Below are 52,103 nucleotides of genomic sequence, written 5' to 3'. Positions count from 1 at the left end.
ACTGTGTGTGTGTCTAGGCAGGGTGGCTGAGTGACTGAGTGACTGAGTGACTGACTGACTGACTGAGTGACTGACTGTGTGTGTGTCTAGGCAGGGTGGCTGGCTGAGTGACTGACTGAGTGACTGACTGAGTGACTGACTGTGTGTGTGTCTAGGCAGGGTGGCTGAGTGACTGAGTGGCTGAGTGACTGACTGAGTGACTGACAGAGTGACTGACTGTGTGTGTCTAGGCAGGGTGACTGACTGAGTGACTGACTGTGTGTGTGTCTAGGCAGGGTGGCTGGCTGAGTGACTGAGTGACTGACTGTGTGTGTGTCTAGGCAGGCTGGCTGAGTGAGTGACTGACTGTGTGTGTCTAGGCAGGGTGGCTGAGTGACTGAGTGACTGACTGTGTGTGTGTCTAGGCAGGCTGGCTGAGTGAGTGACTGACTGTGTGTGTCTAGGCAGGGTGGCTGACTGACTGAGTGACTGACTGTGTGTGTGTCTAGGCAGGCTGGCTGAGTGAGTGACTGACTGTGTGTGTCTAGGCAGGGTGGCTGGCTGAGTGACTGACTGAGTGACTGACTGTGTGTGTGTCTAGGCAGGGTGGCTGACTGACTGAGTGACTGACTGTGTGTGTGTCTAGGCAGGCTGGCTGAGTGAGTGACTGACTGTGTGTGTCTAGGCAGGGTGGCTGAGTGACTGAGTGACTGACTGTGTGTGTGTCTAGGCAGGCTGGCTGAGTGAGTGACTGACTGTGTGTGTCTAGGCAGGGTGGCTGAGTGACTGAGTGACTGACTGTGTGTGTGTCTAGGCAGGCTGGCTGAGTGAGTGACTGACTGTGTGTGTCTAGGCAGGGTGGCTGAGTGACTGAGTGACTGACTGTGTGTGTGTCTAGGCAGGCTGGCTGAGTGAGTGACTGACTGTGTGTGTCTAGGCAGGGTGGCTGAGTGACTGAGTGACTGACTGTGTGTGTGTCTAGGCAGGCTGGCTGAGTGAGTGACTGACTGTGTGTGTCTAGGCAGGGTGGCTGAGTGACTGAGTGACTGACTGTGTGTGTGTCTAGGCAGGCTGGCTGACTGAGTGACTGACTGTGTGTGTGTCTAGACAGGGTGACTGACTGACTGAGTGACTGACTGTGTGTGTCTAGGCAGGGTGGCTGGCTGAGTGACTGACTGAGTGACTGACTGTGTGTGTCTAGGCAGGCTGGCTGGCTGAGTGACTGAGTGACTGACAGAGTGACTGACTGTGTGTGTCTAGGCAGGCTGGCTGAGTGAGTGACTGACTGTGTGTGTCTAGGCAGGGTGGCTGAGTGACTAAGTGACTGACTGTGTGTGTCTAGGCAGGCTGGCTGGCTGACTGACTGAGTGACTGACTGTGTGTGTCTAGGCAGGCTGGCTGGCTGACTGACTGAGTGACTGACTGTGTGTGTCTAGGCAGGGTGGCTGGCTGAGTGACTGAGTGTGTGTGTCTAGGCAGGCTGGCTGGCTGACTGACTGAGTGACTGACTGTGTGTGTCTAGGCAGGGTGGCTGGCTGAGTGACTGAGTGTGTGTGTCTAGGCAGGCTGGCTGCCTGAGTGACTGAGTGAGTGACTGACTGTGTGTGTCTAGGCAGGCTGGCTGGCTGACTGACTGAGTGACTGACTGTGTGTGTCTAGGCAGGGTGGTTGGCTGAGTGACTGAGTGTGTGTGTCTAGGCAGGCTGGCTGGCTGACTGACTGAGTGACTGACTGTGTGTGTCTAGGCAGGGTGGCTGGCTGAGTGACTGACTGAGTGACTGACTGAGTGACTGACTGTGTGTGTCTAGGCAGGGTGGCTGGCTGAGTGACTGACTGAGTGACTGACTGTGTGTGTGTCTAGGCAGGGTGGCTGAGGTGACTGAGTGACTGACTGTGTGTGTGTCTAGGCAGGGTGGCTGAGGTGACTGAGTGACTGACTGTGTGTGTGTCTAGGCAGGGTGGCTGAGTGACTGAGTGACTGAGTGACTGACTGACTGACTGAGTGACTGACTGTGTGTGTGTCTAGGCAGGGTGGCTGAGTGACTGACTGAGTGACTGACTGACTGACTGAGTGACTGACTGTGTGTGTGTCTAGGCAGGCTGGCTGAATGACTGAGTGACTGACTAAGTGACTGACTGTGTGTGTGTCTAGGCAGGCTGGCTGAATGACTGAGTGACTGACTAAGTGACTGACTGTGTGTGTGTCTAGGCAGGGTGGCTGAATGACTGAGTGACTAAGTGACTGACTGTGTGTGTGTCTAGGCAGGGTGGCTGAATGACTGAGTGACTGACTGAGTGACTGACTGTGTGTGTCTAGGCAGGGTGGCTGGCTGAGTGACTGACTGAGTGACTGACTGTGTGTGTCTAGGCAGGGTGGCTGGCTGAGTGACTGACTGAGTGACTGACTGAGTGACTGACTGTGTGTGTGTCTAGGCAGGGTGGCTGAGGTGACTGAGTGACTGACTGTGTGTGTGTCTAGGCAGGGTGGCTGAGGTGACTGAGTGACTGATTGTGTGTGTGTCTAGGCAGGGTGGCTGAGTGACTGAGTGACTGAGTGACTGACTGACTGACTGAGTGACTGACTGTGTGTGTGTCTAGGCAGGGTGGCTGGCTGAGTGACTGACTGAGTGACTGACTGAGTGACTGACTGACTGTGTGTGTGTCTAGGCAGGGTGACTGACTGACTGAGTGACTGACTGTGTGTGTGTCTAGGCAGGGTGACTGAGTGACTGACTGAGTGACTGACTGTGTGTGTGTCTAGGCAGGGTGGCTGACTGAGTGACTGACTAAGTGACTGACTGTATGTGTGTCTAGGCAGGGTGACTGACTGAGTGACTGACTGTGTGTGTGTCTAGGCAGGGTGGCTGACTGACTGAGTGACTGACTGTGTGTGTGTCTAGGCAGGGTGGCTGAGTGACTGAGTGACTGACTGACTGAGTGACTGACTGTGTGTGTGTCTAGGCAGGGTGGCTGAGTGACTGAGTGACTGAGTGACTGACTGACTGACTGAGTGACTGACTGTGTGTGTCTAGGCAGGGTGGCTGAGTGACTGAGTGACTGAGTGACTGAGTGACAGAGTGACTGACTGTGTGTGTGTCTAGGCAGGGTGGCTGAGTGACTGAGTGACTGAGTGACTGACTGACTGACTGTGTGTGTCTAGGCAGGGTGGCTGAGTGACTGAGTGACTGAGTGACTGACAGAGTGACTGACTGTGTGTGTGTCTAGGCAGGGTGGCTGGCTGAGTGACTGACTGAGTGACTGACAGAGTGACTGACTGTGTGTGTCTAGGCAGGGTGGCTGAGTGACTGAGTGACTGAATGACTGAGTGACTGACTGTGTGTGTGTCTAGGCAGGGTGGCTGAGTGACTGAGTGACTGAGTGACTGACTGACTGACTGAGTGACTGACTGTGTGTGTGTCTAGGCAGGGTGGCTGAGTGACTGAGTGACTGAGTGACTGACTGACTGACTGACTGAGTGACTGACTGTGTGTGTGTCTAGGCAGGGTGGCTGAGTGACTGAGTGACTGAGTGACTGACTGACTGACTGAGTGACTGACTGTGTGTGTGTCTAGGCAGGGTGGCTGAGTGACTGAGTGACTGACTGACTGAGTGACTGACTGTGTGTGTGTCTAGGCAGGGTGGCTGAGTGACTGAGTGACTGAGTGACTGACTGACTGACTGAGTGACTGACTGTGTGTGTGTCTAGGCAGGGTGGCTGAGTGACTGAGTGACTGAGTGACTGACTGACTGACTGAGTGACTGACTGTGTGTGTCTAGGCAGGGTGGCTGAGTGACTGAGTGACTGAGTGACTGACTGAGTGACTGACTGTGTGTGTGTCTAGGCAGGGTGGCTGAGTGACTGAGTGACTGAGTGACTGACTGACTGACTGAGTGACTGACTGTGTGTGTGTCTAGGCAGGGTGGCTGAGTGACTGAGTGACTGAGTGACTGACTGAGTGACTGACTGAGTGACTGACTGTGTGTGTGTCTAGGCAGGGTGACTGACTGACTGAGTGACTGACTGTGTGTGTGTCTAGGCAGGGTGGCTGAGTGACTGAGTGACTGAGTGACTGACTGACTGACTGAGTGACTGACTGTGTGTGTGTCTAGGCAGGGTGACTGACTGACTGAGTGACTGACTGTGTGTGTGTCTAGGCAGGGTGGCTGAGTGACTGAGTGACTGAGTGACTGAGTGACTGACTGAGTGACTGACTGTGTGTGTGTCTAGGCAGGGTGGCTGGCTGAGTGACTGACTGAGTGACTGACTGTGTGTGTGTCTAGGCAGGGTGGCTGACTGACTGAGTGACTGACTGTGTGTGTGTCTAGGCAGGGTGGCTGAGTGACTGAGTGACTGAGTGACTGACTGACTGACTGAGTGACTGACTGTGTGTGTGTCTAGGCAGGGTGGCTGGCTGAGTGACTGACTGAGTGACTGACTGAGTGACTGACTGTGTGTGTGTCTAGGCAGGGTGGCTGAGTGACTGAGTGGCTGAGTGACTGACTGAGTGACTGACAGAGTGACTGACTGTGTGTGTCTAGGCAGGGTGACTGACTGAGTGACTGACTGTGTGTGTGTCTAGGCAGGGTGGCTGGCTGAGTGACTGAGTGACTGACTGTGTGTGTGTCTAGGCAGGCTGGCTGAGTGAGTGACTGACTGTGTGTGTCTAGGCAGGGTGGCTGAGTGACTGAGTGACTGACTGTGTGTGTGTCTAGGCAGGCTGGCTGAGTGAGTGACTGACTGTGTGTGTCTAGGCAGGGTGGCTGAGTGACTGAGTGACTGACTGTGTGTGTGTCTAGGCAGGCTGGCTGAGTGAGTGACTGACTGTGTGTGTCTAGGCAGGGTGGCTGAGTGACTGAGTGACTGACTGTGTGTGTGTCTAGGCAGGCTGGCTGAGTGAGTGACTGACTGTGTGTGTCTAGGCAGGGTGGCTGAGTGACTGAGTGACTGACTGTGTGTGTGTCTAGGCAGGCTGGCTGAGTGAGTGACTGACTGTGTGTGTCTAGGCAGGGTGGCTGAGTGACTGAGTGACTGACTGTGTGTGTGTCTAGGCAGGCTGGCTGAGTGAGTGACTGACTGTGTGTGTCTAGGCAGGGTGGCTGAGTGACTGAGTGACTGACTGTGTGTGTGTCTAGGCAGGCTGGCTGAGTGAGTGACTGACTGTGTGTGTCTAGGCAGGGTGGCTGAGTGACTGAGTGACTGACTGTGTGTGTGTCTAGGCAGGCTGGCTGACTGAGTGACTGACTGTGTGTGTGTCTAGACAGGGTGACTGACTGACTGAGTGACTGACTGTGTGTGTCTAGGCAGGGTGGCTGGCTGAGTGACTGACTGAGTGACTGACTGTGTGTGTCTAGGCAGGCTGGCTGGCTGAGTGACTGAGTGACTGACAGAGTGACTGACTGTGTGTGTCTAGGCAGGCTGGCTGAGTGAGTGACTGACTGTGTGTGTCTAGGCAGGGTGGCTGAGTGACTAAGTGACTGACTGTGTGTGTCTAGGCAGGCTGGCTGGCTGACTGACTGAGTGACTGACTGTGTGTGTCTAGGCAGGCTGGCTGGCTGACTGACTGAGTGACTGACTGTGTGTGTCTAGGCAGGGTGGCTGGCTGAGTGACTGAGTGTGTGTGTCTAGGCAGGCTGGCTGGCTGACTGACTGAGTGACTGACTGTGTGTGTCTAGGCAGGGTGGCTGGCTGAGTGACTGAGTGTGTGTGTCTAGGCAGGCTGGCTGCCTGAGTGACTGAGTGAGTGACTGACTGTGTGTGTCTAGGCAGGCTGGCTGGCTGACTGACTGAGTGACTGACTGTGTGTGTCTAGGCAGGGTGGTTGGCTGAGTGACTGAGTGTGTGTGTCTAGGCAGGCTGGCTGGCTGACTGACTGAGTGACTGACTGTGTGTGTCTAGGCAGGGTGGCTGGCTGAGTGACTGACTGAGTGACTGACTGAGTGACTGACTGTGTGTGTCTAGGCAGGGTGGCTGGCTGAGTGACTGACTGAGTGACTGACTGTGTGTGTCTAGGCAGGCTGGCTGGCTGAGTGACTGAGTGACTGACAGAGTGACTGACTGTGTGTGTCTAGGCAGGCTGGCTGAGTGAGTGACTGACTGTGTGTGTCTAGGCAGGGTGGCTGAGTGACTAAGTGACTGACTGTGTGTGTCTAGGCAGGCTGGCTGGCTGACTGACTGAGTGACTGACTGTGTGTGTCTAGGCAGGCTGGCTGGCTGACTGACTGAGTGACTGACTGTGTGTGTCTAGGCAGGGTGGCTGGCTGAGTGACTGAGTGTGTGTGTCTAGGCAGGCTGGCTGGCTGACTGACTGAGTGACTGACTGTGTGTGTCTAGGCAGGGTGGCTGGCTGAGTGACTGAGTGTGTGTGTCTAGGCAGGCTGGCTGGCTGAGTGACTGAGTGAGTGACTGACTGTGTGTGTCTAGGCAGGCTGGCTGGCTGACTGACTGAGTGACTGACTGTGTGTGTCTAGGCAGGGTGGTTGGCTGAGTGACTGAGTGTGTGTGTCTAGGCAGGGTGGCTGGCTGACTGACTGAGTGACTGACTGTGTGTGTCTAGGCAGGGTGGCTGGCTGAGTGACTGACTGAGTGACTGACTGAGTGACTGACTGTGTGTGTCTAGGCAGGCTGGCTGGCTGAGTGACTGACTGAGTGACTGACTGTGTGTGTGTCTAGGCAGGCTGGCTGAGTGACTGAGTGACTGAGTGACTGAGTGACTGACTGACTGACTGAGTGACTGACTGTGTGTGTGTCTAGGCAGGGTGACTGACTGAGTGACTGACTGAGTGTGTGTCTAGGCAGGGTGGCTGGCTGAGTGACTGACTGAGTGACTGACTGTGTGTGTCTAGGCTGGCTGAGTGACTGACTGAGTGACTGACTGAGTGACTGACTGTGTGTGTCTAGGCAGGGTGGCTGGCTGAGTGACTGACTGTGTGTGTCTAGGCTGGCTGAGTGACTGAGTGACTGACTGAGTGACTGACTGAGTGTGTGTCTAGGCAGGGTGGCTGGCTGAGTGACTGACTGAGTGACTGACTGAGTGACTGACTGTGTGTGTGTCTAGGCAGGGTGGCTGGCTGAGTGACTGACTGAGTGACTGAGTGACTGACTGTGTGTGTCTAGGCAGGCTGGCTGGCTGTCAACGTGTACTTGTTCGTCAGCTCGTTCCAACACTTCAAACACCACGAAGCATTCGCCTACTCACGAGTTCTGGTCGGGGTGAGTCCATCACCAACATCACCAACATCACCATCATCACCATCATCAACATCACCATCACTACCACCATCACCACCACCAACATCACCATCATCACCAACATCACCATCACTACCACCATCACCAACATTACCACCATCATCACCATCACCAACATCACCAACATCACCATCACCAACATCACCATCATCACCAACATTACCACCACCATCACCAACATCACCACCATCACCAACATGACCAACATCACCAACATCACCATCATCACCAACATCGCCAACATCACCAACATCACCATCACCAACATCACCAACATCACCAACATCACCAACACCGCCATCATCACCATCATCATCACCACCATTACCAACATCACCAACATCACCACCATCACCAACATCACCAACATCACCAACATCACCACCATCACCATCACCACCATCACCACCATCACCACCATCACCACCATCACCAACATCACCACCATCACCACCATCACCAACATCACCAACATCACCAACATCACCAACAACATCACCAACATCACCATCACTACCACCATCACCACCACCATCACCATCACCACCACCACCATCACCACCACCCCCACCACCACCATCACCACCACCATCAGCACCACCACCACCATCACCACCAACACCACCACCACCACCATCACCACCTCCACCACCACCCCCACCACCATCACCACCATCACCACCACCATCAGCACCACCACCACCATCACCACCACCATCACCACCCCCACCACCATCAGCACCACCACCATCACCACCACCATCACCCCCACCACCTCCACCACCTCCACCATCACCAACATCACCAACATCACCACCCCCACCACCACCTCCACCACCTCCACCATCACCAACATCACCAACATCACCACCACCTTATTCTTTGGTTCTTTCGGTATAAAGACAACAACACAAGAAATCGTCATCAGGTATCATTTAAATAGAAACACAAATCTAGCATACTTAGAAATGTCATGCAATACAACAGAGAGTCGGATAACATAGCAGTCAACAACAACCTACCTACCTATACGTAGTGGTGGTGTTGACGTGCGCCGACAGTGAGAGATCACGGGGGCGGCGCGGGGTGCGTGGTTGTCCCCGCTGACACAAGGTGGGAAATAGGATCGTGGGCAGTGCGCAGTGATTGGTCAACTGGGGTGGGTGCTCTCAGCGACGTCCGCATGAAGGACTATAAAGGGGGACGCGCGGAAGCACTCGGGAGGGTTGATAACCAGTGGAAGATCGAAGACGGAGTTGAAGAGGTAGGGGCTCTGAGACCCCTAGTCCCGCTGTCCTTGTGAGGGCCGGGGCCCTGTGTGGCTCGGAGGCGAGGCTGCGGGACCCGTGGTCTGACGTCCATGTGGGGCGAGGCTGCGGGACCCGTGGTCTGACGTCCATGTGGGGCGAGGCTGTGGGACCCGTGGTCTGACGTCCATGTGGGGCGAGGCTGCGGGACCCGTGGTCTGACGTCCATGTGAGGCGAGGCTGTGGGACCCGTGGTCTGACGTCCATGTGGGGCGAGGCTGTGGGACCCGTGGTCTGACGTCCATGTGGGGCGAGGCTGTGGGACCCGTGGTCTGACGTCCATGTGGGGCGAGGCTCTGGGACCCGTGGTCTGACGTCCTTGTGAGGCGAGGTTGTGGGACCCGTGGTCTGACGTCCATGTGGGGCGAGGCTCTGGGACCCGTGGTCTGACGTCCATGTGGGGCGAGGCTGTGGGACCCGTGGTCTGACGTCCATGTGAGGCGAGGCTGTGGGACCCGTGGTCTGACGTCCATGTGGGGCGAGGCTGTGGGACCCGTGGTCTGACGTCCATGTGGGGCGAGGCTCTGGGACCCGTGGTCTGACGTCCTTGTGAGGCGAGGTTGTGGGACCCGTGGTCTGACGTCCATGTGGGGCGAGATTGCGGGACCCGTGGTCTGACGTCCATGTGAGGCGAGGCTGTGGGACCCGTGGTCTGACGTCCATGTGGGGCGAGGCTGTGGGACCCGTGGTCTGACGTCCATGTGAGGCGAGGCTGTGGGACCCGTGGTCTGACGTCCATGTGGGGCGAGGCTGTGGGACCCGTGGTCTGACGACCATGTGAGGCGAGGCTGTGGGACCCGTGGTCTGACGTCCATGTGGGGCGAGGCTGCGGGACCCGTGGTCTGACGTCCATGTGGGGCGAGGCTGTGGGACCCGTGGTCTGACGTCCATGTGAGGCGAGGCTGTGGGACCCGTGGTCTGATGTCCATGTGGGGCGAGGCTGCGGGACCCGTGGTCTGACGTCCATGTGGGACGAGGCTGTGGGACCCGTGGTCTGACGACCATGTGGGGCGAGGCTGTGGGACCCGTGGTCTGACGTCCATGTGGGGCGAGGCTGTGGGACCCGTGGTCTGACGACCATATGGGGCGAAGCTGTAGGGACCCGTGGTCTGACGTCCATGTGGGACGAGGCTGTGGGACCCGTGGTCTGACGACCATGTGGGGCGAGGCTGTGGGACCCGTGGTCTGACGTCCATGTGGGGCGAGGCTGTGGGACCCGTGGTCTGACGACCATATGGGGCGAAGCTGTAGGGACCCGTGGTCTGACGTCCATGTGGGGCGAGGCTGTGGGACCCGTGGTCTGACGTCCATGTGGGGCGAGGCTGTGGGACCCGTGGTCTGACGTCCATGTGGGGCGAGGCTGTGGGACCCGTGGTCTGACGTCCATGTGGGGCGAGGCTGTGGGACCCGTGGTCTGACGTCCATGTGAGGCGAGGCTGTGGGACCCGTGGTCTGACGTCCATGTGGGACGAGGCTGCGGGACCCGTGGTCTGACGTCCATGTGGGACGAGGCTGTGGGACCCGTGGTCTGACGACCATGTGGGGCGAGGCTGCGGGACCCGTGGTCTGACGTCCATGTGGGGCGAGGCTGCGGGACCCGTGGTCTGACGTCCATGTGGGGCGAGGCTGCGGGACCCGTGGTCTGACGTCCATGTGGGGCGAGGCTGTGGGACCCGTGGTCTGACGTCCATGTGGGGCGAGGCTGTGGGACCCGTGGTCTGACGTCCATGTGGGGCGAGGCTGCGGGACCCGTGGTCTGACGTCCATGTGAGGCGAGGCTGTGGGACCCGTGGTCTGACGTCCATGTGGGGCGAGGCTGTGGGACCCGTGGTCTGACGTCCATGTGGGGCGAGGCTGTGGGACCCGTGGTCTGACGTCCTTGTGGGGCGAGGCTGTGGGACCCGTGGTCTGACGTCCTTGTGGGGCGAGGCTGTGGGACCCGTGGTCTGACGTCCTTGTGGGGCGAGGCTGTGGGACCCGTGGTCTGACGTCCATGTGGGGCGAGGCTGTGGGACCCGTGGTCTGACGTCCATGTGGGGCGAGGCTGCGGGACCCGTCGTCTGACGTCCTTGTGGGGCGAGGCTGTGGGACCCGTGGTCTGACGTCCTTGTGGGGCGAGGCTGTGGGACCCGTGGTCTGACGTCCATGTGGGGCGAGGCTGTGGGACCCGTGGTCTGACGTCCTTGTGGGGCGAGGCTGTGGGACCCGTGGTCTGACGTCCTTGTGGGGCGAGGCTGTGGGACCCGTGGTCTGACGTCCTTGTGAGGCGAGGCTGTGGGACCCGTGGTCTGACGTCCATGTGGGGCGAGGCTGTGGGACCCGTGGTCTGACGTCCATGTGGGGCGAGGCTGTGGGACCCGTGGTCTGACGTCCATGTGGGGCGAGGCTGTGGGACCCAGAGTCGAGACGGACACCCCGGCTGGGTGGGTTCCGAGAAGCTACGGGGCCGTAAGAGCCCGTGTGGGTGTAGCCAGTGGAAGCCCGTGGGTTAAGGCTGCAATTAGCCACCCGTGTAATATAAGTTGGTGTTAATGAAGAGTCGTCTCCCGCCAAATTACTACATTACATATACACTACTACACTACACTATACACTATACACTACACTATACACTACACTATACACTACTATACACTACTATACACTACACTATACACTACACTATACACTACTATACACTACACTATACACCAGAGGTGGGACAAAGTCATTGTTATGCAAGTCCAAGTCGAGTCGCAAGTCATCAAATTCATGACTCGAGTCTGACTCGAGTCCAAGTCACATGACTCGAGTCCACATCTCATAGGTGGGACAAAGTCATTGTTATGCAAGTCCAAATCGAGTCGCAAGTCATCAAATTCATGACTCGAGTCTGACTCGAGTCCAAGTCACATGACTCGAGTCCACACCTCTGCTATACACTACTATACACTACACTATACACTACTATACACTACACTATACACTACACTATACACTACTATACACTACACAGTCCCTCCATAAAAACGCGATTATGCGATCGCATGATTCCACGCAAAATCAGCCAAAGTCCGCATATTTATGCGGGGGGCGCGTTTTTTTCAAATGCGCCGCACTTTCGCCGCATAAATTGCAGATTTCCGCGCGCAAAATATGCGGGGCTTGCGTGATTTCATAATCGCCGCATTCTCGTTGCAAAAAGTCACATATATCTGAGCAGAAAGTTGAAAAGTGTTGCGTTTACTTCACACAAGCGCAGCCATTTCCCCTGTCGCCATGGGGACGTTATGAAGTGACGTCACTCGTCACGCGACATCATTGAAAAGCTGCAAACCCCGCGATGCCAATGAAACCATGATGAAGGCCGCAAATCTTTCTCATTTGCCAACAAACATAAGCGCAAAAGACCGCGCAAAGCAGTTGTAAGATTGCACTTTTTTGTTAATAGTATGTCAATTTACATTACTGTAAGACTGCACTGTTACTGTATTGCTTACGTTACTGAGATGGACACTGAGGGAGAGGGGATGGAGGATGAGGATGGTGAATGATTGGCCAGTGCTAGAGGCTACGTAGTTAGTTTTATTCAGGAGTTTATGCAACTTTACAGTTGTAAGATTGCACTTTTATGTTAGTAGTATGTCAATTTACATTACTGTAAGACTGCACTGTTGCTGTATTGCTTACGCTACTGTGCACTGAAAACACTTATTTTTACAGAAGATGTCTGTTTTGTATAGCTACCTCTGTAAAACAGGAAGCACACATTTTATTTTTAATATTTTATTCATTAATTTTTACAGAAGTTGTAGCATATTCATTTTGTAAAGCTACGGAACTTGTTCGACTCAATGTTTTGGAAGTTTGAGCCATCTGTTTGTTAAGGTCTGAAATAAAACAAGACGGGAACTTAAATATTCCCAGCACTTTCTGTGATGTAGTAGTACGCTTGCTTATCATAGGAAGTAATAAGAAATGACTCTTTACATTAAAGTAGTAGCCTAGTGAATAGGGTGTTGGGGGAATCACTTTTTTTTCTCTTTTTCATCAAACCGCAGTTTTTGCAAGTTCCCGCAAGTTTAATCGCGTAAAATTGCATAAAAATCCCGCATATTCCATCGCATTTTTTAAGAAAACGTGCCGCATGATCAACGATTTTTGCCCGCAACAATCACCAAAAAACTCCGCGTTTTTCTGGAGGGACTGACTACACTATACACTACACTATACACTACTCTATACACTACTATATACACTATACACTACTATACACTACTATACACTACACTATACACTACACTATACACTACACTATACACTACACTATACACTACACTATACACTACTATACACTACAATACACTACACTATACACTACACTATACACTACTATACACTACAATACACTACACTATACGCTACTATACACTACTATACACACTACTATACACTACACTATACACTACTATACACTACACTATACACTACTATACACTACACTATACACTACTATACACTACACTACTATACACTACACTATACACTACACTACTATACACTACACTATACACTACTATACACTACACTATACACTACTATACACTACACTATACACTACAATATACACTACACTACTATACACTACACTACTATACACTACACTATACACTACTATACACTACACTACTATACACTACACTACTATACACTACACTACTATACACTACACTACTATACACTACACTACTATACACTATACACTACACTATACACTACACTATACACTACACTACTATACACTACACTACTATACACTACACTACTATACACTACACTACTATACACTACACTATACACTACTCTATACACTACACTATACACTACACTATACACCACTATACACTACACTATACACTACACTACACACTACACTACTATACACTACACAATACACTACTATACACTACACTATACACTACACTATACACTACTATACACTACACAATACACTACTATACACTACACTATACACTACACTATACACTACACTATACACTACACTATACACTACACTATACACTACACTATACACTACACTATACACTACACTATACACTACTCTATACACTACACTATACACTACACTATACACTACACTATACACTACAATATACACTACACTACACACTACACTACACACTACACTACACACTACTATACACTACACTATACACTACACTATACACTACACTATACACTACAATATACACTACACTACACACTACACTACACACTACACTACACACTACTATACACTACACTATACACTACACTATACACTACTATACACTACACTATACACTACTATACACTACACTATACACTACTATACACTACACTACACACTACTATACACTACACTATACACTACTATACACTACACTATACACTACACTATACACTACTATACACTACACTATACACTACACTATACACTACACTATACACCAGAGGTGTGGTCTCGAGTCATGTGACTTGGACTCGAGTCATGAATTTGATGACTTGCGACTCGACTTGGACTTGCATAACAATGACTTTGTCCCACCTCTGCACTACACTATACACTACACTATACACCACTATACACTACTCTATACACTACACTATACACTACACTATACACTACACTATACACTACACTATACACTACACTATACAACTACACTACTACACTACTATACTACACTATACACTACACTATACACTACTACAACAGAGAGTCGGATAACATAACAGTCAACACCCTGTCTGGTTGATTACGTTCTTCCTGAGAATGCTACATTTGAGAGAGAGACACACAGACAGACATCACAGAGACACACAGAGAGATCAAACACAGAGCCAGAGACACACAGACAGACACAGAACCAGAGACACACAGACAGACACATAAGCAGAGACAGACATCACAGAGACACACAGAGAGAGATCAAACACAGAGCCAGAGACACACAGACAGACATCACAGAGACACACAGACAGACATCACAGAGACACACAGACAGACATCACAGAGAGACACACAGAGAGAGATCAAACACAGAACCAGAGACACACAGACAGACACATACGCAGAGACAGACATCACAGAGACACACAGAGAGGGATCAAACACAGAACCAGAGACACACAGACAGACACATACGCAGAGACAGACATCACAGAGACACACAGAGAGGGATCAAACACAGAACCAGAGACACACAGACAGACACATAAGCAGACACAGACATCACAGAGACACACAGACAGACATCACAGAGACACACAGAGACACACAGACAGACACATAAGCAGACACAGACATCACAGAGACACACACAGAGAGATCAAACACAGAACCAGAGACACACAGACAGACACATGAGCAGACACAGACATCACAGAGACACACAGACAGACATCACAGAGACACACAGAGACACACAGACAGACACATAAGCAGACACAGACATCACAGAGACACACACAGAGAGATCAAACACAGAGCCAGATACACACAGACAGACATCACAGAGACACACAGACAGACATCACAGAGACACACACAGAGAGCTCAAAGACAGAGCCAGAGACACACAGACAGACACATGAGCAGAGACAGACATCACAGAGACACACACAGAGAGATCAAAGACAGAACCAGAGACACACAGACAGACATCACAGAGACACACACACAGAGAGATCAAACACAGAGCCAGAGACACACAGACAGACATCACAGAGACACACAGACATCACAGAGACACACACAGAGAGAGAGGGCCTTCAATAGAGAAAGGGGGGCTTGGAGAGAGGTGAGGGGTTAGAGAAATTAGCACAACGACCCCCCCCCCGTGGTTGAGCCATCATCCGGCGCGTGCGGTGTGTGTGTGTGTGTGCACAGGAGGCCCTGCCCTGGGCTAAGAGTGCTGCCCAGTGTCTGAACCTCAACTCAGCCCTGCTGCTCATCCCTGCCTGCAGACACCTCGTCACTCACACGCGAAACCTGGTGAGGAACTCAGCAGTACACTCACCAATACACTCACCAGTACACTCACTAGTACACTCACCCAATCACCCACTCAGTCACTCACCAATACACTCACCACTACACTCACCCAGTCACTCACCCAGTCACTCACCGGTACACTCACCAGTACACTCACCACTACACTCACCACTACACTCACCAATACACTCACCCAGTCACTCACCCAGTCACTCACCAGTACACTCACCACTACACTCACCAATACACTCACCACTACACTCACCAATACACTCACCAGTACACTCACTAGTACACTCACCAATACACTCACCACTACACTCACCCAGTCACTCACCAATACACTCACCAATACACTCACCACTACACTCACTAGTACACTCACCAATACACTCACCCACTCACCAATACACTCACCAATACACTCACCAATACACTCACCAGTACACTCACCCAGTCACTCACCAATACACTCACCACTACACTCACCCAATCACTCACCAATACACTCACCAATACACTCACCACTACACTCACTAGTACACTCACCACTACACTCACCCAGTCACTCACCAATACACTCACCAATACACTCACCAGTACACTCACTACTACATTCACCCAGTCACTCACCAATACACTCACCGGTACACTCACCCAGTCACTCACCAATACACTCACCAATACACTCACCGGTACACTCACCCAGTCACTCACCAATACACTCACCAATACACTCACCCAGTCACTCACCAATACACTCACCAGTACACTCACCCAGTCACTCACCAATACACTCACCAATACACTCACCGGTACACTCACCCAGTCACTCACCAATACACTCACCACTACACTCACCAATACACTCACCCAGTCACTCACCAATACACTCACCAATACACTCACCAGTACACTCACCCAGTCACTCACCAATACACTCACCAGTACACTCACTAGTACACTCACCAATACACTCACCCACTCACCAATACACTCACCAATACACTCACCAGTACACTCACCACGACACTCACCCAGTCACTCACCAATACACTCACCAATACACTCACCAATACACTCACCACTACACTCACCAGTACACTCACCAGTACACTCACTAGTACACTCACCACTACACTCACCCAGTCACTCACCAATACACTCACCACTACACTCACCCAGTCACTCACCAATACACTCACCAATACACTCACTGGTACACTCACCACTACACTCACCCAGTCACTCACCAGTACACTCACCAGTACACTCACCAATACACTCACCAGTACACTCACCCAGTCACTCACCAATACACTCACCAATACACTCACCAGTACACTCACCAATACACTCACCAATACACTCACCCAGTCACTCACCAATACACTCACCACTACACTCACCCAGTCACTCACCAATACACTCACCAATACACTCACCACTACACTCACCAATACACTCACCAATACACTCACCAGTACACTCACCCAGTCACTCACCAATACACTCACCACTACACTCACCCAGTCACTCACCAATACACTCACCAATACACTCACTAGTACACTCACCACTACACTCACCCAGTCACTCACCAATACACTCACCAATACACTCACTAGTACACTCACCACTACACTCACCCAGTCACTCACCAATACACTCACCAATACACTCACCCAATCACTCACCAATATACTCACCAATACACTCACCAATACACTCACCACTACACTCACCAATACACTCACCAGTACACTCACTAGTACACTCACCAATACACTCACCCAGTCACTCACCAATACACTCACCAATACACTCACCACTACACTCACTAGTACACTCACCACTACACTCACCAATACACTCACCAATACATTCACCAGTACACTCACCCAGTCACTCACCAATACACTCACCAATACACTCACCACTACACTCACCAGTACACTCACCAGTACACTCACTAGTACACTCACCACTACACTCACCCAGTCACTCACCAATACACTCACCACTACACTCACCCAGTCACTCACCCAGTCACTCACCAATACACTCACCAATACACTCACTGGTACACTCACCACTACACTCACCCAGTCACTCACCAGTACACTCACCAGTACACTCACCAATATACTCACCAGTACACTCACCCAGTCACTCACCAATACACTCACCAATACACTCACCAGTACACTCACCAATACACTCACCAATACACTCACCAATACACTCACCACTACACTCACCAATACACTCACCCACTCACCAATACACTCACCAATACACTCACCAATACACTCACCAATACACTCACCACTACACTCACCCAGTCACTCACCAATACACTCACCAATACACTCACCAGTACACTCACCCAATCACCCACTCACCCAGTCACTCACTCACCCACTCACTCACCCACTCACTCACTCAGTCACCCACCAATACACTCACCCAGTCACTCACCAATACACTCACCAATACACTCACCAGTACACTCACCCAATCACCCACTCACTCACCCAGCCACTCACTTACTCAGTCACCCATTCACTCACTTACTCACCCACCCACCAATACACTCACCAATACACTCACCAATACACTCACCAGTACACTCACCCAATCACCCACTCACTCACCCAGCCACTCACTCACTCAGTCACCCATTCACTCACTTACTCACTCACTCACCCACCCACCAATACACTCACCCAATCACCCACTCACTCACCCAGCCACTCACTCACTCAGTCACCCATTCACTCACTTACTCACTCACTCACCCACCCACCAATACACTCACCAATACACTCACCAATACACTCACCACTACACTCACCCAGTCACCCACTCACTCACCCAGCCACTCACTCACTCAGTCACCCATTCACTCACTTACTCACTCACTCACCCACCCACCAATACACTCACCATTACACTCACCAAGTCACCAACCCACTCACCAATACACTCACCCACCCACTCACCCACTCACTCACCCACCTACTTACTCACCCACCCACACACGCACCCACCCACTCACTCACACACTCATCCACTCACTCACACAATCACCAATACACTCACCCACTCACTCACCCACCCACTCACTCACCCATCCACTCACCCATCCACTCACCCACCCACCCACTCACCCACCCACTCACTCACCCATCCACTCACCCATCCACTCACCCATCCACTCACCCACCCACTCACTCACCCACTCACTCACCCATCCACTCACCCATCCACTCACCCACCCACCCACTCACCCACTCACTCACCCATCCACTCACCCATCCACTCACCCACCCACCCACTCACCCACCCACCCACTCACTCACCCACCCACTCACTCACTCACCCACCCACTCACTCACCCATCCACTCACCCACTCACTCTCTCACCCACTCACTCTCTCACCCACTCATTCCGTGTCCTATCCATTACAGTGTGGCTTACGAGTCATACAGAGGCAACTGGACAAGAGCATCAGTTTTCACATGCTGGTGGCTTATGCTATCGTCTTATTCACAGGTGAGTAGATGGGTATAACGGCTGTGGCCCATTACCTGATTCACATTTGTCTGTGGGTGAGTGGGTGAGTGGGTGAGTGGGTAAGTGGGTGAGTGGGTGAGTGAGTGGGTGGGTGAGTGGGTGAGTGAGTGAGTGGGTGAGTGGGTGGGTGAGTGAGTGGGTGGGTGAGTGGGTGAGTGAGTGAGTGGGTGGGTGAGTGGGTGAGTGAGTGAGTGGGTGGGTGAGTGGGTGGGTGGGTGAGTGAGTGAGTGAGTGGGTGGGTGAGTGAGTAGGTGGGTGAGTGAGTAGGTGGGTGGGTGAGTGGGTGAGTGAGTGAGTGGGTGAGTGGGTGGGTGGGTGGGTTAGTGAGTGAGTGAGTGGGTGGGTGAGTGGGTGAGTGAGTGGGTGGGTGAGTGAGTGAGTGAGTGGGTGGGTGAGTGAGTAGGTGGGTGGGTGAGTGAGTAGGTGGGTGGGTGAGTGGGTGAGTGAGTGAGTGAGTGGGTGGATGGGTGGGTGGGTGGGTGAGTGGGTGAGTGAGTGAGTGAGTGGGTGGGTGAGTGAGTGAGTGGGTGGGTGGGTGGGTGAGTGGGTGAGTGGGTGAGTGAGTGAGTGGGTGGGTGAGTGGGTGGGTGAGTGGGTGAGTGAGTGAGTGGGTGGTTGAGTGAGTGAGTGAGTGGGTGGGTGAGTGGGTGAGTGAGTGAGTGGGTGGGTGAGTGAGTAGGTGGGTGGGTGAGTGGGTGAGTGAGTGAGTGGGTGGGTGGATGGGTGAGTGGGTGGGTGAGTGAGTGAGTGAGTGGGTGGGTGAGTGAGTGAGTGGGTGGGTGAGTGGGTGGGTGAGTGGGTGAGTGAGTGGGTGGGTGGGTCAGTGAGTAGGTGGGTGGGTGAGTGAGTGAGTGAGTGGGTGGATGGGTGGGAGGGTGGGTGAGTGGGTGAGTGAGTGAGTGGGTGGGTGAGTTAGTGAGTGAGTGAGTGAGTGGGTGAGTGGGTGGGTGAGTGAGTGAGTGAGTGAGTGGGTGGGTGAGTGGGTGAGTGAGTGGGTGAGTGAGTGAGTGGGTGACTGAGTGAGTGGGTGGGTGGGTGAGTGAGTGAGTGAGTGGGTGACTGAGTGAGTGGGTGGGTGGGTGGGTGGGTGAGTGAGTGAGTGAGTGGGTGAGTGGGTGAGTGAGTGAGTGGGTGAGTGAGTGGGTGAGTGAGTGGGTGAGTGAGTGGGTGAGTGAGTGGGTGAGTGGATGGGTGAGTGGGAATCGAACTTGGGTCCCTGCTGGGTGCGTAGCAGCGTGGCGCTCACCACTCACCCACCCACTCACTCACCCACCCACTCACTCACCCACCCACTCACCCACCCACTCACTCACTCACTCACCCACCCACTCACCCACCCACCCACTCACCCACCCACTCACTCACTCACTCACTCACCCACTCACCCACCCACTCACCCACTCACCCACCCACTCACCCACTCACTCACCCACCCACTCACTCACCGACCCACATACCCACCCACTCACCCACTCACTCACCCACCCACTCACTCACCCACTCACCCACCCACCCACTCACTCACTCACTCACCCACTCACTCACTCATTCACCGACCCACACACCCACCCACTCACCCACTCACTCACCCACTCACTCACTCACCCACTCACCCACCCATCCATCCACCCACCCACCCATCCACCCACCCACTCACTCACTCACTCACACCACTCACTCACTCACTCACCCACTGACTCACTCACCCACCCACCCATCCATCCATCCACCCACCCACCCATCCCCCACCCACTCACTCACTCACTCACCCACTCACTCACTCACTCACCCACTCACTCACTCACTCACCCACCCACTCACTCACCCACCCACCCACCCACCCATCCACCCACCCACTCACCCACCCACCCATTCACCCACTCACCCATCCACCCACCCACTCACCCATCCACCCACCCACCCACTCACCCATCCACCCACCCACACACCCCCCCCACCCACCCACTCAACCACCTTCTCACCCATCTACTCACTCACTCACCCACCCACTCACTCACCCACCCACCCACCCACTCACTCACTCACTCACTCACCCACTCACTCACTCACTCACCCACCCACCCACTCACCCACCCACTCACTCACTCACTCACCCACCCACCCACTCACCCACGCACCCATCCACCCACCCACTCACCCATCCACCCATCCACCCACCCACTCACCCATCCACCCACCCACCCACTCACCCATCCACCCACCCACCCACCCACTCACCCCCCCCATCCACTCAACCACCTACTCACCCATCTACTCACTCACTCACCCACCCACCCACTCACCCACCCACTCACCCATCCACCCATCCACCCACCCACTCACCCATCCACCCATCCACCCACCCACCCACCCACACCCCCCCCCCCCCACCCACTCAACCACCTTCTCACTCATCTACTCACTCACTCACCCACCCACCCACTCACCCACCCACCCACTCACTCACTCACTCACTCACCCACCCACCCACCCACTCACCCACTCACTCACCTCACCCACCCACCCACTCACCCACGCACCCATCCACCCATCCACCCACCCACTCACCCACCCACCCACTCACCCATCCACCCACCCACCCACTCACCCCCCCCCATTCACTCAACCACCTACTCACCCATCTACTCACTCACTCACCCACCCACCCACCCACTCACCCACTCACCCATCCACCCACCCACTCACCCATCCACCCATCCACCCACCCACTCACCCATCAACCCATCCACCCACTCACTCACCCATCAACCCATCCACCCACCCACTCACCCATGCACCCACCCACTCACCCCCCCCACCCACTAAACCACCTACTCACCCATCCACCCACCCACTCACCCATCAACCCATCCACCCACCCAATCACCCATCAACCCATCCACCCACCCACTCACCCATCCACCCACCCACCCACCCACTCACCCATCAACCCATCCACACACCCACTCACCCATCCACCCCCCCACTCACACCCCCACCCACTAAACCACCTACTCACCCATCCACCCACCCACTCACCCATCAACCCATCCACCCACCCACTCACCCATCAACCCATCCACACACCCACTCACCCATCAACCCATCCACCCACCCACTCACCCACCCACCCACTCACCCATCAACCCATCCAAACACCCACTCACCCATCCACCCACCCATTCACCCACCCACCCACTCACCCATCCACCCACCCACCCACTCACCCCCCCCCATTCACTCAACCACCTACTCACCCATCTACTCACTCACTCACCCACCCACCCACCCACTCACCCACTCACCCATCCACCCACCCACTCACCCATCCACCCATCCACCCACCCACTCACCCATCAACCCATCCACCCACTCACTCACCCATCAACCCATCCACCCACCCACTCACCCATGCACCCACCCACTCACCCCCCCCACCCACTAAACCACCTACTCACCCATCCACCCACCCACTCACCCATCAACCCATCCACCCACCCAATCACCCATCAACCCATCCACCCACCCACTCACCCACCCACCCACCCACCCACTCACCCATCAACCCATCCACACACCCACTCACCCATCCACCCACCCACTCACACCCCCACCCACTAAACCACCTACTCACCCATCCACCCACCCACTCACCCATCAACCCATCCACCCACCCACTCACCCATCAACCCATCCACACACCCACTCACCCATCAACCCATCCACCCACCCACTCACCCACCCACCCACTCACCCATCAACCCATCCAAACACCCACTCACCCATCCACCCACCCATTCACCCCCCCCCCCCCCACCCACTAAACTACCTACTCACCCATCTACTCACTCACTCACCCATCAACCCATCCACCCACCCACTCACCCATCAACCCACCCACTCACACCCCCACCCACTAAACCACCTACTCACCCATCCACCCACCCACTCACCCATCAACCCATCCACCCACCCACTCACCCATCAACCCATCCACCCACCCACTCACACCCCCACCCACTAAACCACCTACTCACCCATCCACCCACCCACTCACCCATCAACCCATCCACCCACCCACTCACACCCCCACCCACTAAACCACCTACTCACCCATCCACCCACCCACTCACCCACCCACCCACTCACTCACTCACCCACTCACCCACTCACTCACTCACCAACCCACCTACTCACCCCCACCCCCTGCCCCCTACCAGCTGTGCACGTCACAGGCCACGTGCTCCTGTGGGAGCGATGCTGCTCAGCGTGGAGAGAGAACGCCACCCTGAGTCTCGCTCTGTCCCAGCTGGGACAAGCGGCCAATCAGACGTACCTCAACCCCGTGAGGAGCAGACACACGGTGAGTGGGTGGGTGGGTGAGTGGGTGGGTGAGTGGGTGGGTGGGTGAGTGGGTGGGTGGGTGAGTGGGTGGGTGGGTGGGTGAGTGGGTGAGTGGGTGGGTGGGTGGGTGAGTGGGTGGGTGAGTGAGTGGGTGGGTGAGTGGGTGAGTGGGTGGGTGAGTGGGTGGGTGGGTGAGTGGGTGGGTGGGTGAGTGAGTGGGTGAGTGGGTGAGTGGGTGGGTGGGTGAGTGGGTGGGTGGGTGAGTGGGTGGGTGGGTGGGTGGGTGAGTGGGTGGGTGGGTGAGTGGGTGGGTGGGTGGGTGAGTGGGTGGGTGGGTGAGTGGGTGGGTGAGTGAGTGGGTGAGTGAGTGGGTGGGTGAGTGGGTGGGTGGGTGAGTGAGTGGGTGGGTGGGTGAGTGGGTGAGTGGGTGGGTGGGTGAGTGGGTGGGTGGGTGAGTGGGTGGGTGGGTGAGTGGGTGGGTGAGTGGGTGGGTGAGTGGGTGAGTGGGTGGGTGGGTGAGTGGGTGAGTGGGTGAGTGGGTGGGTGAGTGGGTGAGTGGGTGGGTGGGTGGGTGAGTGGGTGAGTGGGTGGGTGGGTGAGTGGGTGGGTGAGTGGGTGAGTGGGTGAGTGGGTGGGTGGGTGAGTGGGTGGGTGGGTGAGTGGGTGAGTGGGTGGGTGGGTGAGTGGGTGGGTGAGTGAGTGGGTGGGTGGGTGGGTGGGTGAGTGGGTGAGTGGGTGGGTGGGTGGGTGGGTGGGTGGGTGAGTGGGTGGGTGGGTGGGTGAGTGGGTGGGTGGGTGGGTGGGTGGGTGAGTGGGTGGGTGGGTGAGTGGGTGGGCGGGTGAGTGGGTGGGCGGGTGAGTGGGTGGGTGAGTGGGTGAGTGGGTGAGTGGCTGAGTGAGTGGCTGAGTGAGTGAGTGAATGAATGAATCAGTGAGAAAGTGGGTGAGTGAGTGAATGAATGAATCAGTGAGTGGGTGAGTGAGTGAGTGGGTGGGTGAGTGAGTGAGTGGGTGGGTGAGTGAGTGAGTGGCTGAGTGAGTGAGTGGCTGAGTGAGTGAGTGAGTGAATGAATCAGTGAGTGAGTGGGTGAGTGAGTGAGTCGGTGAGTGAGTGAGTGGGTGGGTGAGTGAGTGAGTGGCTGAGTGAGTGAGTGAGTGAATGAGTGAGTGAGTGAGTGGGTGAGTGAGTGAGTGGGTGGGTGAGTGAGTGAGTGGCTGAGTGAGTGAGTGGCTGAGTGAGTGAGTGAGTGAATGAGTGAGTGAGTGAATGAATGAGTGGGTGAGTGAGTGGGTGGGTGGGTGAGTGAATGAGTGAGTGAGTGAATGAATGAATGAGTGAGTGAGTGAATGAATGAATCAGTGAGAAAGTGGGTGAGTGAGTGAGTGAGTGGCTGAGTGAGTGAGTGAATGAATGAATGAATAAGTGAGTGAGTGAGTGGCTGAGTGAGTGAGTGAGTGAATGAATGAGTGAGTGTCTGAATGAGTGAGTGAGTGGGTGGGTGGGTGAGTGAGTGAGTGGCTGAGTGAGTGAGTGGCTGAGTGAGTGAGTGTCTGAATGAATGAGTGAGAAAGTGAGTGAGTGAGTGAATGAATGAATCAGTGAGAAAGTGGGTGAGTGAGTGAGTGTCTGAATGAATGAGTGAGTGAGTGGCTGAGTGAGTGACTGAGTGGCTGAGTGAGTGAGTGAATGAATGAATCAGTGAGAAAGTGGCTTAGTGAGTGAGTGGGTGGGTGAGTGAGTGAGTGAGTGGCTGAGTGAGTGAGTGAATGAATGAATCAGTGAGAAAGTGGGTGAGTGAGTGAGTGAGTGGGTGGCTGAGTGAGTGAGTGAGTGGCTGAGTGAGTGAGTGAATGAATGAATCAGTGAGAAAGTGGGTGAGTGAGTGAGTGGGTGGCTGAGTGAGTGAATGAATGAATCAGTGAGAAAGTGGGTGAGTGAGTGAGTGAGTGGGTGGCTGAGTGAGTGAATGAATGAATCAGTGAGTGAGTGGCTGAGTGAGTGAGTGAGCGGGTGAGTGAACTGGTGAGCGTGTGGTGAGCAGGACCCGCTACGTGCCGTGCTGAACTCGCTCGCCGGGGTGAGCGGCGTGGTGGCCGCGCTCGCTCTCATCGTTACCACCGCGTCCTCGCGGCCAGCGGTGCGCTCCCACGCTCACATCGCTTTCTACCACGCTCACCGCCTCGCCGGCCCCGGCTACTTCCTCGCCATCGCCATACACGGCCTCGGGTGAGGAGACTCGCTCAGCCACTCGCTCACTCGCTCGCTCGCTCAGACACTCGCTCAGCTACTCGCTCAGACACTCACTCACGCACCCAGCCATTCACTCAGACACTCACTCAGCCACTCGCTCAGCCACTCACTCGCTCGCTCAGACACTCGCTCGCTCGCTCAGACACTCACTCAGCTACTCGCTCAGGCACTCACTCGCTCGCTCAGACACTCACTCACTCGCTCAGACACTCACTCGCTCAGACACTCACTCGCTCAGCCACTCACTCGCTCGCTCAGACACTCACTCGCTCGCTCAGACACTCACTCGCTCGCTCAGACACTCACTCGCTCGCTCAGACACTCACTCGCTCGCTCAGACACTCACTCGCTCACTCGCTCAGCCACTCGCTCAGCCACTCACTCGCTCGCTCGCTCAGACACTCACTCAGCCACTCACTCAGCCACTCACTCGCTCGCTCGCTCAGACACTCACTCAGCCACTCACTCAGCCACTCACTCGCTCGCTCGCTCAGACACTCACTCAGCCACTCACTCAGCCACTCACTCGCTCGCTCGCTCAGACACTCACTCAGCCACTCACTCAGCCACTCACTCGCTCGCTCGCTCAGACACTCACTCAGCCACTCACTCAGCCACTCACTCGCTCGCTCGCTCAGACACTCACTCAGCCACTCACTCAGCCACTCACTCGCTCGCTCGCTCAGACACTCACTCAGCCACTCACTCAGCCACTCACTCGCTCGCTCGCTCGCTCAGCCACTCACTCGCTCGCTCACTCAGACACTCACTCAGCCACTCACTCAGCCACTCACTCGCTCGCTCGCTCGCTCAGACAGTCGCTCAGCTACTCGCTCAGACACTCACTCGCTCGCTCAGACACTCACTCGCTCGCTCAGATACTCACTCAGCCACTCACTCAGCCACTCACTCGCTCGCTCGCTCAGACACTCACTCAGCCACTCACTCAGCCACTCACTCGCTCGCTCGCTCAGACACTCGCTCAGCCACTCGCTCGCTCGCTCAGCCACTCGCTCAGCCACTTACTCACGCACCCAGCCATTCACTCATTCACTTAGCCACTCACTCAGACACTCGCTCAGACATTCACTCAGCCACTCACTCAGCCACTCGCTCAGCCACTCGCTCAGCCACTCGCTCAGCCACTCGCTCAGCCACTCGCTCAGCCACTCACTCAGCCACTCACTCAGACACTCACTCACTCAATCAACCACTCACTCAGCCACTCACCAACTCACTCAGCCACTCACTCACTCAGCCACTCACTCAGACACTCACTCACTGAGCCACTCAGCCACTCACTCAGCCACTCACTCAGCCACTCACTCAGCCACTCACTCACTCAGCCACTCACTCACTCAGCTACTCACTCACTCAGCTACTCACTCAGCCACTCACTCACTCAGCCACTCACTCAGCCACTCACTCACTCAGCTACTCACTCAGCCACTCAGCCACTCACTCACTCAGATACTCACTCACTCAGCCACTCACTTGCTCAGCTACTCACTCAGCCACTCACTCACTCAGCCACTCACTCAGCCACTCACTCGCTCAGCTACTCACTCAGCCACTCACTCGCTCAGCTACTCACTCAGCCACTCACTCAGCCACTCACTCACTCAGCCACTGACTCACTCGGCCACTCACTCACTCAGCCAGCCACTCACTCACTCAGATACTCACTCAGCCATTTACTCACTTAGCCACTCACTCACTTAGCCACTCACTCACTCAGCCACCCACTCACCCACTCACCCACTCACCCACCCACCCACTCACCCACCCACCCACTCACCCACCCACTCACTCACTCACCCACCCACCCACCCACTCACCCACTCACCCACCCACCCACTCACCCACCCACCCACCCACTCACCCACCCACTCACCCACTCACCCACTCACTCACTCACCCACCCACCCACTCACTCCCCCACCCACCCACCCACTCACCCACCCACCCACCCACTCACTCACCCACCCACTAACTCTCCAACCCCCCCAACCCCGTGTCTCATTGTTGTCGTTGTTGTTGTTGTCTCCGCCTGTTGCCCCCCCCTCCCCCCCAGTGGGGTGGTGAGGGGACAGTCGGCGGCCAGCCTCCTGGTGCACAACGCCACCTACTGTGCGGGGCGCTACACGGAGTGGGGTCGTGACCCGCACTGCCCCGTGCCACAGTTCACAGGACACCCGGCATCCGTGTGTTACTCACTCACCTACTCACTCACCTACTCACCTACTCACCTACACACTCACCTACACACTCACCTACTCACCTATACACTCACCTACACACTCACCTACTCACTCACTCACCTACACACTCACCTACACACTCACCTACACACTCACCTACTCACTCACTCACCTACACACTCACCTACACACTCACCTACACACTCACCTACACACCTACTCACTCACCTACACACTCACCTACTCACTCACCTACTCACTCACCTACTCACCTACACACTCACCTACTCACTCACCTACTCACTCACTCACCTACTCACCTACTCACCTACACACTCACCTACACACTCACCTACACACTCACCTACTCACCTACACACTCACCTACACACTCACCTACTCACTCACTCACCTACACACTCACCTACTCACCTACACACTCACCTACACACTCACCTACTCACTCACCTACACACTCACCTACACACCTACTCACTCACCTACACACTCACCTACACACTCACCTACACACCTACTCACTCACCTACACACTCACCTACACACTCACCTACACACTCACCTACACACTCACCTACACACTCACCTACTCACTCACCTACACACTCACCTACACACTCACCTACTCACTCACCTACTCACCTACTCACCTATACACTCACCTACTCACCTACTCACCTACACACTCACCTACACACTCACCTACTCACTCACCTACTCACTCACCTACTCACCTACACACTCACCTACACACTCACCTACACACTCACCTACTCACTCACCTACTCACTCACCTACTCACTCACCTACTCACCTACTCACCTACACACTCACCTACACACTCACCTACACACTCACCTACACACTCACCTACTCACTCACTCACCTACACACTCACCTACACACTCACCTACTCACTCACCTACTCACCTACTCACCTACACACTCACCTACACACTCACCTACTCACTCACTCACCTACTCACTCACTCACCTACACACTCACCTACACACTCACCTACACACTCACCTACTCACTCACCTACTCACCTACTCACCTACACACTCACCTACACACTCACCTACTCACTCACTCACCTACACACTCACCTACACACTCACCTACACACTCACCTACACACCTACTCACTCACCTACACACTCACCTACACACTCACCTACACACCTACTCACCTATACACACTCACCTACACACTCACCTACACACTCACCTACTCACTCACTCACCTACTCACCTACACACTCACCTACTCACCTACACACTGACTCACTCACTCACCTACACACTCACCTACACACTCACCTACTCACCTACACACTCACCTACTCACCTACACACTCACTCACCTACTCACTCACTCACCTACTCACTCACTCACCTACACACTCACCTACACACTCACCTACACACTCACCTACACACTCACCTACTCACTCACCTACTCACCTACTCACCTACACACTCACCTACACACTCACCTACTCACTCACTCACCTACACACTCACCTACACACTCACCTACACACTCACCTACACACTCACCTACACACCTACTCACTCACCTACACACTCACCTACACACTCACCTACTCACTCACCTACTCACTCACCTACACACTCACCTACACACTCACCTACACACCTACTCACCTATACACACTCACCTACACACTCACCTACACACTCACCTACTCACTCACCTACTCACTCACTCACCTACTCACCTACACACTCACCTACTCACCTACTCACCTACACACTCACCTACTCACTCACTCACCTACTCACCTACTCACCTACTCACTCACCTACACACTCACCTACTCACTCACCTACTCACTCACCTACTCACCTACTCACCTATACACTCACCTACTCACCTACTCACCTACACACTCACCTACACACTCACCTACTCACTCACCTACTCACCTACTCACCTACACACTCACCTACACACTCACCTACTCACTCACTCACCTACACACTCACCTACACACTCACCTACTCACTCACCTACTCACCTACTCACCTACACACTCACCTACACACTCACCTACTCACTCACTCACCTACACACTCACCTACACACTCACCTACACACTCACCTACACACCTACTCACTCACCTACACACTCACCTACACACCTACTCACCTATACACACTCACCTACACACTCACCTACACACTCACCTACTCACTCACTCACCTACTCACCTACACACTCACCTACTCACCTACACACTGACTCACTCACTCACCTACACACTCACCTACACACTCACCTACTCACCTACACACTCACCTACTCACCTACACACTCACTCACCTACTCACTCACTCACCTACTCACTCACTCACCTACACACTCACCTACACACTCACCTACACACTCACCTACACACTCACCTACTCACTCACCTACTCACCTACTCACCTACACACTCACCTACACACTCACCTACTCACTCACTCACCTACACACTCACCTACACACTCACCTACACACTCACCTACACACTCACCTACACACCTACTCACTCACCTACACACTCACCTACACACTCACCTACTCACTCACCTACTCACTCACCTACACACTCACCTACACACTCACCTACACACCTACTCACCTATACACACTCACCTACACACTCACCTACACACTCACCTACTCACTCACCTACTCACTCACTCACCTACTCACCTACACACTCACCTACTCACCTACTCACCTACACACTCACCTACTCACTCACTCACCTACTCACCTACTCACCTACTCACTCACCTACACACTCACCTACTCACTCACCTACTCACTCACCTACTCACCTACTCACCTATACACTCACCTACTCACCTACTCACCTACACACTCACCTACACACTCACCTACTCACTCACCTACTCACCTACTCACCTACACACTCACCTACACACTCACCTACTCACTCACTCACCTACACACTCACCTACACACTCACCTACTCACTCACCTACTCACCTACTCACCTACACACTCACCTACACACTCACCTACTCACTCACTCACCTACACACTCACCTACACACTCACCTACACACTCACCTACACACCTACTCACTCACCTACACACTCACCTATACACACTCACCTACACACTCACCTACACACTCACCTACTCACTCACTCACCTACTCACCTACACACTCACCTACACACTGACTCACTCACTCACCTACACACTCACCTACACACTCACCTACTCACCTACACACTCACCTACTCACCTACACACTCTCTCACTCACCTACACACTCACTCACCTACTCACTCACTCACCTACACACTCACCTACACACTCACCTACACACTCACCTACACACTCACCTACTCACTCACCTACTCACCTACTCACCTACACACTCACCTACACACTCACCTACTCACTCACTCACCTACACACTCACCTACACACTCACCTACACACTCACCTACACACCTACTCACTCACCTACACACTCACCTACACACTCACCTACACACTCACCTACACACTCACCTACACACTCACCTACACACCTACTCACCTATACACACTCACCTACACACTCACCTACTCACTCACTCACCTACACACTCACCTACACACTCACCTACACACTCACCTACTCACTCACCTACTCACCTACTCACCTACACACTCACCTACACACTCACCTACTCACTCACTCACCTACACACTCACCTACACACTCACCTACACACTCACCTACACACCTACTCACTCACCTACACACTCACCTACACACTCACCTACACACCTACTCACCTATACACACTCACCTACACACTCACCTACACACTCACCTACTCACTCACTCACCTACTCACCTACACACTCACCTACTCACCTACACACTGACTCACTCACTCACCTACACACTCACCTACACACTCACCTACTCACCTACACACTCACCTACTCACCTACACACTCTCTCACTCACCTACACACTCACTCACCTACTCACTCACTCACCTACACACTCACCTACACACTCACCTACACACTCACCTACTCACTCACCTACTCACCTACTCACCTACACACTCACCTACACACTCACCTACTCACTCACTCACCTACACACTCACCTACACACTCACCTACACACTCACCTACACACCTACTCACTCACCTACACACTCACCTACACACTCACCTACACACTCACCTACACACTCACCTACACACTCACCTACACACCTACTCACCTATACACACTCACCTACACACTCACCTACACACTCACCTACTCACTCACTCACCTACTCACTCACTCACCTACTCACCTACACACTCACCTACTCACCTACACACTGACTCACTCACTCACCTACACACTCACCTACACACTCACCTACTCACCCACTCACTCACCTACTCACCTACTCACTCACCCGCTCACCTACACACTCACCTACTCAACTACACACCCACTCACCTACTCACTCACCTACTCACCTACACACTCACGTACACACTCACCTACACATTCACCTGCCACTCACCTACTCACTCACCTACACACTTACGCACCTACCCACTCACCTACTCACCTACCCACTCACCTACATACTCACCTACACACTCACTCACTCACCTACACACTCACTCACCTACTCACTCACCTACTTACCTATACACTCACGTACACACTCACCTACACATTCACCTGCCACTCACCTACTCACTCACCTACACACTTACGCACCTACCCACTCACCTACTCACCTACCCACTCACCTACATACTCACCTACACACTCACTCACTCACCTACACACTCACTCACCTACTCACTCACCTACTTACCTATACACTCACCTACACACCCACTTACATACACACTCACCTACACACTCACTCACTCACCTACTCACCTACTCACTCACCCGCTCACCTACACACTCACCTACTCAACTACACACCCACTCACCTACTCACTCACCTACTCACCTACACACTCACGTACATACTCACCTACACACTCACTCACTCACTCACCTACTCACCTACACACTCACCTACTCACCTACTTACCTATACACTCACCTACACACCCACTTACATACACACTCACCTACACACTCACCTACTCACCTACACACTCACCTACTCACCCACTCACTCACCTACTCACCTACTCACTCACCCGCTCACCTACACACCCACTCACCTACTCACTCACCTACTCACCTACACACTCACGTACCCACTCACCTACACACTCACCTACACACACACTCACCTACACATTCACCTGCCAATCACCTACTCACTCACCTACACACTCACCTACACACTCACTCACCTACACACTCACCTACACACTCACCTACTCACTCACCTACTCACCTACTCACCTACACACTCACCTACACACTCACCTACTCACTCACCTACTCACTCACTCACCTACACACTCACCTACACACTCACCTACACACTCACCTACACACTCACCTACACACTCACCTACACACTCACCTACTCACTCACCTACTCACTCACCTACTCACCTACTCACCTACACACTCACCTACACACTCACTCACCTACACACTCACCTACACACTCACCTACTCACTCACTCACCTACACACTCACCTACACACTCACCTACACACTCACCTACACACTCACCTACACACCTACTCACTCACCTACACACTCACCTACACACTCACCTACACACCTACTCACCTATACACACTCACCTACACACCTACTCACTCACCTACACACTCACCTACACACTCACCTACTCACTCACTCACCTACTCACCTACACACTCACCTACTCACCTACACACTGACTCACTCACTCACCTACACACTCACCTACACACTCACCTACTCACCTACACACTCACCTACTCACCTACACACTCTCTCACTCACCTACTCACTCACTCACCTACACACTCACCTACACACTCACCTACACACCTACTCACTCACCTACACACTCACCTACACACTCACCTACACACTCACCTACACACTCACCTACACACTCACCTACACACCTACTCACCTATACACACTCACCTACACACTCACCTACACACTCACCTACTCACTCACTCACCTACTCACTCACTCACCTACTCACCTACACACTCACCTACTCACCTACACACTGACTCACTCACTCACCTACACACTCACCTACACACTCACCTACTCACCCACTCACTCACCTACTCACCTACTCACTCACCCGCTCACCTACACACTCACCTACTCAACTACACACCCACTCACCTACTCACTCACCTACTCACCTACACACTCACGTACACACTCACCTACACATTCACCTGCCACTCACCTACTCACTCACCTACACACTTACGCACCTACCCACTCACCTACTCACCTACCCACTCACCTACATACTCACCTACACACTCACTCACTCACCTACACACTCACTCACCTACTCACTCACCTACTTACCTATACACTCACCTACACACCCACTTACATACACACTCACCTACACACTCACTCACTCACCTACTCACCTACTCACTCACCCGCTCACCTACACACTCACCTACTCAACTACACACCCACTCACCTACTCACTCACCTACTCACCTACACACTCACGTACATACTCACCTACACACTCACTCACTCACTCACCTACTCACCTACACACTCACCTACTCACCTACTTACCTATACACTCACCTACACACCCACTTACATACACACTCACCTACACACTCACCTACTCACCTACACACTCACCTACTCACCCACTCACTCACCTACTCACCTACTCACTCACCCGCTCACCTACACACCCACTCACCTACTCACTCACCTACTCACCTACACACTCACCTACACACTCACCTACTCACCTACACACTCACCTACTCACCCACTCACTCACCTACTCACCTACTCACTCACCCGCTCACCTACACACCCACTCACCTACTCACTCACCTACTCACCTACACACTCACGTACCCACTCACCTACACACACACTCACCTACACATTCACCTGCCAATCACCTACTCACTCACCTACTCACCTACTCACCTACACACTCACCTACACACTCACCTACTCACTCACTCACCTACACACTCACCTACACACTCACCTACTCACTCACCTACTCACCTACTCACCTACACACTCACCTACACACTCACCTACTCACTCACTCACCTACACACTCACCTACACACTCACCTACACACTCACCTACACACTCACCTACACACTCACCTACTCACTCACCTACTCACTCACCTACTCACCTACTCACCTACACACTCACCTACACACTCACTCACCTACACACTCACCTACACACTCACCTACTCACTCACTCACCTACACACTCACCTACACACTCACCTACACACTCACCTACACACCTACTCACTCACCTACACACTCACCTACACACTCACCTACACACCTACTCACTCACCTACACACTCACCTACACACTCACCTACACACCTACTCACCTATACACACTCACCTACACACTCACCTACACACTCACCTACTCACTCACTCACCTACTCACCTACACACTCACCTACTCACCTACACACTGACTCACTCACTCACCTACACACTCACCTACACACTCACCTACTCACCTACACACTCACCTACTCACCTACACACTCTCTCACTCACCTACTCACTCACTCACCTACACACTCACCTACTCACTCACCTACTCACCCACTCACTCACCTACTCACCTACTCACTCACCCGCTCACCTACACACTCACCTACTCAACTACACACCCACTCACCTACTCACTCACCTACTCACCTACACACTCACGTACATACTCACCTACACACAGACTCACCTACACATTCACCTGCCACTCACCTACTCACTCACCTACACACTTACGCACCTACCCACTCACCTACTCAACTACACACCCACTCACCTACTCACTCACCTACTCACCTACACACTCACGTACACACTCACCTACACACAGACTCACCTACACATTCACCTGCCACTCACCTACTCACTCACCTACACACTTACGCACCTACCCACTCACCTACTCACCTACTCACTCACCTACATACTCACCTACACACTCACTCACCTACACACTCACTCACCTACTCACTCACCCACTCACCTACACACCCACTCATCTACCCACCCACTCACCTACCCTCTCACTCACCCACTCACCTACTCACTCACCCCCTGTGATGATGATGGTGGTGTTGGTGGTGATGGTACAGACTTGGAAGTGGGTCCTGCCGTCCTTGTTGCTGTACTGCCTGGAGTGCTGCATTGTGGCATACAGCTGCTGTCACCCAGTACTCATCACCAAGGTGATATAGTAACTACAACCAAACTCACCACTCACTCACCCACTCACTCACTCACCCACCCACTCACTCACCCACTCACCCACCCACCCACTCACTCACTCACCCACCCACTCACTCACCCACTCACCCACCCACCCACTCACTCACTCACCCACCCACCCACTCACCCACTCACCCACTCACCCACTCACCCATCCACTCACCCACCCACCCACTCACCCACTCACCCACTCACTCACTCACTCACCCACTCACTCACTCACTCACCACTCACTCACCCACTCACTCACTCACTCACCCACCCACTCACCCACCCACTCACCCATTCACCCACCCACTCACCCACCCACCCACCCACTCACTCACTCACTCACCCATTCACCCACCCACTCACCCACCCACCCACCCACTCACCCACCCACCCACCCATTCACTCACCCACTCACTCACCCACCCACCCACTCACTCACCCACCCACCCACTCACTCACCCACCCACCCACTCACCCACCCATTCACCCACCCACTCACCCACCCACTCACTCACTCACCCACCCACTCATTCACTCACCCACCCACCCACTCACTCACTCACTCACCCACCCACCCACTCACTCACCCACCCACTCACTCACTCACTCACTCACCCACCCACTCACTCACTCACCCACCCACCCACTCACTCACTCACCCACTCACTCACTCACTCACCCACCCACCCACTCACTCACCCACCCACTCACTCACCCACCCACTCACTCACTCACCCACTCACTCACTCACCCACCCATTCACTCACCCACTCACTCACCCACCCACCCACTCACTCACCCACCCACCCACTCACTCACCCACTCACCCACTCACTCACTCACTCACCCACCCACCCACTCACTCACTCACTCACCCACCCACTCACTCACTCACCCACTCACTCACTCACCCACCCATTCACTCACCCACTCACTCACCCACCCACCCACTCACTCACCCACTCACCCACTCACTCACCACTCACCCACCCACCCACTCACTCACCCACCCACCCACTCACCCACCCATTCACCCACCCACTCACCCACCCACCCACCCACCCACTCACTCACCACTCACCACTCACTCACCCACCCACCCACCCACTCACCCACCCACCCACTCACCCACTCACCCACCCATTCACCCACCCACCCACTCACCCACCCACCCACTCACTCACTCACTCACCCACTCACTCACTCACCACTCACTCACCCACTCACTCACTCACTCACTCACCACCCCACCCACCCACTCACCCACCCACCCACCCACTCACCCACCCACCCACTCACTCACTCACTCACCCACTCACTCACTCACCACTCACTCACCCACTCACTCACTCACCACCCCACCCACCCACTCACTCACCCACCCACTCACCCACCCACCCACTCACTCACTCACTCACCCACCCACTCACCCACCCACCCACCCACTCACCCACCCACCCACTCACCCACCCACCCACTCACTCACTCACCACTCACTCACCCACTCACTCACTCACCACCCCACCCACCCACTCACTCACCCACCCACTCACCCACCCACCCACTCACTCACTCACTCACCCACTCACTCACCCACTCACTCACTCACTCACCACCCCACCCACCCACTCACCCACTCACTCACTCACCACTCACCCACTCACTCACCCATTGTTGTTGTGATTGTCGTTGTGATTGTGGTGGTGATTGTTGTTGTGATTGTTGTTGTTGTGATTGTTGTTGTGATTGTTGTTGTTGTGATTGTTGTTGTGATTGTTGTTGCGATTGTTGTTGCGATGATTGTTGTTGTGATTGTTGTTGCGATTGTTGTTGTTGTGATTGTTGCTGTGATTGTTGTTGCGATTATTGTTGTGATTGTTGTTGTGATTGTTGTTGCGATTGTTGTTGTTGTGATTGTTGCTGTGATTGTTGTTGCGATTATTGTTGTGATTGTTGTTGTGATTGTTGTTGTGATTGTTGTTGTTGTGATTGTTGCTGTGATGATTGTTGTTGTGATTGTTGTTGCGATTGTTGTTGTTGTGATTGTTGCTGTGATTGTTGTTGTTGTGATTGTTGCTGTGATTGTTGTTGCGATGATTGTTGTTGTGATTGTTGTTGTTGTGATTGTTGCTGTGATTGTTGCTGTGATTGTTGTTGTTGCGATTGTTGTTGCGATTGTTGTTGCGATTGTTGTTGTGATTGTCGTTGTTGTGATTGCTGTTGTTGTTGTGATTGCTGTTGTTGTGATTGTCGTTGTTGGTGTGATTGTTGTTGCGATTATTGTTGTTGTGATTGTTGTTGTTGTTGTTGTTGTGATTGTTGTTGTTGTTGTTGTGATTGTTGTTGTTGTTGTTGTTGTGATTGTTGTTGTTGTTGTTGTGATTGTTGTTGTTGTGATTATTGTTGTTGTTGTTGTTGTTGTGGTTGTTGTTGTTGTTGTGATTGTTGTTGTTGTTGTTGTTGTGATTGTTGTTGTTGTTGTTGTGATTGTTGTGGTTGTTGTTGTTGTGATTGTTGTTGTGATTGTTGTTGTGATTGTTGTTGTTGTTGTTGTTGTGATTGTTGTTGTTGTGGTTGTGATTGTTGTTGTTGTTGTTGTGATTGTTGTTGTTGTTGTTGTGATTGTTGTTGTTGTTGTTGTTGTGATTGTTGTTGTTGTTGTGATTGTTGTTGTTGTTGTTGTTGTTGTTGTGATTGTTGTGGTTGTTGTTGTGATTGTTGTGGTTGTTGTTGTGATTGTTGTTGTTGTTGTTGTGATTGTTGTTGTTGTTGTTGTGATTGTTGTTGTTGTTGTGATTGTTGTTGTTGTTGTTGTGATTGTTGTTGTTGTTGTTGTGATTGTTGTTGTTGTTGTTGTGATTGTTGTTGTTGTTGTTGTGATTGTTGTTGTTGTTGTTGTGATTGTTGTTGTTGTGATTGTTGTTGTTGTTGTTGTGATTGTTGTTGTTGTTGTTGTGATTGTTGTTGTTGTTGTTGTGATTGTTGTTGTTGTTGTTGTGATTGTTGTTGTTGTTGTGATTGTTGTTGTTGTGATTGTTGTTGTTGTTGTGATTGTTGTTGTTGTTGTTGTTGTGATTGTTGTTGTTGTTGTTGTGATTGTTGTTGTTGTTGTGATTGTTGTTGTTGTGATTGTTGTTGTTGTTGTGATTGTTGTTGTTGTGATTGTTGTTGTTGTGATTGTTGTTGTGATTGTCGTTGTTGTGATTGTCGTTGTTGTGATTGTCGTTGTTGTGATTGTTGTTGCTATTGTTGTGATTGTTGTTGTTGTGATTGTTGTTGTTGTTGTTGTGATTGTTGTTGTTGTTGTTGTTGTGATTGTTGTTGTTGTTGTTGTGATTGTTGTTGTTGTTGTTGTTGTGATTGTTGTTGTTGTTGTGATTGTTGTTGTTGTTGTGATTGTTGTTGTTGTTGTTGTTGTTGTGATTGTTGTTGTTGTGATTGTTGTTGTTGTTGTTGTTGTGATTGTTGTGGTTGTTGTTGTTGTTGTTGTGATTGTTGTTGTGATTGTTGTTGTTGTTGTTGTGATTGTTGTTGTTGTTGTTGTGATTGTTGTTGTTGTTGTTGTGATTGTTGTTGTTGTTGTTGTGATTGTTGTTGTTGTTGTTGTGATTGTTGTTGTTGTTGTTGTGATTGTTGTTGTTGTTGTTGTGATTGTTGTTGTTGTTGTTGTGATTGTTGTTGTTGTTGTTGTTGTGATTGTTGTTGTTGTTGTTGTGATTGTTGTTGTTGTTGTTGTGATTGTTGTTGTTGTGATTGTTGTTGTTGTTGTGATTGTTGTTGTTGTTGTGATTGTTGTTGTTGTTGTGATTGCTGTTGTTGTGATTGTTGTTGTTGTGATTGCTGTTGTTGTGATTGCTGTTGTTGTGATTGTTGTTGTTGTGATTGTTGTTGTGATTGTCGTTGTTGTGATTGTCGTTGTTGTGATTGTCGTTGTTGTGATTGTCGTTGTTGTGATTGTCGTTGTTGTGATTGTCGTTGTTGTGATTGTCGTTGTTGTGATTGTCGTTGTTGTGATTGTCGTTGTTGTGATTGTTGTTGCTATTGTTGTGATTGTTGTTGTTGTGATTGCTGTTGTTGTTGTTGTTCCGCTCCCACCAGGTTGTGCGTCACCCTTCCGACGTCCTTGAAGTACGTTGGTTGTGGCGCGGCACCACCACCACCACCACCTCAACCACCACCACCACCACCGCCACCACCGCCACCACCGACTGCACTCGCCGTGGCAGTTGCCACCACCGCCACAACCACCGCAGCGACAGCCACGGTGGTTGTGGCGGTGACGGTTGTTGTGGCGGTTGTTGTGGCGGTTGTTGTGGCGGTTGTGGTGGTTGTGGTGGTTGTGCGTCCGAGGCTCCGGGTCGCTGGGTCAGGCTCCGTTGCCCAGAGGTGTCGCTGGTCGAGTGGCACCCGTTCACTCTGACGTCACCGCCCAGACGACGACACCACCACAACCACCACCACAACCACCACCACAACCACCACAACCACCACAACCACCACCACCACCAGGAGGAGGAGTGCAGTGTCCATGTGCGTCTTGCCGGGGCCTGGACCAGAGGGCTACAGGAGGCATTCAGCTGCAGTGGGGGGGCACTGCCCAGGTGGGTGGTGGTGGTGGTGGGTGGTGGTGGACATGGGGAGATGGTGGTTCACTCACTCACGAGTTCACTCGCTCACTCGCTCACTCACCCGCCCACTCACTCGCCCATTCACTCGCCCATTCACTCACTCGCCCACTCACTCGCTCATTCACCCACCCACTCACCCACCCACTCACCCACTCACCCACTCACCCACTCACCCACCCACTCACCCACCCACTCACCCACTCACCCACTCACCCACCCACCCACTCACCCACCCACCCACCCATCCACCCACTCACCCACCCACCCACCCACCCACCCACTCACCCACCCACTCACCCACCCACTCACCCACCCACTCACCCACTCACCCACCCACCCACTCACTCACCCACCCACCCACTCACCCACCCACCCACCCACTCACCCACCCACCCCCTCACCCAATCCACCCACCCACCCATCCACCCACCCACTCACCCACCCACCCACCCACTCACCCACCCACCCTCCCACCCACTCACCCACCCTCCCACCCACTCACTCACCCACTCACCCACCCAACCACCCACTCACTCACCCACCCACCCACCCATCCACTCACTCACCCACCCACTCACTCACCCATCCACCCACCCACTCACTCACCCACTGACTCACCCACTCACTCACCCATCCACTCACCCACCCACTCACTCACCCACCCACCCACTCACTCACCCATCCACTCACCCAATCACCCACCCACTCACTCACCCACTCACTCACTCACCCACTCACTCACTCACCCACCCACCCACTCACTCACCCACCCACCCACTCACTCACCCACTCACCCACCCACTCACCCACCCACTCACTCACCCACGCACCCACTCACCCACCCACTCACCCACCCACTCACCCACCCACCCACCCACTCACCCACCCACTCACCCACTCACCCACTCACTCACCCACCCTCCCACTCACCCACTCACCCACCCACCCACTCACCCACCCACCCACTCACCCTCCCAGGCTGCAAGTCGATGGTCCCTTTGGCTCTGGATTTGAAGAGTTGCCCGCCTACCGAGTCTCCGTGTGCATCGGGGCGGGGATCGGAATCACTCCCTTCGCCTCGGCACTCAACCTGCTGGGGCTCCGCGCGGAGGGTGAGGGTTGTGGTGAGGGCCAGGGGGGTGAGGAGGGGGGTGAGGAGGGGGGTGAGGAGGGGTGGAGTCGCTCCATGGCTGGCGAGGACGCGGAGAGGAGGGTGAGTGAGTTTGTATCTCACTCACTCACTCACTCGTTCAACCACTCGCCCACTCACTCACTCGCTCACTCACTCACTCACTCACCCACCCACTCACGCACTCACTCACGCACTCATCCACTCACTCACTCATTCAACCACTCACTCACTCACTCACCTACTCACTCACTCACCCACTCACTCACGCACCTACTCACTCACTCACCTACTCACTCACACACTCACTCACTCACGCACCTACTCACTCACCCACCCACTCACCCACCCACTCACCCACCCACTCACCCACCCACTCACTCACTCACTCACTCACTCACCCACCCACTCACCCACTCACCCACCCACCCACTCACTCACACACCCACTCACCCACCCACCCACCCACCCACTCACTCACTCACCCACTCACCCACTCACTCACCCACTCACCCACTCACTCACCCACTCACTCACACACCCACTCACCCACTCACTCACCCACTCACTCACTCACACACTCACCTACTCACTCACCCACTCACTCACTCACCCACTCACTCACCCACTCACCCACTCACTCACGCACCTACTCACTCACTGACCTACTCACTCACCCACTCACCCACTCACTCACTCACCCACCCACTCACTCACCCACTCACTCACACACTCACTCACTCACACACTCACTCACCCACCCACACACTCACTCACCCACCCACTCACTCACTCACTCACCCACTCACTCACCCACTCACTCACTCACCCACTCACTCACTCACCCACTCACTCACCCACTCACTCACTCACCCACTCACTCACCCACTCACTCACGCACCTACTCACTCACTGACCTACTCACTCACCCACTCACCCACTCACTCACTCACCCACCCACTCACTCACCCACTCACTCACACACTCACTCACTCACACACTCACTCACCCACCCACTCACTCACTCACTCACCCACTCACTCACCCACTCACTCACTCACCCACTCACTCACTCACCCACTCACTCACTCACCTACTCACTCACCCACTCACTCACTCACCCACTCACTCACCCACTCACCCACTCACTCACGCACCTACTCACTCACTGACCTACTCACTCACCCACTCACCCACTCACTCACTCACCCACCCACTCACCCACCCACTCACCCACCCACTCACCCACCCACTCACTCACTCACTCACTCACTCACTCACCCACTCACCCACCCACCCACTCACTCACACACCCACTCACCCACCCACCCACCCACCCACCCACCCACTCACTCACTCACCCACTCACCCACTCACTCACCCACTCACCCACTCACTCACCCACTCACTCACACACCCACTCACCCACTCACTCACCCACTCACTCACTCACACACTCACCAACTCACTCACCCACTCACTCACTCACCCACTCACTCACCCACTCACCCACTCACTCACGCACCTACTCACTCACTGACCTACTCACTCACCCACTCACCCACTCACTCACTCACTCACCCACCCACTCACTCACCCACTCACTCACACACTCACTCACTCACTCACTCACCCACCCACACACTCACTCACTCACCCACCCACTCACTCACTCACTCACCCACTCACTCACCCACTCACTCACTCACCCACTCACTCACTCACCCACTCACTCACTCACCCACTCACTCACCCACTCACTCACTCACCCACTCACTCACTCACCTACTCACTCACCCACTCACTCACCCACTCACTCACCCACTCACCCACTCACTCACGCACCTACTCACTCACTGACCTACTCACTCACCCACTCACCCACTCACTCACTCACCCACCCACTCACTCACCCACTCACTCACACACTCACTCACACACTCACTCACCCACCCACCCACACACTCACTCACCCACCCACTCACTCACTCACTCACCCACTCACTCACCCACTCACTCACTCACCCACTCACTCACTCACCCACTCACTCACTCACCTACTCACTCACCCACTCACTCACTCACCCACTCACTCACCCACTCACCCACTCACTCACGCACCTACTCACTCACTGACCTACTCACTCACCCACTCACCCACTCACTCACTCACCCACCCACTCACCCACCCACTCACCCACCCACTCACTCACTCACTCACTCACCCACTCACCCACCCACCCACTCACTCACACACCCACTCACTCACACACCCACTCACCCACCCACCCACCCACCCACTCACCCACTCACCCACTCACTCACCCACTCACCCACTCACTCACCCACTCACTCACACACCCACTCACCCACTCACTCACCCACTCACTCACTCACACACTCACCTACTCACTCACCCACTCACTCACTCACCCACTCACTCACCCACTCACCCACTCACTCACGCACCTACTCACTCACTGACCTACTCACTCACCCACTCACCCACTCACTCACTCACCCACCCACTCACTCACCCACTCACTCACACACTCACTCACTCACACACTCACTCACCCACCCACCCACACACTCACTCACCCACCCACTCACTCACTCACTCACCCACTCACTCACCCACTCACTCACTCACCCACTCACTCACTCACCCACTCACTCACCCACTCACTCACTCACCCACTCACTCACCCACTCACTCACGCACCTACTCACTCACTGACCTACTCACTCACCCACTCACCCACTCACTCACTCACCCACCCACTCACTCACCCACTCACTCACACACTCACTCACTCACACACTCACTCACCCACCCACTCACTCACTCACTCACCCACTCACTCACCCACTCACTCACTCACCCACTCACTCACTCACCCACTCACTCACTCACCTACTCACTCACCCACTCACTCACTCACCCACTCACTCACCCACTCACCCACTCACTCACGCACCTACTCACTCACTGACCTACTCACTCACCCACTCACCCACTCACTCACTCACCCACCCACTCACCCACCCACTCACCCACCCACTCACCCACCCACTCACTCACTCACTCACTCACTCACCCACTCACCCACCCACCCACTCACTCACACACCCACTCACCCACCCACCCACCCACCCACTCACTCACTCACCCACTCACCCACTCACTCACCCACTCACCCACTCACTCACCCACTCACTCACACACCCACTCACCCACTCACTCACCCACTCACTCACTCACACACTCACCTACTCACTCACCCACTCACTCACTCACCCACTCACTCACCCACTCACCCACTCACTCACGCACCTACTCACTCACTGACCTACTCACTCACCCACTCACCCACTCACTCACTCACTCACCCACCCACTCACTCACCCACTCACTCACACACTCACTCACTCACTCACTCACCCACCCACACACTCACTCACTCACCCACCCACTCACTCACTCACTCACCCACTCACTCACCCACTCACTCACTCACCCACTCACTCACTCACCCACTCACTCACTCACCCACTCACTCACCCACTCACTCACTCACCCACTCACTCACTCACCTACTCACTCACCCACTCACTCACCCACTCACTCACCCACTCACCCACTCACTCACGCACCTACTCACTCACTGACCTACTCACTCACCCACTCACCCACTCACTCACTCACCCACCCACTCACTCACCCACTCACTCACACACTCACTCACTCACACACTCACTCACCCACCCACCCACACACTCACTCACCCACCCACTCACTCACTCACTCACCCACTCACTCACCCACTCACTCACTCACCCACTCACTCACTCACCCACTCACTCACTCACCTACTCACTCACCCACTCACTCACTCACCCACTCACTCACCCACTCACCCACTCACTCACGCACCTACTCACTCACTGACCTACTCACTCACCCACTCACCCACTCACTCACTCACCCACCCACTCACCCACCCACTCACCCACCCACTCACTCACTCACTCACTCACCCACTCACCCACCCACCCACTCACTCACACACCCACTCACTCACACACCCACTCACCCACCCACCCACCCACCCACTCACTCACTCACCCACTCACCCACTCACTCACCCACTCACCCACTCACTCACCCACTCACTCACACACCCACTCACCCACTCACTCACCCACTCACTCACTCACACACTCACCTACTCACTCACCCACTCACTCACTCACCCACTCACTCACCCACTCACCCACTCACTCACGCACCTACTCACTCACTGACCTACTCACTCACCCACTCACCCACTCACTCACTCACCCACCCACTCACTCACCCACTCACTCACACACTCACTCACTCACACACTCACTCACCCACCCACACACTCACTCACCCACCCACTCACTCACTCACTCACCCACTCACTCACCCACTCACTCACTCACCCACCCACTCACTCACTCACCCACTCACTCACTCACCTACTCACTCACCCACTCACTCACCCACTCACCCACTCACTCACGCACCTACTCACTCACTGACCTACTCACTCACCCACTCACCCACTCACCCACTCACTCACTGACCTACTCACTCACCCACTCACCCACTCACTCACTCACCCACCCACTCACTCACCCACTCACTCACACACTCACTCACTCACACACTCACTCACCCACCCACACACTCACTCACCCACCCACTCACTCACTCACTCACCCACTCACTCACCCACTCACTCACTCACCCACTCACTCACTCACCCACTCACTCACTCACCTACTCACTCACCCACTCACTCACTCACCCACTCACTCACCCACTCACCCACTCACTCACGCACCTACTCACTCACTGACCTACTCACTCACCCACTCACCCACTCACTCACTCACCCACCCACTCACTCACCCACTCACTCACTCACCTACTCACTCACCCACTCACTCACTCACCCACTCACTCACTCACTCACCTACTCACTCACTCACTCACCCACCCACTCACTCACCCACCTACTCACTCACTCACTCACACACTCACTCACCCACCCACTCACTCACTCACCCACCCACTCACTCACTCACACACTCACTCACCACACCCACTCACTCACTCACCCACTCACCCACTCACTCACTCACCCACTCACTCACTCACTCACCCACCCACTCACTCACTCACACACTCACCCACTCACTCACTCACCCACTCACTCACTCACCCACCTACTCACTCACTCACTCACACACCACTCACCCCACCCACTCACTCACTCACCCACCCACTCACTCACTCACACACCCACTCACCAACCCACTCACTCACTCACCCACTCACCCACTCACTCACTCACCCACTCACTCACTCACCCACCCACTCACTCACTCACACACTCACTCACTCACCCACTCACTCACTCACCCACTCACTCACTCACTCACCCACCCACTCACTCACACACTCACTCACACACCCACTCACTCACTCACACACTCACTCACCCACTCACTCACTCACTCACCCACTCACTCACTCACCCACTCACTCACTCACTCACCCACCCACTCACTCACACACTCACTCACCCACTCACTCACTCACTCACTCACCCACCCACTCACTCACTCACTCACACACTCACTCACCCACCCACTCACCCACTCACTCACTCCACCCACTCACTCACTCACCCACCCACTCACTCACTCACCTACTCACTCACCCACTCACTCACATCACTCACACACTCACTCACACACCCACTCACTCACTCACTCACTCCACCCACCCACCACACCCACTCACCCACTCACTCACCCACCCACTCACCTACTCACTCACTCACCCACTCACCACCACCCACTCACTCACTCACACACTCACCCACCCACTCACCCACCCACTCACACACTCCACACTCCACCCACCCACTCACTCACTCACCCCCCTCACTCACTCACTCACCCACTCAATCACCCACCCACTCACTCACCCACCCACTCACTCACGCACCTACTCACTCACCCACTCACTCACCCACTCACTCACTCACCCACTCACTCACTCACGCACCTACTCACTCACCCACTCACCCACTCACTCACCCACTCACCCACTCACTCACCCACTCACCCACTCACTCACTCACCCACCCACCCACTCACCCACTCACTCACCCACCTACTCACTCACTCACCTACTCACCTCACCCACTCACGCACCTACTCACTCACTCACTCACCCACTCACTCGTTCAACCACTCACTCACCCACTCACTCACTCACCTACTCACTCACTCACTCACCCACTCACTCACCCACCCCCCACTCACTCCCCACTCACCCACTCACACCGTTCAACCACTCACTCACCCACTCCTCACTCACCTACTCACACTCACCCACCCACTCACTCACTCACACACTCACTCACCCACCCACCCACTCACCCACTCACTCCACGCACCTACTCACTCACCCACTCACCCACCCACACTCACCCACTCACCCACACCCACCCACTCACACTCACTCACCCCACTCACTACACACCCCCCTACTCACTCACCCACCCACTCACTCACTCACCCACTCACTCACCCACCCACTCACTCACTCACCCACTCACACACCCACCACACACTCACCCACCCACTCACTCACACACCCACTCACTCACTCACCCACTCACTCACCCACCCACTCAATCACCCACCCACTCACTCACTCACCCACTCACTCACTCACCCACTCACATCACTCACCCACTCACTCACTCACCCACTCACTCACCCACCTACTCACTCACACCCACCCACTCACTCACTCACCCACTCACTCACCCACCCACATCACTCACTCACCCACTCACACACCCACTCACTCACCCACCCACTCACTCACTCACCCACTCACTCACTCACCCACTCAATCACCCACCCACTCACCCACTCACTCACCCACCCACTCACTCACTCACTCACCCACCCACTCACTCACTCACTCACTCACTCACCCACCACTCACTCACTCACTCACCCACCCACTCACCCACTCACTCACCCACCCACTCACTCACTCACTCACTCACCCACCCACTCACCCACTCACTCACCCACCCACTCACTCACTCACTCACCCACCCACTCACTCACTCACTCACTCACCCACCCACTCACTCACTCACCCACTCACTCGTTCAACCACTCACTCACCCACTCACTCACTCACCCACCCACTCACTCACTCACACACTCACCCACCCACTCACTCACCCACCCACTCACTCACTCACACACTCACTCACCCACTCACTCACTCACCCACCCACTCACTCACTCACTCACCCACTCACTCACACACTCACTCACCCACCCACTCACTCACCCACTCACTCACTCACTCACACACCCACTCACCCACTCAACTCACCCACCCACTCACTCACTCACTCACCCACCCACTCACTCACGCACCTACTCACTCACTCACGCACCTACTCACACACTCACTCACCCACCCACCCACTCACTCACCCACTCACCCACTCACTCACACACCCACTCACCCACTCACTCACTCACTCACCCACCCACTCACTCACGCACCTACTCACACACTCACTCACCCACCCACTCACTCACCCACTCACCCACTCACTCACACACCCACTCACTCACTCACTCACCCACCCACTCACTCACCCACCCACCCACTCACTCACCCACTCACACACTCACTCACTCACCCACTCACCCACTCACCCACCCAACCACTCACTCACTCACCCACTCACTCACCCACTCACCCACCCACCCACTCACCCACTCACTCACTCACTCACTCACTCACTCACTCACCCACTCACTCACTCACCCACCCACCCACTCACTCACTCACTCACACACTCACTCACCCACCCACCCACCCACTCACCCACCCACCCACCCACCCACTCACCCACTCACCCACCCACTCACCCACCCACCCACTCACCCACCCACTCACCCACCCACCCACCCACCCACTCACCCACCCACCCACCCACTCACCAACTCTCTCCGCGCTGTGTACCAGGCGAGGTAGTCAACATCTCAGCATTGAACCCACGACCTCCTGTACACCAGGCGAGGTAGTCAACATCTCAGCATGGAACCCACGACCTCCTGCGTACCAGGCGAGGTAGTCAACATCTCACAATCGAACCCACAACCTCCTGCGTACCAGGCGAGGTAGTCAACATCTCACAATCGAACCCACGACCTCCTGCGCACCAGGCGAGGTAGTCAACATCTCAACATCGAACCCACGACCTCCTGTACACCAGGCGAGGTAGTCAACATCTCAGCATCGAACCCACGACCTCCTGTGCACCAGGCGAGGTAGTCAACATCTCAACATCGAACCCACGACCTCCTGTACACCAGGCGAGGTAGTCAACATCTCAACATCGAACCCACGACCTCCTGCGCACCAGGCGAGGTAGTCAACATCTCAACATCGAACCCACAACCTCCTGCGTACCAGGCGAGGTAGTCAACATCTCAACATCGAACCCACGACCTCCTGTACACCAGGCGAGGTAGTCAACATCTCAGCATTGAACCCACGACCTCCTGTACACCAGGCGAGGTAGTCAACATCTCACAATCGAACCCACGACCTCCTGCGTACCAGGCGAGGTAGTCAACATCTCACAGGGTCTGGGATTGAACCCACGACCTCCTGCAGACCAGGCGAGGTCGTCAACATCTCAGCATGGAACCCACGACCTCCTGCAGACCAGGCGAGGTAGTCAACATCTGCGTGTCTGCTGCTGTGTGTGTATCAGATGCATCTCTACTGGGTATGCGCTGACACTCGAGCCTTTGAATGGTTCGCTGACCTTCTGGTGAGGCTGGAAGAGCGGTTCGCTCACCTGGGCCTGCCTCACCTGCTCACCACTCACGTGCACCTCACACACTGGGACAGCACGCAGGTGAGCGCACTCACCACTCACTCACCACTCACTCACTCACTCGCTCAGTCACTCGCTCAGTCACTCGCTCGCTCAGTCACTCGCTCGCTCAGTCACTCACTCACTCACTCGCTCGCTCAGTCACTCGCTCAGTCACTCACTCACTCACTCGCTCAGTCACTCGCTCGCTCAGTCACTCACTCACACACTCGCTCAGTCACTCACTCAGTCACTCACCACTCACGTGCACCTCACACACTGGGACAGCACGCAGGTGAGCGCACTCACCACTCACTCACCACTCACTCACTCACTCGCTCACTCACTCACTCACTCACTCACTCGCTCACTCACTCACTCACTCACTCGCTCACTCAGTCACTCACTCACTCGCTCAGTCACTCGCTCAGTCACTCACTCGCTCAGTCACTCGCTCAGTCACTCGCTCAGTCACTCACTCACTCGCTCAGTCACCACTCAGTCACTCGCTCAGTCACTCACTCAGTCACTCACTCAGTCACTCACTCACTCACTCACTCACTCGCTCAGTCACCACTCACTCACTCGCTCAGTCACCACTCAGTCACTCGCTCAGTCACTCACTCAGTCACTCACTCAGTCACCACTCAGTCACTCGCTCGCTCACTCACTCACTCGCTCAGTCACTCAGTCACCACTCAGTCACCACTCAGTCACTCGCTCACTCACCACTCACTCAGTCACCACTCACCACTCACTCACCACTCACTCACCACTCACTCACCACTCACTCACTCACTCAGTCACTCGCTCACTCACCACTCAGTCACTCACCGCTCACCGCTCACTCACCCACTCACTCACTCACTCACCACTCACTCACCACTCAGTCACTCGCTCACTCACCACTCACTCACCACTCACTCACCACTCACTCACCACT

The 52,103-nt window shown here is 54.2% G+C and overlaps 1 long non-coding RNA gene across 1 annotated transcript; it reads left to right on the top strand.

Annotated features, from left to right (window-relative positions):
- The first annotated feature begins 25,662 nt into the window (after nucleotides 1-25,662).
- LOC144954132 (uncharacterized) lies at nucleotides 25,663-40,636 on the top strand. Its single transcript, XR_013641061.1, has 4 exons — nucleotides 25,663-25,722; nucleotides 27,821-27,950; nucleotides 36,308-36,400; nucleotides 40,530-40,636. It is a non-coding gene; the product is annotated as an uncharacterized LOC144954132 (long non-coding RNA).
- Nucleotides 40,637-52,103: the final 11,467 nt, after the last annotated feature.

The sequence above is a fragment of the Lampetra fluviatilis genome, unplaced genomic scaffold (genome assembly GCF_964198595.1).
Source record: "Lampetra fluviatilis unplaced genomic scaffold, kcLamFluv1.1 SCAFFOLD_174, whole genome shotgun sequence".
NCBI lineage: Eukaryota > Metazoa > Chordata > Hyperoartia > Petromyzontiformes > Petromyzontidae > Lampetra > Lampetra fluviatilis.
This window is presented reverse-complemented; position numbering and strand designations above follow the sequence as displayed.